The following is a 72,089-nucleotide window of genomic DNA, read 5'->3' on the forward strand; positions in this document are numbered from 1 at the left end:
TATTTATTTTTACACTTTTTTTTAAAGGGGTTTGATTCAGTTCTAAATAAGACATTTTATTTTTTATTATGAGCGAAACGTTATGGTCAGGCATATCAGGCACTGTGGCGTGTGTATCCAAAATAATAATTTTGGATAATTTATCCAAAATAAAATCCCAGAGTTGCAACCAGTGTCGTCTTAATATTGTTCCAAAAATACAGCTCGATTCTAAATACATTTATCTGCAGAAAAACACTAGTAATGAATGAATAATAATGGTTTGTGCTATCTGCAAGGTTTCTATTAATTCAGGACAAAGGTGAGGTACTGATCAAAAGACAGAAGAGAGAGGGGCCCTGCAAGCCAGGATAAGAACCATACAACACAAACAAAGGCCCAGGCTTGCCAGTAAAAGAATAACTATGGTTTGAATTATGGACAGATCTGAATGGTGTCTCTCTTCTACAGATGGCTGCACACATGAGAATCCCAAGGCCTGTATAATTGTATTGCTAATAAGGAGTAAAGCCAATTAGGCATTTAAGTGTGCTGTAATCACTTGGATGGGGAGAGAAGAAGAGAGCGACCGCAACGGAGATAGAAAATCAGGTCAAAGGACAAATGAATGCCTCCCCTAGTTCTCGCCTACACTGACAAATATAATTAGACATGAACCTGTATTAGAAAAGTCCCCACTGGGGAAGAAAACCTTTATATATTTTCCCAGCCCGTCGTCTGATCTCTGATTCATTTGTTTTATGTTGTCAAGATGACAAAGGACTGATGTCACTACTATATAGCAACCTCACAAGAGACATCATGCCTCTTGGTCAGTTGCTATATAGTGGCATGGCACTCAACTAATAGTTAAGTGTAAATTAAATGTGTAAAGTCCCTTAGTTGATGTTCACTTTCACCACACTGATCGAAGTTACTATCTAATTTGTATCATTTATTTTACTCCAAATGTAAGCATTTTTATGATTGAAGGAAACCAAATGAAACACAACTTAAATTTAATTTGGGAAAACTGACGATGAAACTGATGCCTTTGTTTGATAATAACTACTACTAAGTAGCTTCCTTTATGTCTTGTCTGATCAGTTATTTCAAATCAAATCCAATGCTTTGGTGTTTACAGCAATTCATTAGTTTAAACTGAGGTCATTTTCTTTTAAATATTCCCGTAGGGATGGGAGATACAAAAAAACAGACAATGACTCCTTATATATGCCACGCTTTCTGCTCACAAAAGAAGGGCACATGCAGTAAGGGATCTTCTGAAAGATCAGTTTTAAGCTATATGGCTGTCAAAAAGACAGCAAAGAAATTTTCCCACTTTCACTGGTCACTCCTAAAGTAAAAGGACATTTTTATTAGATTGTGCATAATGTGTTTGCAGTCCTGCATTAGTGCTTTGCCATTATTTGCCAACTCTTTTTCAAATGTGTACATTTAAATTCTTATTTTGATTCACAGACCGTAAGAACCACATTTAGAAAAAGCACACTAATCAAAATATATATGACAAAACACAATGTGCACTGCATGCAGCATTAGCTGTTGAGAGGGCTGGTGTACCCATGTACCAACAGTGTAGACGGGCCATAAAATCCTCCAGACAAACTGTCTGTCACAACATTTGTTTGCCAGATTACATTCCTTTCTGCCGCTGAGAGTGGCAAAAAAACGGGTGAAATTCTCCAAGCAGCATTGCTCTGGCCCCTCAAACTGCAATATGTCTGTAGTCAAATATGTTTAGAGGTGGGATTGTCAGGACAAAGCCGTATGCTGAGTCCTTTTTCAATGTTCTGGAACTTTTTAGACTTCAGCAGGCCAGGAGGACAAAAGACTGGGACGTCTATGAGGACTATCAATACATTTAAACAGGGCATGCATTTCTCATAAAGTGGCTCCAAAAGCAGAACGAGCCAATGGGAGGGAGCTGCTTGATCAACCCGTGAAGGGAACCTCAGTTATGAACCAGAGAAAGAAAAAGAGGAAGAAAGAATTGGGCAAAGGGGGGAGGTAGAAAAAAAATTGAAAGAAAAGGTCATGAGTGGCAGTTGATTTGAGAAGTTTCTGCGACCCCACAAAGGGCCATGACATCATCAGGTATTGAAGTGAGAGAGGAGGAGAAGGGGTTCTCTAAAAAGCTGGCCGCTTACCGAGGCCGTAATTACATTTGCGCTAAACATGCCCAAGTGCTCCTGTGCTGTGGGGGGAATCATTTTCAGGGTTGGGGGTTGGAGGGGCTGAATTAATCAGCTCTGTTTGCTGTGGGGACTTTGTGTAACAAAAATCTTTCTCACCACAAGCTTAAATTTCTAAAACACCGTGGTCTCTGTGTCCTCTGTCCTGTGAGGACAAAATTTCCCTAAATTGCATTTATCTTTTGGACTAGCAGTTCCTTCAACTATGACTGTAAAGCCACCCAGAAAATACAAACTGTCTTAATGTCAGGAATGAAAAAAAAATGTTTTAGCCACTCGAACGTTACCCTTGCCGACCCCTCCAACTTTGAGCCTTTACATAGTGCTCAGAGCATATAAAGCCTTTGCAGTGCATGGTGGGTAGGCATGGCGTGAAGTGTACAAGGAAGGAATGCTATTAAGTAAGTTATGCACATAATGAATCTGAGCAATGCTTGGGAAAACTTCAGCAACATTTATTCCTCTTTCAGTTTCAGCCTATTTCTTAGTGAAAAGAGCAGGCAAAGTGGTGAATACAGTAAATCACTCTTTAGTTCTGCCAGAGCTGTTTTCACCCAAGGCCAGTGCCCCCAAAGACTTCATCTATTTACAACTGCATGGTGAGTCCAATCTTGTGTCAAGTTTGTAAATAGGCTCAAAATATACAATACTTCCACTGTTCATTGTGTCAATGTCACCAGAGTGGAGAAAAACAAAAGAAAAATTGCTATTTTAAAGCAACTGACATATTTTAAATGAGGCTAAATACCCTCTTAGACGAGGAGTGATATAAATCAAGCAAATACAGCTGTGGTGACTGTGGAGTAGTGTGCGGGTGACAAAATCATCAGTCATATGATATTTGCGGGCTTGAGGCTTTTTCGTCTTTGCTGCTGACATGCTACACTCCAGCATGACGTGTCATCACTATCCTGACAGACCCACTGTGGCTGAGCTGTGCCACATTCAGCCAGTAAATTCAATTAGCTTTCCCACATTGACACTGCTCTGCCATCAGGATGACGGACTGTAATATGATGAAATGATACACAAACACCTCCGATTTAATCTGAGCCCTGAGGGACACTTCTGGCAAAAGTCATACAGTAGCATGCTAATTCCAAGATGACAGTTTATTCACTGCTTACTGTTTAATCCACCTTCTGGCAGATGACTAAACAGATTCTTTCTATGAGCAATGAACGCATGATTTCAGTTTTTATAAGTACGTTTTATGAGTAAGTACTAATAATAAAACTATTTTAATATACTTTAAATTCAGTTTTTTATTTGCATACAAGTTGCCATGCCAAAAAAAGCTGTAATATTTAAGCCGGGCAATAAGCATCGAGCCAAATTAATCATGAACACCATACAATGAGTGCTCCGAGTGTTCCAATTCATTATCTGCTTAAAGTAGTGGTTTATGGATTCTACCCTAAGACCAGACTCAGTGATGAAGAACACAGACTACAATATCCCTTTTCAAAAATCGTACATGTTATTGCTTTAATATGCTATATTCAAAATAGATTTTTTTGTAATCTCCCAAATACATGCTGAGAAAATGGTAATATTGCTCTGGCCAGTGTCCCCAAAGACATTCTCTGGACTAGTTTTGCAGCCAGCAATGATTCCCTACTCAGTGCATTGGATCTTTCTAGCCTCCAGCTCTTATCCATTTTCTCCTTGCCATGATCTATTTTATGGATGTTCCTCCGTGATGGCCGCATGTTGCCATTGATGGTTTCCTTTCTTTATTTCTCCAAGGACTAAGAACACCTGTCTGCTTTAATCACTAAGTCCTTCCCAGCAGGAATGCCATCACTGTATAGACACTGAGGTTCTATCTGACATTGATAGAAACAACATAGTATAGATCCCCATTTGGCAACAACAAAGAACCAGCAAAGAGCTCAACAAGAGAATCTGTCTGTTCCCCTGAAAGTTGTCTCATTACATCTTCCAACCACATGGCCCACTAATACCATGATGGAAAAGGCAGGGGTTTCACTATGTATGACTCACTAAGTAAATAGAAAACACTGATGAATGAAATCATATTTTCACAACTTACTGCAATTCTATGGATGGTCATACTCATATTCAGCATGACACATCCACAGGATTTTCCCAGAAGCTGGAACAGTCATGAAATAATTACTGTAGCTGGAAAAAAAACAACCCAAAAACAAACAAACATGTTTTTGGTTTATTGGTTTGTTTGTTTCAATACATCAGCTCAAAGGTGGAAACTCATGGCTAAACACCAAAAAACCTCTTCCACAGCTTTTTGCTGTATTTAGGAATGCCATAATGGGTTTAAAATGTTCATTTAAAAATCTTTTGTACACAACACATTCACTCTTTTTCATCAGATTGGAAAATTTTACGAATTTACATCCCACCATGACATCACTTCAGGAAGGGACCGCAATCTTTCTGGGAATTTACTTCCAACAGACTATGATGCACCTGTTTGCTCCAATGGGCAATAACCTTGACAGCTATGAAATAATCTACCAGTAAAGTTAACAAACAACATTGCTGTCACTGCTGAAAAACTCTCACAATTGGTTGAAGAAGAGCCAAAACCTGCAAAAGCCATCAGTAAGCTGACTTCAATGGAATTTTTTTCTGAATGTAAATAATGACTAACGTTTGCTCAGTGATGAACAGATCACTCTATCAGTTTTTCATGGAAAACAATTTGTCCTTGAAAACACAACGTTTGTACCCGTGGACTTTTATGAAAGGTCCCATTTACGAATTCACATGACACCCCCCCCCCCCCCCCCCCATTTAGCGTTAGTGAGAGATAAGGACAGGGGATTAATCAATATCCAACCCTACAGAAACACAGGCGCACACATACACAGCTGGATATTATCATAGATGCTTACAGGCTTACAGTCATTGTGCAACTTACAACTTTAACATATACTATTATCTCCATACTTTCTATTAAGGATAGTTTTTTCATTTATAAAATACCCAAAATAATAATTGTGTCAAAGTTTATGTGTTTTTGTGGGTAATGTCAACTGGAAATAATCTGCACTGACTGATAAGAAAGCTGCTAAAATGGGATACACAACATAACAAGAAAGTCATTAGAATACTGAGAAATATGTTGCACATGTATATTATACAGTCACACAATTTATTTCTTGTCTATTCATTAATATCAATGTGGCATGAAAAAAAAGGAAATAAAAGTTAAGACTGGGCTTTGGCTTCAAGTATTGGCATGGGTGTTTATTTCTGCAAAAGCCAGAGCAGGTAGCCTTCTTAGCAGCAATAAAAGGTAGGATTATCACCTTGCTTGTAAAGACTGCCAACCTATTTGGGTAAAGTGTAAAAAGCGACAGGAACCACAGCTGATAGTTAAGTCAAGGCAGGTGTTTGAGAAAATTACAGCTGCTGCACACAGAATGGGTGATCTGTCAGGAGTGTCTGCTTTGTTGGGTGTACTGTGCATCAGTGAGGCTTGGTTTAACCACAATGGCCTACTGTGTACAGTGTACTGGCTTAGTATGTGGTTGTAATGTTCACACTGCATGAGGTGCTTCTTTCAAACATCCACACCACTGTTGCTGACAGTCGAATATTTCAATTCTTAATAGGCCAACTACCATAAACATGTGTACAGGCATAGATGAGCCTTAACAGTTTATTCAGCAATCAGTTACCTTTAGCGCAGTAAAGCAGCTTGTGAAAGTTTTAAAATCTTCAGTGGTTTATCTTTCTATCTTTAAAATTCTAATATACTATGCAGTGCTGTTGCTAAATCTGGTTATGGTTTATTCCTGTCAAAAGGAAATTAAGGGAATTAATGTTCTGTGTTCATAAACATTAATGTGAGTAACTGCTGCCACAGAATAAAATGTAACTTTATTTAACTATACAATTTTAGAATGCTGTTAGTCTTGAATCCTGTTACATAGTCTCGAGTAACTGTGTGATGTAAATAGGATGGGGTACAGTAGTTGGAGGGTGAAAAGAATTCCCAATAGATTGAAAAGACTAAAACCTCGGAAAGGAAACAGAAGTTTCACAGAGACAGTGGTTGCTGAGGTGCGAGGATGGAACCCCTCAGAGTTCAAAGATGACAAGTTTCCCACAGAGAAATGCCAAGGCACTCAATTCAACTTGTCTTTTTCTGTCTCCTGGAAGAAAATTCAGCTTCTTGTGAAATAAGATTGTGCTTCATTAGCTTTAAAAAAGATTTGCATATCTTACAGGCCTTCTACTTTACATGGCCCAGATATTTAAGAGCCTTCCAATGGGATTATTCTCCAGCTGTGGGGCTTGTATGCTAGAGTATGTTTGTCCAGCAAACAGGATGCTGTGCTGACTGGTCAGTCATTTTGGCTACTGGTCACTTCTGTCTCCAAATCTGCTTATAGATTTTTTTTTCCTTCTTTCTTTCTTTTCTCTTTTTTTTCTGTTGTGTGGCCTGATGCAGGTCAGGAGGTCACTCTTTTGCATGGCATTCTGGGAGTGATTGTCCTCCAAAGGCCTTGGGTATGGAATCTATCATCATTAATGCACCAGTCCTCTCTTGTAAACCTGCTACCCAAACATAAAAAAATGGCGGTCTTTTGAATTGGCTGCTTCTGAAAGGTCAAATTCATCATTTCGTCTAACAATTGGGCAAAACAGGAGAATGCCAAAAAGGTCAAAAGGTCAGACTGGCATACTGATTTGGATCTACATTTAATAGTCGTGATTTTAAAAGAAAGTAGCATTACTGAGTTGGAACTGCATCACCAAATAATTTGAGATGTAAGAAGTGATGGATAAATGTGTGATTCCTAAAACAATATACAAGAACCATCTGCCATATGATTATCCTTTAGAAAGACCACCAGTGTGCTGACCGTACGTTAGCTGTTTTCAGGTTCCATGACAACAGCTGTGAGTTCTCACATTGACGAATATGGTCAAACATATGCATTCATGGAAATGTTTACTTAAAGATTGTGAACCTGGGTTAGATATTGCGACCCAGGACTAACATTAGTGTCCTCCATCACCCAGTCAGGCACTTCGTTCAGCTTACTGCTATTAAAACTGTCCACATGATATAGGTGAGAGAAGCCAGCTGCTAATGTTAGCGTGAGGTCTTTCTTCCCCATCCATGCTCCCATCCATGAGTCCCCAATTTTATCATTGTTTCAATTTAACCTCTGACCTCACATGGGAAACTAAATAATGAATTCCATATTTCCCTGAGGTGGACCGCAGGACTGCCTGTTAGTGACCATCAATCAAAGTCAGCAGGGTAGAATGGCCACATGACTGACCACTGACTTGAACATAGTCTTTGACATGGATTATGAGGAGACATGCACACATAAACTGTTATACTACACCAGTTAAAGACATGGCATAAGCTTCTGCCAGCTACAATTAAAAAAAAGTTTAATATTCTTATTAAACGCCATATCAGGCAGAACCATACATTTCCTCCTTTGAGTGTGAAAATAGCCTTAATAAATATTATTTAAACACAGACAGTTGCTTATAGTGCAAACAAAAGACAGTGAAAAATTAATAATTAAATTTTAAGCATGCACATACTCAGAGGTTTGTTACACCAATTCTCTAAGACAGTGATATCTTGTATACTCATCAGCAACATGCAGGTGTTTGTACAAAAAAATTACAAAATAAGGGAGCATTAATTGACATTAGGTAAACATTACTTAATGCACAGCTAGCAATAATTTGCTAATATGAATTAAAATGATCAATTATTCATTACATTATAATTTATAGCAGGGGTGTCAAATACAAGGACGGGGGCTGAATCAGCTTGGCAAAGACTACGATCCAGCCCACTGGACTGCTCTGGAAAATGTGAAGGATAAAGAGGTTATTCATACCACACCAAAGTAGATAAATTGTGCTGATACATTTCTCTAATTTTCTACAGCAGCATTCCTCTCTCATGTAGAAAAACTGAGCTCTACTGATGAAATTTCACTCCTTTTTCTTATAAGAAAAGATATCTGAAAGATTTATTATGTAGTTTAAATAGCCGAGTTTCAGATAAAAGTGGGTTATGATGTAAAATGAGTTTGACATTTCTAATTCAAATATTAAATGTTGTAATGCATGCCACAGCGTTCAAAGCTAAGCCATTTTATCAGGTGATGTTTGTGGTCACGCTGTTTTTCTTCATGTAGAGGTTTCCCTGTTCCTTTATCCTTGCCTGGGCCTAAATTATTAGGTTTCTAATACTGTACACATGACAGTTATTTAATCACTTAAGTAAGTTTTGTGGCTATTAATGTAAAGTTGAAAAATCTTTTACACTTAGTAAAAAAGTCCTGAGTAAAGGTTGCTTATAATAAATTACCAACTGATTTCGCAATAGGGATGACACAAACTTCACAAATGATTACTGGATACATCAGTTAACTGTTACTTAACTATTAGTTCATAGTTATTGGTGCATTAACTACAGACAGGGTTTAGCAAAATGCTAATCATTGATGCAATGCAATGATGTTATGTTAGTGAACCACAAACAGTAAAACATTTAAAAACACAAAAATATCACCTTCTTGCTAAGATCTCACACAAATCCCTCAGACTAAACCTGGAAGGAGATTTGATTTGATATTTCTCATGTGCAGCAAAGATTTTCTGCAAATGCCAGTACTAGACAAGAGAATTCCATTTGGCAAAAAATGCAAAACAACAACACCATTATTAGAGGTGGTGGTAAGAAACATGTTTGCTGCAATTCCACTGTGTTATGCAGTCTAAAGCGGCAGGTGTATTTCTATAACAAAATCTTCCATTTTTGGGTGACAAGCACAGGTGTAAAGCAACAGAAAAGCAGGAAAAGATAGCAAAACTGAAGCAAACTCGTGGCAGATAACGCCACGCACAGGTGAGAGAGTGGGAATAGCAGGTATGTGTATTACATCTGAAATGACACCACTTTCATTAGTAAAGAAAAAAAAAAACCTTTTTGAAACTATTGCCCTAGATAAGAACCGTGTGAAAAATCGATGTGGGAGCTCAGTTGTCAGTATGACGATGTGCTGACTAACTCTCTGAGGAGCGAGGCAGAGTGGGAAGAGGGTTTTAAGGACGCCCACTGGAGATAAGAGACCATTCACATGGGAACATTGGTAGTCCCCCTCTACCCCCCCTTTTTTCTAAAGTCACCAAATCTTTAGAGGAACACAGTTGAGTACTTGCCTACTTGCCTTCCTCCTGATTGAGACTAGGATGACAGCTTGGGGCCCAAAAGAGAGCACCGCTGACAGTGGGAAAAGGGGAACGGGACAGGCCGAGTAATCTTCTCCTAAGCCTTGACTATTTATCACGGAGGTAATGATAAGAATCAGATTTAAAGGTGAACCCTGAGATGGGTCAGAGCCTCACACAGGCAGTAACGCGATCTGCAGGAGAGCGCTGATAACCCAGGACAATACGGGGGGACGCCTGTCAGATAAATAAAACAAACGGTGCAGAGCTATAAAAGGGGGCCCACGTGGCATCTGCTTCACCAAGTAAATTCAATCTCGCTAAGAAAAGGAAGAGAGTGATGGCCAGGGGAGGGAAGGATAAGATACAGGAAGCAAAGGAGATGACTTATTTTAAAGGAGACCAAAGACATATTGCCAGAGGTGGGGGGAAAAGAAACAGTCAGTCAGGCATGATAGGGTGAGCATCATTGATGTGCAATGTCAACAGGAGTTTGGAATCCACTGTCTTCTTCTATAATCATTAAACAATAATCCCGAAAAAAAAAAATAGTTACAAAGTTCACTGCCTTGGTGAACCAGCTGTGCAAATTACCACTAGACCTAGGATTGGGGATTCACTTGGTTATGAAACATTATGGATGTAACTGCTGATGGTATAAACTATGTGCCTACATGAATATTGTTGTTGAATTCCTTAGGTCGGTGATAACTTTGTGTCTCAAACTGACAAAAAAAAGAAGAGGAAAAGAAGAGGAAGAAAAATCGACAATAAAAAATGTAGTGCATGTAGCACAGCTGTGTTGTACTTGTCTAGACAACAAAAAGCCATGATGTGCGCTGGTTTTCATTACAATTAAAGACCAGTTTGATTTCACTGTGCAGCTTCAAAATGAGACAAGGATCTAATCAGCGCAGAATAAAAACCTGCAGACCTCTTCGCTGCTCTGGATTGAATAATTCTGCTGCATCCAATTCCCAGCTTTAGCGTCAGCGATGGGCTGCTGGTGGGCGTCTTGAGCAGATTGCCCTCTGCTCGATCCATCGCCTGGTGAGGTCACTCAATGGCCTCGGGGACCCTGGCGTACTTCTCCTCTGAGGAACAACAGTGCTTTGACCTCTTGGAATCTTCCCTTTCTACAGCGCGTGTGAGGTCATGTTTTCCACACCCTGTGCGTGGTCTGGTGTTTTCTGTCCTCAGTGTGCACTGTATCAACACAGGTCTGCAGTTATGAAAATATAGTCAAGCAGACACAAGCATATCCTGTGCCATCTAGCGAACAATAGTGGAAAACATGTCACTGATACTGTACAGGTTAGTCACTTGTGAGATAAAATGTCTGCATGGGCAGACTCTTTGTCTCTCATGAAAACTCAATAGGATTTGGAGGTGGACAGCTGCCTCCTACACAGTAAATTAATGGGCAGAGCTGATTGATTGATTGATTGAATCTTTATTTTGAACATGTTGAAAAAGTATTAAAAAAAAATAGAATTAAAAGAGACAAATGAACAAAGCAAACAAAAGGAAAACGAGCAACCACAACTCCAAATAACGTCCATGTTCAAAAAGGAGCAGGAAGAAGCATAAGCTTATTTAATCCCACCCCTTTTCCACTATCTAGTATCAATAGACTACAGAAATACCTCCTTGTAATTACATTATATGTTATGTGTAATTTTTTTTTTTTTTTTTTTTTAATATATACACATATATGTTTCTATCTATCCATACCTACGTATATACACACATACGCACATATACACATTTTCAATAACCCCATTAACACCTGAAGGATACACAACCTACAATTTTATATATATTTAATATATATATATACATATACATATATATATATATATATATACATATACATATACACATATATATATATATATACATACATACATACATACATATACACATACATATATACCCATACCAACAAACCCGTGCATGCGCACACACATGAAAATATTAGACAAGAACACCCTATCAAATCTCTACCTTTTCCCTGTACCCTGTAAAAACCATATCCTTAAACCGCTTTTTAAACTGCGCCATGCTTGGACATTGCTTCATATCTTTACTTAGTCTGTTCCACAGCTTCACTCCACACACAGAGATGCAAAAACTTTTTAATGTTGTACGGATACGAGGATGTTTTAAATTTAATTCCCCCCTCAAATTGTATCCCCGTTCCCTTTTAGAAAACATTTTTAGAATATTGTCAGGAAGCAGGTTATTTATTGCTTTATATATAATTTGTGCTGTGAGAAAATGAACCAGATCTGTGAATTTTAGAATTTTTGATTTTAAGAATAGTGGATTTGTATGATCTCTGTAACCAGTTTTATGGATTATCCTTATGGCCCTTTTTTGTAATATAAAGATTGATGATAGCGAACATTTGTAAGTATTGCCCCAAACCTCTGCACAGTAATTCAAATACAGTGCAATCAGGGAACAATAGAGAATGTGGAGTGATTTGTGGTCCAGAATGTGTTTTACTTTACTCAAGATTGAGACACTTCTTGAAATTTTGTTATGTATATGATTTATATGAGACTTCCAGTTTAATTTATCATCTATAATCACACCAAGAAACTTATGTTCAAGTACTCTTTCAATTTCCACACCATCTACATGAATCTGCACTTGTGCATTTCTAAGGGAATTCCCAAATAAGATAATTTTAGTTTTACTTAGATTTAGCGATAGTTTGTTCCTGTTAAACCATTTTTTAATTTTGCACATTTCTGAAGTAATTGTATCCAGCAGCTCCTTTAGATTCCCCCCAGAACAAAAAATATTTGTGTCATCTGCAAATAATACTAATTTTAATATATCAGATGCCTTACAAATATCATTTATATAAATAATAAATAATTTTGGACCCAGTACAGAGCCTTGTGGAACACCACAAGCAATGTCCAAGCATGATGAGGAATGGACACCCAGCTTCACAAATTGTTTCCGGTCACTTAAATAATTTTTCACCCATTGCAGTACAACCCCCCTAATCCCATACCGTTCCAGTTTATTAATTAATATGTCATGATTGATTGTGTCGAATGCTTTCTTGAGATCCAGAAATCCAGAGCTGCTGAGCATACATGACTGATGACTTTTATAGAGCACTCTGGAGCCCTGTTGCCACTGTCACCTTGGTGTCTCTTGTGGGTCTGAGACACTGGATCATGTCATCCAACACCAAGGAACCACCTCTGCGTTACAAGAGATAAGGTAGATACCACAATGCTTCACACACTCCAGTTTTCTGATTACAAGCCTTATTTCAAACAAAGCACCTGTAAGCAATGCAAAATTTCCACTGTACTGCAGTATTTACCCTTATACATATACGGGAGAAAAATTATCAAAGGATGAGGATTTGTGGAGCAAGTTATTCTGCAGCATGTGCCCCCCCCCCCCCCCCCCCCCCCTCTTTTTTTCTGCTTCTTCCTTAATCTAAAGGGAATGAAGCTGTTGTGGAAACTTTTGTACAGGAAGTGCATGGTGAACTTACTATTTCCTGTTTTTAACAATGCCCCAAAACATATTCCTGAAGTGGGCAAAAAACCTCCATCTAGTCCATTGGGTAGCTTAAATAATTCCGTATTAGTCCACTTACAGTACGTGCAAAAGCCAGGAAGTCAAATCTAAACACAGTGTGTGACTGTGATGACTCACTAGATCACACAACTATGAGGCTATGCTGTTTATATCTCCCATGAGGTAATGTCTTACTCATATCATCTAAACACACAATTATGATGCCAGCCATGCACAATCAGGATGTTAAAAGTTGTGCATTCATATGATTTGTAAATGAATCACACACACCATTAAAACAGATGGATAAAAAGCAGATTTTTCAGTTGTTTCTATTCTTAGTCTAAATGATTTTATGTCAGTTTAATACTTTTTACTAAATAATGTTCTTTTTTCAAAGTCTATTTTACTGTTTGATAAAGCCTCAAAATGAATAAAGAAAAACATTACGTGCAAAAAATAGAATTAATGAGTTTTACATGTGAAATAGACACTCTTTAAACCTTGTTTTAATGGTTATTTTCACACATTTTTACACTAGATGATGAGCAGTAACTCACTGCATGCAGCAGGCTGACAACTTGCTGTTTAGTAACAACAACAGTAAACAGATTCACACCAGCCCCCACCTCACATTCCACAACTTTTGATTTCCATGTGTGCTGGAAACTCGGTTCAGTCTTTGCCATATAATTGCACGTGCAAACTTTTAAACATGTACACATATGCACCTACCACGCCATTGTTCTTCTTGTCTGTCAGTTGAAAGAAGTTACTTTTCTGATTCAGCAAGAGTTCCCTTTCTTATAACATCAGGGCTTCTCCCCTTTGCTCTCTGTCTCATTTCTGCTTTCTTCTCATTCCTCTTTCTTTGACTCTCTCAGACTCTTGTATGCTAGTGTCTGCAGCTGTATTTTTAATCAAGTGAAGGATCCATAGAGAAATGGGCATTTCTTTCAGAGCATTACATTCTTCCCCCTCCTGTCTGCGCTCATGGATCACTGGTTAGCTTAGAAATACAGCCAGCACAAAAGCAGCAGCTGACATGTGGAGCTTAATGGCAATAATGGCCATTTTTAAGCCCAATCAATCACATTTAGTGGACATCTCCATTTTTTGCCTGTGAAAAGGTATAAATAATAATAATAATAATAATAAAAAGGAAGAAAGAGGAGAGCAAAGTGTGGTTGGTGGGGGGAAAACACCTCGGTAAATATTTTAACTGCTTATTAGGATTTGGAGCACACCACAAAAGGAGCATCTGTGCTCCACAGAGCAGACTGAAAGGAGAGACCCAGATGGTTCTTAGAACTAAACAGTGAAAACTGATCCATGAACTGGGCAAAGTAAAGACCATTTATTTAACTATTTATTTATTGTATGTGTGTGTCTGGTTCTGTATGGGAGTTTAGTTTACTTGGTCATGTGCAGATGCAGTTGCTTTTGTATGTGGGTGCACTGCATGCGTGTCTTTGATTGTGCAAAGGGATATGCAATGCTGAAATCTTAACATTGCAACAAAAAGTCCTAAGAGGACAGAATTCTGTGGACAGCCCATAAAAAGTGCAATGAATACCTCAGTTTGTTTATCTTTGCAAGGTTCAGATATTTCAGTGTCTTTTCAGCTCTGCTTTTATGAGTCTCCATGACTTGTGGTGTGATTCTTAGACACGCAACACAGGAGGCAGAAGGAGGGGTTAGAGCCAGGTTGTCTTTGTACAACAATGTACTAATTTATAACCAAGTCACTGGCATTTTTTTTCCCGCAATGGAGAAAAGAAACGCATGTCAAAATACTAAAGCAAAAAGTATCAGAATTAATACTAAGTGTGCTGGGAATGACTTGCTGAAAGTTCAAATTACTCCTACTTTGGCTCCGTCCTTCAGAATAATTAAGGTAAATGTAATAAGAGAGAGCAGAGAACATAGCTTTTCACAAGATAATATGGAAAATTTTACAGCTTTCATCCCTTCCTAATCCTCCCTGCTCTTTTATCTTGTTGGCTTTTTATTGGCTGAGCAGCTCCTGGGAACTTTACTCTAATAAAAAACAATCCTGAGGAATTTTCCAGAGAATTTATGCAGTATGCAAAAAGATGGGTATGTACTTTTTTTCACTGGACAGCACACATTACTGTTTTGGTTTTTAATCAGTGTAAATAAGTGTGTGGGGGGCCTGTAGCCTGGCTGGTTTCAGTGATAATTACAGAGAATCCACTTTGCAGCAGAATGTGATGAGGATCCTGGGTGTAGTAAGCATTACTGAGGTTTGAAGAACTAAGGTATAGTAAAGATTTGATCATTTTACTGAAATGTACTATTTTGGGTAAAATTCTCAAAAATGAGTTCCTAAAAACAACATAAAAAATGCATGTATATAGATGCAACGAGGGGTAAAATGATTAATGCCATTTCTACTTTGTTTTATTTAGTTCTTCAGAGGTCACACTTGAATCTTTGTCCAGGTATTACATTACATTTCATTTGCAATAGCTCTGTTCATTTTCAAAATCAAACTCATAAAAGCATCATATAAGCAATAACCGAGAAGAGCCCTCGTAGAAATTTACATATTAATCCAATGTTAAAAATCCCCTTCTATTAAAACTTTTACTGCCTAAAATAAAACAGAAAATGCTTCATGACAAAATGAATCTGTCCTCTGCCAAGATTGTTCTGAGCAAGCTGAATTTCTATATGCATAAATTCCCTTCCAGCACGGTGAGGTGTTACAGGCATTGCTGTAAAGAAACATCTCCCTGACTACATGTTCCACCAGCCACTCTGAATATTCGTGCTGCTCAGGGGGCAAAAAAACTCTCAAGCTCCAGATAGTCACTTGAACTTCCTCTACATGAGCTGTGAGTTACACATCAGCAGCAGGGTGACACCGAATTTCGCCTGGAAGATTATGAAATGGCACTCAGCAGTAAGACTGAGGAGGTATTTCTAAAGGGGCTGTTTAAACAAATCAAAGTCATTTTTTAGATATTTATGTGTATTTAAAAAGAAACTAAATAAAACTGAACATATAACTTCAATGCATAGTCAGAGTATAAACTACATTATCTGTCCTTTCCTAGTCTCTTCTCCATATTTCTTTCTAAAATAAAATGCATTTTATGTCGTCACCAAAATGCTCTTATAGTTTTACACAGGAAGTTATCTTTACCACTTTCATACTCTCTTCTAAAGCGTTTTAACTAACGAAATTTACCTTGTTGTGACGTCACAATTCCTACTCACAGATGTGCTTTAATCTCAAATTTTAAGTGTACAAAGCTCCTCTTCATTTTCAGTGGATGAATTTTAAAACAAAGTCTTCAAAGTTGAGAAACAATAGTTAGCAAAGTGAAACTCAAACATTCAAGAAATATAAAAATCATTGGAGTTGTTTTGGCTTTTTTAGTTACTATTACTTTAATTACTGTAAGAGTTCAATGTCCTCAAATTGAAGAACTTTATCTTTACGCTAAAACAGATATTTCTTATTGGACTTGATAAAAATGCTGACACAATGGCCTGTGCAGATGTGCAGACTTAATTAGTATTAACTGGGAGAACTAGTTAACACTGCTAACACTGCTAACACAAAAAAATGACTGTAGGCCAGAATCTAGCCGAAGAGCAGAAGTTCAGAAACCACCTGGGGTTAGGATGGCCAGACCTCATGTGCCTCTGCTGTGTAAATAATCCAATTATAGCTGCTCAGCACTAGACTGATGTGAAACTGATTCATTCATCATGTGAACTGACAAGCCCAGCTCTGCGGCTGCATCCTCCTCCTTCCTAGTTAGGCCTTTTTCCTTTTCTCTTCTTAAGCACACCCACAATGTTTCTGACAAGTCATGAGGAGAATCCACAGAACAGCTGCTACCCCTGTTTGATAATGATTCCCCCCCACAAACCATGTTTCGGGGAACATCAATATTAGCCAGCAAACAGCCAGTCACCACTTTAGTCATAATTTATTGTCTTATATGCAAATTAAACAATGATTAAATATTTTCTCCTCTCTTGTGCAAAACTGGTTTTCTTTAATAATCAGCTGAGTTTATTTTCCAGGGTTCAAATTCAAAAATGATAAAGGTGACAAAGGTCATATATCTCCTTTCATAAGGTGACAGATGTGAACTGAAGCAGACCAGTTGAGCGGCTAGGCTCTTTTACTACAAAGCCATGCAACATATGCAGCATTTGGTTTGGCATTGTCTTGATGAAAAAAAAAAGCCTGACCTTAAAATATTTGCACAGCAGCAGTTAATGCTATAAAATGTGAAAACATTGTTCAGATATATGTCATCTTCACAGATGAGCCAGCACGTGTGTCATGGATAGTGGCTTTTATGGAATTATGTTTGTGTCAAATGTGGCGCGTCAGGTAAAACATAACACCTGTTTTTCACAAAGTGACCTATTCAAGTGAACTTTGAGAGCGGAGCTATCTGCGAGAGCGTGACTCTACTGCAGCGATCTCCAAGCAGACGCTCTCACACACATGATGGTTTCTTCTTCTGTGTGCTTGGCTGCTGAGTTCTGGTGTGCTGGATTTACATGCACAGAATTTGACTCCCCGAGTGGTTCTGAATATCTCTGCCTGCGAAATGAAATTAATTGAACATGATTATTTTTTATCTTTTTATCAATAATGCCATATCATAGCTTTGAATTGTGTCCCGATAATGAGCAGAATTGCCACTTTCCTCTTTAGCCTTGGGAACTTCTTTTGTACGGTGAGTAAGCTCAGGCTTAGGGATAATCTGAGGAGTATAACCACTGGCTCCTTTGTTTAAAAAGAAAGAATGTCACGGCAGGCCAGAGATGATGCCAAATGTAGCAAAAAAAAAAAGAAAGGTTGGTGAAGACTAGTAGCAAGACAATGAAAAGGATTAGGTAAAATGCTGCAAAACAGATTTTCAGTGAAATCAAATAATATTCCTTTTGTTCAACAAATCTATCCAATGCTTACAATGACAATAAACTGGATGCTGATGTTGATTTCAAATGGTGATGATTTTTTCATGACTCACAGCTCAGTTTTTACATAAATTACTTTATATCAGTATTAAAATGGGCACACCTGCACACATTTTTTATTTTGACTTAACTATTTTGGCGTCCCAAAAAACAAAACAAAATCCAGTTTGCAAATGACAGCCTTTCGATATTTTATTATAAAATCTCTGTGTGCCTCTGTGATCTAGCTGGCTTGTGTACAACAACTGCTAAAAAAAAACCTCACCGTCTCCATCCACCTCAGTTTTATTAGTTAGTAGCCAGTCTCTTTTTTTTCTCCCACAAGCAGACGCCTGTAGCCTCTCAAGCAGCTGTGTCTCCTATTGTGGTGTATCACACTAATCTGATTATAACACCCTGCAACAATCAACAACGACAAAACAGGCTCTGATATACGTAATTGTAATCAAATTTGACAACAATAACAAATGGAAGGGCCTGCATAAATCAGGATGGTATTGTGTACCCACTGGGGCTGCAACACTATCGAGGAGCTTTACTGAACCCAACAGAGGAGGCGAAAAAGCAATGTTTGGTTAGTGACACTGGCTTCCTCAGAGGGACTTCTGCATTACATTTAAGTCCCTTACACACACATACAACAATATCTTCTCTGAGATTGAAGCGTGTAATGAGAGCCAAAATAAAGAGATGCTTAAAGTGTAGCCCGGCACCCACAAAGACTTCCTCAGTGTGGCATATAATAGGGCCTGACTGTGGGACCCTTCCACATCATTCCACCCCCACATCTGTGTTATTAATGTAACACTGCCATACTGGGGCTGTGACTCTTCCTCATACTGCTAAACGTGTATTTAAAATGACCCCCTTCTTCTTAACAGATAACCTGGCTACAAAATTATTACAGAAGAAGACCACAACCATCCATCTTCACTCTGTGATGAATGACAAGTTTCTTGTATTCAGACCCTTTAGTACAAGTGAACATTTTCATTTTGCACAAAAGAACACTGAGGACATTAAAATGCATCTCTGCCATGGTTAAAGTGGCATGCTATTGACCCGTGTCTGTTCGAGCTTTATTCTTGCCTGTTTTTACTGTTTGTAATTTTTCTGGCGCTGACACCAGCCTCATGGTCGTATAAATCACATCTCTTAAAGTGCTGACGGAAACACAGCCTGGTGTCACAGCTTGATTGGTGTTCAAAAGGGAGGAGAAGGGAATATCGGCAATGAGACCTGTGGATTCACAGAGATATCTCTTCCCAGTGCCTTATGGACCATTAACTGCCTATCAAAGGCCCAACAGGCTCTCCTCTCTGATGTGCTATCAGTGTAATAGAGAGGCATTCAATCACAAACAATTCTCTGAGCAATGTGGCTAACTCTTCCAACCATGATATGATCTTTCAATATAATGTTTCACTTCTGGCCATGTGTAATTAGCTTAAGCAATAACTATGTAAGCAAACCTAAATTATATATATACACACACACACACACACACACACACACACACACACACACACACACACACACACATACATATATAAAATTTGTGTCTAATTCCAGGTGCGTCTGGTGTTTTCTGTTTGACTAATACTGTTTGTGGCCATTAGCTGGCGTGCATCATACAAAAAGTCCCATAAATCGTATTTGCCATTCTTAGAACCAGAACAAGAGCTCAGTAGTAGATCCTTACACAGTGTCCAGCATTTTCTATAATTACCATGTTTATTGGATTTTTATTTTCACAGTGACAAAAGGGCCATCTGCCTGCAGCAGCTCTGCAGTCAAGCTTTAAGATCAGCTGGGAAACTTACTTGGAAATGGATCAAAGCACTCCTACTCCACCCCTTGCTCCAGTTCAAGAATATTCAGAGCTAGTTATCCCCTTCTCAAGCACAGCTCATCAGTCAATGTATTTTAGAAGATGCAGTAACAATACATGTAGCCACACATTCTTATTCGTGCTTTCATTGTATTCTGTGATCTTTGGGATGCCCCAAAAAACCAACTATCCATTGCATGACTGAATCGCATCACAGGGAAAAAAACACAACAAAACAAAAAACAACTTTACTAACATTATGGGTGTTTTTTTCACGACACTTGGCTTCCTACCTCAATAGCATTGTATAAAAAACCACCTCAACAACTGTGAACACATGGTTAGCACAAATATAGCTTTGAGTGTGTAAGGAATGATGGCAGAATTTTTCTGATGCATTGTTTACCCAGTATGTGATTGGACACCTTATCAATTGTTCCATTACCTCACATGCAATGATCTGGATAACAGTATTTTAACACTCATCTCAGTTGGTGTCTGTCTGGGAGACACGTTAAGACAAGAAACACAAAATCAATGATAAGAACACTTCAAAGTTTGCTTGGGAGCTGTCAGGAAACCTAGGTCAAATTGAAGTTGTTCTAAGCATTTGTTTCATCCCACTCAGAGCCCCAGATGGGTGGAGTCTATCACATTTGAGAAATTGAGTAAGAGTTTTGTAAATGCTTTCTTGAGATTTGTTTTGAGTTTTTTGTATTTTCTCACATGGAAACATTATTATTTTGATAATTATGAAAATGAATGCCACCTCCCTGTCCCAACTGGCTCATCTGTGTCACTGAGGTGCCCCCTGAATCAGAGAGGTGAGAGGCCTGTTAAAAGAAGCTCCGCTGGGAACAAGGAAAGTGGAGAGACTACCTCCTTTCCTCTCTCTCACTGGGATCGTATTTCTGAGGGTTATCAAGCGGCTCATTTAAATGAGGGCTGGTCACAGCAGGAACCAGCTGAACAAAGTTACTATTACCAGCGCCTCTCCTGTGCTGCTCTCACTCTCCTCTAATTGAGTTTGACTGCATTTGTTTAAATCCACAGTGGAAGAAAGAGAAAGGAGGGTGGAAGGGTGCAGTGAAACTGAAGTGTGTCAGTTTGTCCAGACACAGTGGCACTTTAGAAAAAAGGGCCACCACTGGGCTTATTAGACAAAGGATTTTTAGGGAGGGTGGTGGGTGGTGGGGACAAGGCTTGGTGGGTCACAGAACAGGCCTAGTCAGTCAGTGATTGGAACAAGCCAATCCTGGTCTCTGCTTGCACATGCACAATCACCTCTGGTGGTCCCAGCTCATTTCCTCAGTCAGCAGGAGCACTAACGCGCCGTGTACGGCAGTGCATGGACACCCACATAGGCATGTAACACATGAACATGTACATGAACAGCCCTAATCCATTACCAGTCCCAAAGTTACCAAGACACTAAGTTGTTCAGTGCTGAGCGTCAAGGATTGTATGATTGCCCTGCACGTCCCTTGAGAAGAAACTGGCTTTGATGTGAAGTATAACAACATTTGACACCAGTATAAAGAAAGTTAGAGGGCATTAACAGCTCAATATGTTTGAATCAGCAGCTTTTTTCCTCCCAAGGACAACTCTGACCCTTTCACATTTACTAAAACTAAGGCCATACAATTCAACACAGTCACCCTCTCTGACATACTGCAAAGTCAGATAATTCTGACCATGAACTAACATCATTCTGAGGTAACCGGGGACAAAGCCGATCAAATGCTGTTTAAATGTCAGCCATCCGTACTTCCTGATTCACATAAACAAAGACAAATGATAACTTTAATGGCCAGCTACTTTTTCAAGCATGTTTCTTCCCCTCTTGACCACACTTTGCCTCGCATCACGCTAAAAAGGGATTCCTTGTAAATTTTATTGCAGCAGTGTCAAAAAGACTCCCATCGAAGAAGCAGTAAATATTCTAACAACGTCTAGATGCAAGGCCATTCCTGCTGGCTCCAGGCACTGAATTAGACCGGCCTGTTTCTAGTTAGACAGTCATTAAAGAGATCTTACAGCCACAGCAAATGGTTTCCTGTCCTGAGTGCTTAACTCCTGTAGTAGGAAATGTCCTAGGCCGTAAAGGGTGAACCAAACTTCCTGAACATTTTTTAAAGTTACCACAGAGGGCATGCGGCGTGTTCCGTCCATTCGATGTGGCCAATCAAACAGGACCCTGCTTGACCCTAACATGACATTGACCGTTTAAACAGGTGGTGTCCATTTATTGGACCAGCATTGTGTTTAATATGGGAATGACAGGCTTATTCACTCGCCGGGGAAATACTCAATCTGGTATGAAAAAAAAATAACACCTGGAAAAAGGAAAAATAAACAATGGAAGCTTCATTGCTGTACAAATATCATTCATCAAGGTAGAGATGGATACTTTTTAAGTGTTTCCTCTTTAGGTTCAAGCAACTTTGGGTTTGATTTCTAACTGGTGTTTGTGGTGTTCTACCAGATTAACATATTTCATAGGAGAAGTGCAAAATTGCTTAGAGTAACTCCCTTCCCATCTCTCTTCCCTTCTAGCAGCCAGTTTGTAGGCAGTACACTCGCTCCCTAGAGAATAAAGGTGTTGAGACCTGAGAGCCAGGGCACCTGCTGACTCTACTCCACAGGTGACTCTGTCTTTATTTGAAAAAACAAGGTTTCTTGTTCCCAGCACCTTCAACTAGAGTAGAATCCTCGCCTGCCAGACAGAATGCATCATCTATTAGTCATGTGGAAACACGTTCGGCTTAGCTGAATGTATAATGCAGCACCAAGGCGGGGTTTAATGTGCTATGGTTTGTCGGGCCATGCATATGTCTCCATGCCTGAGGCACAAAGTTGAGACAAAGAGCAAAAATATGATATTACAGCATCAGAGGGATGGGTGACTAATATCCTAGGAGATAAGCACTTGCATGACTTTTATGAATCAATGCACTCAAGAGTCAATAAAAGTATTGTAAATGTCAAGTTAATAGCTAGCTGCAAAAGGCATATACATTTTAAAAGGAGAAGATGAACAATGCCCGTGTTGTAAAAGATGTGGGGTTGTTGGCAGGTCAGATTCTTTAAGTCCATTAATGTTCCTTACCCCATGTTGAAACTCAAGAGATATGAACATACAAGTTACTTCAGAAAGAAGCAGCATAATGTGACTGTCATTTTCGCAACAAGGTCTTTAACAAATAGCTACTTTGCTCAAAAGTACTCTAAGAGGCTAAGTCAAACACAAATAATATGAGGATAGGAATGATGTACATGAGAAACATACTATCATGAAATATAATGCTGGCTGTTAAAAACAACCACCTGACATCTGCAAATAACTTACATGCATAGGCATATAAACACATATGTTATAGTGTTGCACTGATTGTGGCAGTGTCAACAACAGCAGATATGTAACTCCAGAGCACAGCACTAGTAATGATGCTGTCCAGTCATTAATCACTGGCTCTAGAGAAAACAGAGAGTTCACTCATGGCAGAATCAGCCTGGCCCTGGGATGGAGATTAGAGGCCTAATGAAAGCAAAACAAAGCTGGACATGTGAAATTTATTGGCACATTTAGAAAAGCAGCCCCAGAAGGACACTGCCACCAATAATCATTTCAGAATCCCAGTCAAGTGCCGTTTCCTTGGCCAGACGCAATCTAGAGAGGGGATATTTGTGGAGTGGCTGAACAAACACTGATTTGCTGGTATCTCCATCTTTCCCAGCAGCTGGGAAGGCGGAGGGAAGGCAGGTCGCTGGTGTGCTGGCTGACGCCCCGCCTCACTGCAGTCGACTTCTGGGAACAACACTCTCTGTCCTCCTGGCTCCTCCTATGACCCAGTATGCTGTAGTACACTGCAGCTCACTATCTGCCGCCTCCGACCTCTTTCCTCTTTGTGCCACGCATCCCACTGGCTGCCTAGAGTTACCCACAAAGAGGTGGGATTACAGATTCCCATTTCACATAGTTTACAGCATTGCAAACATACACATGATATTTTATTTTATTTACTTTTCATTTTGATAGTCATTCATAAGATTAAAGAGGTTAAAATGTTCGACATACAATGTTGTAAACATGTAATATAACCGGCCTAAATGTGACTTTTGTTGTGATTTGGCACTGTATACATAAAACTGAATAGAAAGTCTTTAAAAACTTTGTAAAATGTTTTAATTTAGAAATATAATACATGCAATATGATGCAAAATAATACACTGTTATTTAATTGCAAAGTTTTTGTAAATCTGTCCAAAATACGGGGGCATGAATCAAGATAAAAATGAAGATATTTGCCTCAATGGCATGTTGCCTAATGTGTACCACATGCAGCAGGCTGGGAGGAAGAGGAAATGGTTCTTGAAATGACCATTGTTCTAATTCAGAGCCAATCTGGAGATAATGACACCAACATCAATAGCAGACAGTCGATTCACGGATAACATCTTTTTCCCTTTCGTAGTGCTGTTATCAGCTCGGGGATTAACCATTTTGACGCAGGGGTTATGACCTTGTTGCTGTGATTGTTTATGATTTTAGTCCTTGAAGCTGTGGCTAAAAATCCATACGTCTAATTAATTCACGAGAACCGCATTCAAACACAGCCTGTGTGAAGAGGCTAGTTAAAGTTATGTGTGCCGAGCCACAAAGCTGCGTTTTATTCAATGAATAAACATGAGGACGTATAAAAATTAGTGCTGTCAAGAGATTAAAAAAAATAGAGATTAATTAATTATGATTTTTAATTAATTGATCTAATTAATCTCTTTTTTAATCTCACCTAAAAATAGCTGAGGAAAGCCCTCAACTTATTGTGGCAGACCAAAAGACTGATATAACAAAGAAAGTGACTTTATAAAGTCATTTATTGTTTAACAAACGTTAAACAGATGCAACCATTTACATACTGTTGTATTCTTTTGTAAAATAAGTGGAAAAATAAATACAAATAAAATCAAATAAATTAAGTGCTGCAAGTTAGCACATCAGAGTTGCTCTTTTCTGAGCAATACAGCACTGAAATTCCTCTGCTTCAGATAATGAAAAATAAAACTGACATTGCAGTGCTGCAAGTTAGCACATCAAAGTATTCTTCCATCACAAAAAAAAGTGCTGAACATCAAGCAATCTATTCTAGTAGGCTACAAATGACACAGCAGCTATGCTGACCACATGTGTCTCATTTCTTCTTCCTCAGCCAGTCGCTAAGACACACCAGCCTGGTAACATTTTCTGGAAGCAAGGCTGCCCTTTTCTTTTGCACTATGTGGCCTGCAAGGCTAAAGAGTCTCTCACAGGGTACAGAGGTAGCTGGGGAGGCCAGGTACTTTTGTGCTAGGACTGACAGCTTTTCATAGACTCCTGAGTGAGCATACCACCACTGCAGGGGACAGTCATCAATACTGATGCTGGGTTCTGCTCTGTAGCGCTGCAGCTCTCCAGACTCAATTCCATCTTCTGAGTCAGAGTCAGACCCCAGAAGGAGTTCGCTCCTCCTCTTCTTCTGAGCTGGTCCATCATCCTCTGTGGAGGGCTGGAGACTATCTGCTCTTCTGGGCTCTGCTGCCTGGAGCATATTCTCCAGAATGGTCCACACCTGAATGAATGAATGAATGAATGAATGAATGATTGTGATTAAAACTAAGTGCTTTTTTTTTAATTTTATTTAATCTTGTAAAGAACTTTGTGTTCCATATAATAAATAAAAGTTTGATTTGATAATGAATTGGACTCATTAGTCCAGCTTAACCTTATTGTCCTACCTGTTCCCTCTTTTCTCTTGGAAGACATTTCAAATCCTTAAACCGTGGATCCAATGCTGTGGCCACCTCGAACCATATCTCGTTGCCATTAGCTCGTCGTGCTGCCAGATCCTTCTGGAAGGCATTCTTGAACTTCACCACGTAGGCAGGATCATCATCAGTAATGTCCATGACACGGTACAGATGGCGAAAAGCAGGCAGCACTACAGAGCAAGAGACGTAGGCCTCACCACCCAGCAGCTCTGTCACATACCTGCAGAGGTGGAGAGGTTTGCTAAATAAACCTAGCTGGATTCATTTAAATCAAAGTGTAACTGATTTCCAATTTAATTGTCCTTAAAAGTTCCTTGTTATGTTCATTAATTTTGATTTTACACATGTAACAGTAGTTTATATAATTAAAATGGGAAGGTGTTTATTTGAACTTACTTTCATGGTTCAAGCAGGAGCTCCAGCCTCTGCAGTTTCGCCCACTCAGCTTCGGTTGGCAAGACCAACCTGTGGTTCTGTTGGTCCAACGTAGCCTGGACAGCCTCTCGGTTACATAGGAGGCGTGAGACCATTGCGAGAGTCGAGTTCCACCTGGTGGGTACATCCTGTATAAGTTGATCGCTCTTCTTTCCGAGTGCTACTTGTTGTTGGTTAAGTTCTGTGGTACTCGCAGGGCTTTGTTTAAAATGACCAACAATCTTGCGGCACTTTGCCAGTACACCGACAAAACCACTGCTATCGAGACATACCGTGATGGTCCTCTGGAGAATGTGAGCATTGCAGGCGATGTGCTCATATGGAAGTGCTCTCATAGCAGCCAGCATGTTTGCTGCGCTGTCTGTGCCAATGGTGGATATCTTGTTTTCAATACCCCAGTCATTTGCTACCTTGAGGAACTGTTCGGCGCATTTATCAGCAAAGTGCCTGGTTTCTGTTCTCATGACGGTCAGTGCAAATGAGTTGAGGTTCCACTCACTATCAATAAAGTGTCCAGTCACCCCAAAATAGCTGTGGTTGCCAGCTGAGGTCCAGTGATCTCCGGTTATAGCAACACAGTTGGGAGAATCCTCCGCCAAAATCTCAAGTTTGTTTTTCTTTTCGCCGTCGTACATTTTGCTGATTTTGGTCGTTACTGTAGTCCTGCACGGCGGCTTGTATGACGGGTCATTGGACGCAATTTGCAACACCTCTGTCAATCCTTCGTCCTCTACTATATTTATCGGCCTACAGTTCATCGCTATCCACTTGGCAATAACATTAGTCAGCCTGTCGGTCGCAGACTTGCTCATACGAGGGGTATTCTCTAGTTTTGTTTGGCGAAAAGCTTTGCTCTGGCTTGCTATATTGCTAACGTCTTCACTGCTAGCTGTTGCTGCACTCGCGGCTGGGTGCTTTGCGTTGAGGTGATAGGCCAAACTTGAGCTGCTTCGGTGGTAAGCAAACTCCTTCTTACACTCTAGGCAGACCACTTTACCTTTGTCAATGGTGCCGTCGGGGCGTTTATGAAATACAAATTTCCCGTTCATTGGGCCAACAACTCTCAGATGCGCCTCCATATCCACACTGTAAGCTAATCACCACTTCTCACCTTGACCTCACGACGTGACTCCACCCCCAACAAGTCAAGCACAAGGAGCCCAGCACATAAAAACGGATTTTATAACATAGCAACTCTCATACAAAATCAATGACGTCAAGAGATTAAAAATTAGATTAACGAGATTAAAAAACATAACGCGCTAAATAGCATTGTAATTAATTAATCGCAATTAACGCGATAATTTGACACCCCTAATAAAAATGTTATTATGCCTGACTAATATGGACAAATAATGCTGGCACACAAAGGAATCCAGTTACAATTTTGACAACATTTGGATGCAAGTTGAGTCTGTCAGGGTGAAACCAGTGAATGACTGGAATAGTATCCAGGTTTTTCAATCTGTTACATGTGCAATAATTACAAGTCACATTTTGTAAAATCACTTCATTAGTTCCTTATTCACTGGTGTGATGTATGTGATCTATGTGTTGTCTTGACGGTCAGTTGCTAGCCTGTATTTGTTTCTCTGTGTACACTAAACTGGACTCCATGGTAACCACTAATTAAGGATGATTCCTACTTGTGCCCTTTGCCCTTGGTAATTTGACTTTTTCATCCTTATTCTCTCTGTGTGGTGTAATGCTACACTACCCCACTGAACACAGTTTAAATTATTCACCTATTCAAAATGGGCCTCTGGGTGCATGAGGCCTGACTGACCTCTAACCTTTGTGACAGGAATAGGTGTATTCCTCAATGAGGAGTGTTTGCTGGAGGTTGCTGTCTGTAGCTGTGTGAAAATGGTTGCAAAACCTCCTCGTCTTTGCTTTAGTTACAAGCAGATTGCTGTGGTTGCCCTAAATCTGCACGAAAGACAACATATTGTTTGCAAACACACCAAGCACTTTGCAAGCAGCTGTAAATCTTGAAAAGATGTTAAGATATTAAGAAGATTTGCCTCTAAAGGAAAGGTTTTGCCTTACCATCATAAACATAAAATGCACAGCTTTACTTCTCAGTTTGTGTTGTACATTTCAGTTTCACAACTGCTCAGTGTTTGCAGATAAAAGCAAAAGACTAAAGCAAATGCAAAGATGTTATCAGTGCAGCACAGTATATTTCTTTGCGGCAAATTTTACTTAGAAACTGTCAGCAACTTCCAACGACCAGGGGAATTGGGGACCAACAACCAGTGGCTACCAGCGGTCACTGATAGGCCCCTAAGCCTGTGTTGTTTAGGTCTAAGTTTAGCAGGTTAATCCTAAAATAAACTATTCCAAAGAGGTCATGGTGAAATGATGAAACACAGATTTAAAAAAAGACAGTAAACTGGAAAAAAATTATTTTAGCCAAAAGTTTGGTTAATACAGCTATACAAAAAAGTGGCTCAAAAATTCACAAACCTGTGAAAGTGCATCAATTTTCAGTAAGACAAAGTGTTTATAAACAGAGAAAATTCAGGAGTGCAAACTACTCTTGCTCATTTAAAAAAGTCAAAAGTAAGAACTGTTTTTTGCAAACCATGCATGTTGTTTGGAGGCCAAATGGCACTGCACATGTACCCCAAAGCTTCATCCTAACTGTGAGGCATGAGCATCATGGTTAGGGACTGCAGAATGGCTGAGAAAAGCATGTTTTTGAAACAAATCCTAGTCTAGAATTTAACACAGCTGAGATTCTGGAGATGCCGGGGCAAGGCCTAAAAAGGGCTGCTCAATCAAGGCATTGTGCTACTCTTATAAGCAGCTATAGAAAACATCTTATTAAGGCATTTCTGCCAAAAGGATATTTTAATGAGTCATTACATTCCAGAGTTCATAATAAGTGGATACTCCCTGTGTTTAATAAAGACATGAAGAGTATAACTACTTGTTTGTTAAATTTTGACTGTCAATAATTATGACAATGATCAATAAGGAAGTGATGCAAAAATGTTTTCCAAAGGGTAAAAAAAAGAATTCTTTGGGATATAGAGTGGGGAGTAAAAGAAAAAAGGCCTTTATTTTTTTCTTTTTAAGCTGCTCTTTTTCTTGACCAAATTAAAAACATGGCCCAATTCCATGTCTGCTCATGATCATATGTCTGTGTGTATTTAATTGCTGCTTTGTCAAACAATTACAGCTGGACAACTACTGGTGTTGCACTGACCCAAAGGTCATTTTATTCAACACTGCAAAACAGTAAAATACTAAAAAAATGAACGTGACAGAATAGCCATTGAGGACAGTTAAAATTCTCCTGAAACAAAACGAGGGGGACTAACAGCCACTGGTGTATAAATGAATGTCGGTGTCTAAGCTCATATGTTTGTTTCTTGGCAGTGCACAGACTTGAAATACAGCAGGGTGCCACCGCTGACACACAGACACTTTGACCTGCAGGCTCTAATCCCTTTTGAAAAAGACCAAGCACCAACATCGGACCATATGTTTGGGGGAGCACAAGAACTCTCCTATGCTATTTTAAGTGGGCAAGAGAGATGAAAACATTTTGCCAGCCTCTCGTCCCCTGCAATCGGATCAGTCATCAAGTCATCCTGCGAGCAGAGATGAGAAATCTCAGAAGAAGAACAAGAACACACACACACGCATGCTGACACGTGCACACGCGCACTCACACACACACACACACACACACTTGCACTCATAGCACAATCAGGGACAGAAAAGTAAATTACATAAAGAAGACATATGTCATTCTGATTCCTCTCAAATTGTGGATTACTGCCCCTGATTAATCACTCTTTAATCTGAGTGCTGAATTTATGTCCCCCATCACAGAGAAATAAGCTTATTCCTCTCTAGTAAAGGACCATGATTATTTCTTTCTTCTCCCTGAGCTATTTTTAATTGCCCGAGGATTGCAACTCAATTATCTGTGTGTCAGATGATTATCTCCCGGTTTAATTTAATCTTCATTACGCCCAAGTCATATTTCAATTAAACAGGCTATCATAGCGTTAGCACGTACTGTACTTAAACCTGTTATTTCTTCAGTTAATATTGTGCTAAGAGCTACCATGAAGGGTAACAGATGTCATGATTATGCACTTCCTCAACATATTTCACACTTGTCTGTGCTGGTGGTATGTCAAGACCTTAGTATGCAGTGATATTAATCTGATTGCAATATCCTTCAGTTGCCATGTGTAACAGTGCCACAATCTGCACAGGCCTCCAGTTAACGGCAAAACACAGAAAAGCACGAGTGAGCTAGGAGGAGGTTCAAGCACTGCTCGGCACACTTATAGCACCTCACCACTGTGACCTATTCTACTGTAAGAATCCAGCGTCATTTCTCTAAAATGCAAGGCAATTTCAAATAAATATAATGTTATATATATAATTTTTTAAGCAGAAGTGCACAAGCTGCCGTGCAGTGAGCATGATGCCTTTTTTTCATGTTTTGTTTTTTCTTTTTTTTTCCTGTCACCTTGTTATTTACAGTGATTGATTGTGATGTTTAGTACAAAGGATTACTGGGCTTTGCGCTGGATTAACTCAAATGTTTAGACAAGGTCAACTGCTATTGTAACAAAGTACAGTTGTGTTTTGAGATATTTTAGGGGCTTTACTAAAAGCTCAGTCACACCTGTTGCCGAAGACATTAAGCACCACTATTTGACTTTCATGCAATCAGTCAAGAAAAAAAGTTTAAATTCTGACTTCATCCACCACAGCACTGCCAACTGGAACCATGAACCACAAGTGCATTTAATTTGAGCTGTAGACATGCGCCCTATTACTGTTACAATCTCATATTTCTAAAATTCACATTTTATAAAGCAATTCCTGTATTCTGGCTTCAAATAAAACATTAAAAATTTGTAAAATAAAGCTAAGGTCCAAGAGCTTGTTTTAGAGCATGTGGCTGTGTGTGTGATTTTTGTATTCCTTTCTATTTCAGTAAGTGTCTTTTTAAAGAAATAGCAAGGACATAGTATTAACTCATAAACATTTATCATCTTTAAAAGATACGATGCTGGAATGTAATTGATTGAATGTTTCATTTTTATTTATGTCAGAATTATTACATTATTGGTCCTTGAACTCTTTCCACATTTTGGTTTTTGTCCCTCTTTGCAAGGTCTTCTTATCTTAGGAAAACAGCTTTCATCAAAGATCCTCTGTATCATTATTTATAATAAACAATGTTATCACAGCAGTTGGATCTGTAGTGACTCTTATCTGTCTTTACAGTATAAATTCTAGTTTTTCATTGAAAAGAATGAGAGCAAGAATATAAATGTTAGACAAACATAATTAGTGTTGTTGACTTGGAGATCTGTTATTCAGAGATGGATTATGGACAGAATCTGCTTTTTGTACAGCCTGATCTCCTCACAGATAATCCATGTATTTTTCTTCCAAGGATAAGAAATCCTAATCTCACAATAACACTGCTGCTGCAAAAAAAATATTATATGCAGCACAGTCGTGCTGTATACTATATCACTTTATATGAGAAAACAACTGAACATACGATGTTTTTTCTGGGTTTTTTTTATTTTGCCTTTGTTCCTCCGAATGTTTTACTTTTGTGTGTGTGTGCAAACTTCACATTTTATGGAAATGTACCACTCCAAACTACTCAGAAAAGTTGAGCTATCTGGTCTTTAAACGCAATCAAGGAAAGCCAGCCAAGTATGTCTCCACATCTAACCCAGCATGATAATGCACTAACCCTGTTGCCAGTTCAATGAATCCAGACACTGGCTGCCTGAGTTTCCTCCTGCTAAGAAGGGAGAATAGATTACCAATAGCTCAGGCAGGGAGGCAAACAAACATACAAATAAGCTGCACTCAGTCGGAGAACGCCTAGCAATTAAAGCAAAATGCCTGTGATGCCCACCCGATAGGAAATGTGTGGGACACGCACCAAATGTGCAGAGCAGACCTGCCAACCGGCCCACATTGAACGGAAGAGCTCCGGGGCAGACTGTCAGACATGTAGGAAACATGCAACCTAAAATCTTGAATTAGTTATATCAGAAACCAAGGATGTGGTAAAGAGCTTAATGAAATTATTTAAAAAATCATATTATCAGATAAATCTATCGATAATAGCTGGACAGAGTACTGGCCATGTTTTGAGGAACTATCTGAATCAAAAGAAAACTAAGAGACTCATGCTTGTCTTTGGCTAGTATAAAACAGCACCTGACCGATGCCCCGAAACAAAATTTACCAGCTAATGGATGCTGTGTGGTGTTCTAACTGAATCTGGGAAGTATTTGAAGTTGAGCTTGATAATCTCTGCAATCTCAAAGGGATATCCTGGCGACTAATTATTTTAGAATCAACAGTAATATGAATAATATGCGTGAGAGGCCTAGGGCACATTGGCTACACTGAACACTGTGTGCAGCACAGCAGTGGGCGGAACACCCACACAGACACCTACACAAACACAGCACGTGCACACACACACACACACACACTTTTCCACAAACACACATGCAGTGTGTGGTTAAAAAAAAAAGAGTTATTTGCTTAGTCTGCTGATATTTACCAGAGCTGGGGGTGAGTAGATGACAGCTGAGAGTTAGCAGTGGAGGACAGGAAACACAATGAACTAATCTCATTTGCAGACAATAACGCTTGAATCCCAGAGTTCTGAAATCAGTGTTTACGTGTACATACGTGCTTCTTTGCATGAGTGGTGAAGCAGCGTGTCTGTTTGGTGTTTGTTGGTGTGGACAGACAGGACTGTATGTCTTCTCCCAAAGGAATGGACAAAGAGGTGAACGGGGGTGGGGGATTGGGGCTGGGCTGGGGGGGTGCTGCTGGTGAGTGGGCAGGGAGCAAAGGCAATCAGGGATTATTGCCACTGACAGGGCTGCACCTTGATGGGCTAGGTGCTGCATTGTTTGTCACCTAACCAACCTCAATCAATCAATCATCTCCCTCAGTCCGCATCACCAATCAATCAGCTTGGCGTTGCACCCACAGATGGTCCTTCTTTGCTTCACTGCCTGACTTGGGTTACAAGTGTCACAGCACCAAGTAAGACCCAAATCAGAGCATTTCAGACACTACTCAATATTAAGTTAGTAAGTGATGAATTTTAATGTGGTCCTGCTGGAATCTAATTGTAGGAAATGCTTTTTTTATTCATGTAATTTTTCTTTCATGACAAATGAATAGTGCAAAACCAGGTGCACCACAGCAGGTAATTACCCCTAGTGATAAACAATAATGGGAACTGCACTTTTCTAACAACACTTGGGTTAAATGTAATGTTTTATGTTTGCATGCTGTTTGCAGAGTGTCTTGGGCTTCCTCTGTTTCATCTTACATGTATTTTTGGTGAATATTTGCTTGTTAACTCCTAACACATGTACTGTAGCTCAGAGGCATTATTCAAACAAAGTCTGTGGAAAATCTTAGGAAATGGCTACAAGTCAAAGATACGTGTGATGGTAAGTTTCACCTCAAATGTTATCAGTGAGGGACTGAAAAAAAACAAATCCTTCCCACACCTTGCAAGAAAATTACTATCAATGTTACACATTTAATGAATAACACTTCTCTGAGGTAATTTTTACACAATGGTTGGCTTAGCAAACGAACTGTTGTATATTTAATTTGTTTGAAACAGACTGAGTCAGGATCTAAAAGCTGTACTATCTACTGCAGGCTGCAACTATCAAGTAACAGAACGTGCAAAGAAGTGTGATCGCTCAGAATAAAATTACGCTGCATTCACTCATCTAACTTTATATGTAACTGTGGAATTAACAACTATATTTCTTCTTCTGACTTTGTCCAGAATGGGTGCAAACATATTGAATGACCACCTCCACATTCTTTTTTGCTATTGATCATCTGCATGTAAGGTGTGTTTCATCTGATGATGGCTGCCTCTCTCCCAGAGCCCCAACTAGGGCTGATGTTTCTTTTTTCAGCACATTAGGTTGCAGCCTTAGGGATGCTGTGACCAGTGGATCAATGGCTCTCGCGCTCTTGTCACCATTCATTTGGAGTGAGCGAGCGCTGGCTCCAGTCCTCGTCTGCCGCTGGCCCTCCTTTCACCTGGCCTCCTCTCTCTCCCTGAGCTCCCCTGACAGCTGGCTGCCACAACCAGCAGCAGCCAGACAACAAGTCCTTGGGCTCCACGAACGCATACACGCCCTCCGCAAACACACACGACTTCACCGAGTGGCTGTGGTGCATCTGGATGCTGACGCCACACACACCCACTTTTTCTCTTGCTCACACTCCCCCTTCCCGACTGTTTCTCTACCCCCTTCTACTCGTCTGTCTCTGTTGCTCTCACTCTCTGTCTGGATTTTTCAGCCTCTTCCTCTGGTCTCTGGAGTCAGGAAGGAGCAGATCATCTAGTTGGAGGGGAACCAGCTGTGGGCCAGAGTGGCTCCGACATCAGCTTACACCCGTGATCCAACATGCAACCACTTCTCCTGCTGCTCCTCCTCTAGGTAGTTCTGACTCTATTCACATGACGAGATACAACCCAGTCCTCAAGTTAGAGCATTGAATAAGACAAAAAAAATTCAATGGGGAGTTTATTATCATTTATAAATCTTTCAAATGATCAAATATGATGTAGAAGAACAAAGTGCATTTAGAATACAAAATTAAGTTTTCAACTTCTGGTATGTGAAACCAAAGCAGATCAAGCTGCTTTTACTGCAACATTAAAACTGTTTACTATTCAGGAACAACAAGCACTCCTAAATATCCCCAGTAGTTATTGTGCCCTTGTGCTACAGAACATATTGCACTGTATGTAAAAATGAACAAACATCGGCTGGGCGTCAGCCATCGACGAGGAGGCTTGTTTTATCGCCTGTACTTTATTACAGTTTGCCATCTGCACAGAGGTATGTTAATAGCTAGCTGCGACTATTTACACATATGAAAAAGTACATCCATCTGCCATGTTCCGCCATTCTCACATGAATCAGTCCTGCCTTTCCCGACGAACAACTGCTGTTTATTCACAAGGTGACAGGCAGCACCAAAGCCTGGCGACACCTGCACCTTACATCCTGCCGTCTGACATATGTGAACCTCTCACACACACGTGCACGCACACACACACACACACGCAGACGCTCACACACTGAAACATCTCACCTTGTCATGTCACACCCCCACTCCCGTAAGCAACCCACTCCATCACAATGATTTTCAAGGTTGCAATGCACAATATATTTTGGCCCCATCTACATTTGTGTTTGCCACTTTGTTTTGAGAGGATTCATATGCTGAGGTGCTCGTGTCAATGGAATCCATTAGTTCTAATCACTCAAAAAGAGATTATGAGGTTAATTTCTTATACAGTCATCTAGGTTAATGTCCTTTGCGAGGACCTGGCTTAACAATCTACCTGGTGACAAAGGCTGGCTGGGGACACCAGGTCATCTAAGGTAATTGCAAGATCCATAGAAATTACTGTCTTACAAAAATACAGTATACAGATTTGTTAAAATGTGACAGAGAAATGCCTTGAGGAGAAACTAAGATGCTTTTAACAGCAGCAATAATCAAATAATATATGGTTATGCATTACTAGCTGTACTCTGCATCAAATTACAGCTTCCTTTTTGCTGTGCATATGATCAGATTATATTGGATAAATAATAACAATCCATATAAACTAAATATCAGCATGGAAGCCAAAAAGTAAATCTTGATTATGCACACAGAAACATTCCTGGCTGCAGTGTGTGCAACATTATGCCATAAGTGTGGGCTAAATCACCCACTGTCAGAATGTATGGCCCTGCATCAGTCAACAACAGCAATAATCGCACTAATCGGTGGTTTCTGCAACACTAGCCACACAAGAAGAAAAATGATCTCAGACAGGCTGTTAAAAAAGAAAAAGACGAGAAAGGAAGGTTTTCTTGGCCCAAAAGATTTAATAAAAACATTATTAACGTATAATAGCAAGTGTAATAACAAGTATAGCAAAGATCAGATACTTTTGGGCTTTAAAAAAAACCAAAGCTATCTGACATCAACAAAACTCCTCATTTTTCTCTCACTACTACCTAGACCAAGAAATACATCATGTACTGCAGTAACCAAAGCCAGGTAGAGTACAGTGTGCTATGTCGGAGGTGAGGGAACATTAAGCATTAATCCCCACCTGACACTAATACTTGATGTATGATTGACCCTGAAGCAGGACACTGCACATTACAATCTGGGCCATATGGCAAGACATTAGCCCTTCAACCCTCCAGCAGGATAATCTCTCCATTCTGGCAATGCTTTTTCTTCACAGATTTCTTTGCACAATAATTGCATGACAGTATTAACGTACTGGGACAGATTTAGAATGCTCTGCGTCACTGGACAGAGGAGGGGCTTTTGCCAGAGGAAGTAAGAAAACATAATCTGTGATCAAGGAAGCTACACACACACCCTCAACAGGATTTACGCGTTAATGTTTTTATTTTTACATATAAGTAATGAATTGGATTTGGTCATACAACAATTAAATACATTTTGTATTGCTTCTACAGCACAAATCATATTTCTGGAGTCCATTTCAATTCAGCTTTTCATTTCTTTTATCCTTTTCATGACATTTTTGTGCACCTACAATACATATCTGTGGAAATGGCAAAAATGTGACAGGCCGCAGTGGTCCAGGAATTCCAAATAAAACCACATGACTTTTTTCTAAGAGCTTTCAACCTTCTTAACGCTCCCAAACCATTCACCAAAAACAATACATGCATATCATGTATTGTGGCTATCATTCAAACACAACAAAAATGCAGGAATACACTCACCATCACCATCAAACTCCCCCCTAACCCTCCAACCATGAAACACTAGTCCTTCTCTACTGGAAAGAGGGTGAAACCTCAGCCCTTTTCTCTCCAAGCCCAGCTAGTAATGAACAAATTCACTGCACATTACTCTGGACTTGATCTCTAGCAAAATAGTGCTGGAACAAACAATTTGGTTTGTCAACACCTTTCTCTGGACTCCTCCATCAATGTCAGGGGTCCAAATTTAAACGGCAAAGTGCATTTGACTGCAGGACCCTGAGCTGATTAGACTTCCCAGCTCAGCGAATTGCTCCAGACAGCACGGCAGCTCTGATTGCTAACCCGGCTTGAAAATAGTCTCCGCTGCCCCGGATTAGCATGAATATTTTGATATAGATCGATAAGCAATCTCCACGCCATAAGAAATGCCAGCAGCCTTCATTTGGCTGATCAAAAGCACATCAGCCAGCGGGCGACAGCTGGCTATTGTTTTTCAGCCTCGGCAGTGTGGAGGGAGTGAATCCATGGGCGGGATCCACCAGCACGGCTCCACCACTCTGCCCACCTAATCGTGGAAACAATCACTGCTTCACAGGATCCCATCTCCCAGGGATGGACCCTTTAAATGAGGGAGGCAGAGGGTCCGACCGCAGGGGGACAGACTTCATTATGGTGGTGCTCTCAAACTGCTTGGCCACCAGGTGCTGCTGACCCGGAAGTAAAAGGCAAGGTCAGCAATCTATCTGTTTACCTTTTCTCCACCTAAAAACACATTTCATTGTATTAAACACTAGACTGGTATCAAGTTTGAGTGATCAACCTCGACTCTTTGCCAGCAGCAACAGAAAGGTTGCTGTTTCGTTTATTTATGTGTGTGTAAAAAAGAGTGGTGTATTTCCATAAAGTTGGTTTTAATTTTGTCAATGCAACACAGTCACAGCTGTACAAGACATGGAAACTTCATAGCTGTGCAGTTGGAATGAAAATGAAGGTTGAGCTCAATGATGGGTGTACTCCAACCAATGAGTGGTCTCTAATGGACACCAGAAGTTCTCTGGTTTCCCATTTTACACCAATTTCCAATGTATCCGTAATCTCTCATACATATTATGTTTGCTTGGTGCATTTTGTATATACCCCCAGAACATATGAACAGTCCTACTGGTGTGAGCCCATTATATGTTAGGAGCCACTTTCAGCTGCTCCCTGATTCACAAGAGGTCACACCGTGGGCAGCTCTACATGATTTATTTGGCAGACTTTTACACCAGTTTTCCGATCCTGGGATCAAACACGGAATCGTGCACTTGTTAGGCGAATGTGCAAATCACTACACTGTGGAGATGTTATGATATCAGAAGTGATCAGGAGATTTGGTGGAAAATAAAGCTTTAGATGAGTACAAGGTAAAAATACTTCTATCCTAATAACCATGTGCAAATAAAACAGCCACTCTTGAATATTAAGGTCTGTGTCTTGCATGTATTTTACAGCAGGGGCGGCTGGACTGATCATTCCCTTCACAACAGTAACCCCACTGATTTGCCAGACCCCATAAAAGGGTGCAGGTGTGACCCAAGCATTTAGCAGTTAACTAGTGTGGAGTGAGACCACACGCCACTGACAGACTGGAGGCTCCCACACGGGACCAATACGGGAGGCTGAAAAAACCAACGGAGGGAATAGTGCACCAATTGTAAATTGCAGATTTAATTCATTAGGAAGTGTCACTTTATTCTGGGGCAGCCTGAGCAGGCCGATTAAAAAGTGGTAATCAGGATTAATTAGGAGAATATATATGTGAGGATTAGCAGGCCTATCCCCAGCAGCTCTCTCTTCTGCCATGCATCTCTCTCTGCTCTTTATTCTTCTAACGCCCTCTCTCTCGCTCCCTCTCGCTCTGCCTGGTGAGAATTCAGCTGTACTTTCCTCTTTCTCACAGTCTTCTCTAACTGGCTCAACTATTCATCATTCATCAGTCTCTTGAACTACCTTTTTCTTTCTCTCTCATGACACGCATGGCTTCTGTTTCAACCTACCAAACACAACTGTTAGGGAAAATTAGGGGGTGACACTTAAACTCATAGGCTATCCACAGTTTCAGATTACTTGTGCTTTTAAATTATTCTGTCAAAAGAATATAAAATTTTAAAAAGCTCACAAAGTCAGTAAATGAAAAAATAAATGATTATCTTATATTTTGTCAGCGACTGCAAAAGTAAATCTGCGATTTCAGAATGCACAGCAAAGGCTGAAATTACATTATTTCATGATGCTTTGATATTGTTTTGGGTTAATTAAAAAAATTCCACTTTTTTCATGTTATTTATTTATTTATTTATTATTAATTTTTATAACAATACTTGAGTTTTGGAAAATTGAAGACCTTTAAGTCTGGCTTACAATTTATAACTATTTAATAACCTATTTGCTGTATTAATGACCTATTTATTTATTTATTTATTTGCAACACACAGTAAAAATAAAACCTTTAATGCTGCTGCAGGATGAACGCTGAATAGATGCAGAACAGATGCATAATGGGAGACTTTTACACTAACAACCACTTGATGTCATCACAAATTTCAGTAAGGCCCCCTCTGGCCAGATTTATTACTGAAATCTTCCAACTGCTGGTTTATCACAGTGTTTATATTATTACTTCAACATGTTTCAGTTAACATAACCTTGAATCACTGCAGTTCAAGTGCGAGGATGGGCTGTTTTGCTTGCGGTGCAGCCCCATCATTGATGTTAGCAGATGACGCATGCCCTGTTCCTTGGCACAGGCTCAGACCAAATCTTTCACCGTGCATGCCTCTCAAGTGCAGTCGGGGTGGCCCTTAACTTTTGAACATGAATTTAAATTCAACAAGCAGTCTTTATTTTTTATTTTAGTTCAATGAGAAAAGAATATGGCTGGCACCACATCTCACTGTTATAGCTATAATTTGGTAACACCAATTTGATTTTGATGCCTATAATATGCATCACATGCTGTCCTATGGACTGGTTCACATTCAAGTCCAGTAAGTACAATGGAAAAAAAATTAAGTGATCAGACCACACAAGATGACCAAACAAAGCACTTACAAAAACAGTAAAAGTTTAAATGCATGAAAAAAAGTTGCCCATGTGATGTATAAGATTTGTAAATTCAATAAAAGTAATTTAAGATGTAAACAGTTGCTAATTTTAGCTGAAGACAGCAGAGCAAAAAGACTTAGACAGGCATTAAACAAGTCAGGAAGTGTCTAGTGGATGCAATCAACAGGGATACATTATAAGCAGTTTAGATATTTCCTCCTCATCCAATACTTACAAACACAGTTTACTTCACTGTGCAATTTAATGATTTCTGTAGATCTGAAAACAGGTTTGGGTGAAGCTGAGGACTTAAATAATAGCAGGAGAGGTATTGAACCTCTTCGAAGAAGATCAAATGCAGCTTTCATTAGTTTAGTACAGCGCCGGGGTGCATTGATGACTTGTCAGACAGTCTCCCCTTCAATACGCAGCGAGAGGCTCTAAAAATCATCCTTTTACTGAGCCCTCTCGGCTGTAAATTCAGCCCAGCTCAATAGTACCCTCCACCCCCCTCTAAACCTCCCTTATTTCTTACCATGGATTAACCCTATGCTGCTGATCAAACGGATGCTTCTCCGTGTATCTGCTCAGACCCAGACCTGTCCATCCATTAGCCACTCATAATGAAATCTTCAACTTATTATTATGGAAAAATCCATTGTTTGTCCACAGGTACCATATTTAGTGGGAGAGCATGATCTTCCGGAGGATTAAGGAAATGCTTCAGGGGGTTGTGCTGCTCTTCAGAGGGAAGGAGGAGGTGGGAGGGGGATATGGGGGTGGGAAAGGGGAGGGATGAGATTGCCTCACAAAATCAGGGGTCTTATGCACCTTTTGTGGGGTGAGACTGTTTCCAATTAAGACAGCATGAGCCACACAATATCACATTGTCACGCAGTAAACAGAGCTCCGCTTCCCACAGAAATAGGATTGCATCCCCCTTTAGGGGCTAATGACTGTGTCACTGTCCTATTTTCCTGCACTGTTTGAACAGTTTAATACAGACATAACCTGAACAAGCATCAAAGTGTGCTGAACTAGCATGCGATAGTGATCATATTTAGGCGCCGCGTTCAAGCGTTGACCTGTGCATGACTACAATCTTTACTCATTCTCATTGCATTAGCCTGCCTTTTTGTTTGAAGTGTACTTACAGTAAATATGATACATACACCAGGGCTAAAAGCTTTACATAAAACTGTCTTCAAAGAGCATATTAACCCATCTTTGTTTACAAGAGACGAGTCTGAGAAAAAAGACAATTTGGCACAATGGTCGTAAAATTCAGTTCTCTCCGTCTCACTGGCATGCACACGTACACACACTAGCACACACTCTGCAGACACAATGCAGACACGAGGCTAAATCACTTTGGATGGGAGTATTTAAGATGGAGTGTCACATTTCTGTGTAATAAATAGCAGAGATTGATTTGACCTCCCAGCCAGGTCCTGCAGTTTACTTATACACAAGTTGAGAAAAATGGAAGCTTTCACCCTCTGGGGATCTCTTAGAAGGATATCAGATAGCCTGTTGTGGGTTTAAGGCCACAACGATCTGGCCGTGTCAATATGGCTCTGCTATCAAGCGGCCTACCTCTCTACCTTCTCCTACAGCAACATGAGAGAAGAAAGCAGGCCTCAACCATCTCCAGCTGTTAACTCGGTTGTGGGTCCAGGATGAAGGAGGTGAGAAAGGTCAAAAGGTTTCTCTTACTGTTTCTTTTCAGACAACAGACCTTTTTGCATTACTTAGAGTTTCCCATCATTCTTTTGCCATAGAGGGCAAGAGAGCATACATTCATATAAGCAAGCAGGCCAAGTCAAAGCAACTATAATGAAAGGTACATAGAGTGAGCTCTTTGGTGAATTTTCCAAAGAATAATCTTAAACAAATCTCAGGAGCTGCCCTAAGGCTGGGAAATGAGAGAAGATACCAGCAGGTGTAAAGTAAGATCCTAATATGGAGCACATCACCAGAAGGCAAATCGCTTCTCCCCCTTCTACTGCACATATCTGCAACCTTAAACAGGGGGCGGTGTCTCTGTGAGTATTTACAGTGACATAAGGGGAGGAAATTGTCTGAGACACAGGGCAAAAATGAATGTACGTCTGGAACCCAGGTGTAGGACACAGCTCGTGAAAGACACTGTCGAACTATACTATACACTATACTATATATACCTACAGTCTTTAATCAGTTATACACATATGAAGGCCTTGCCCCAAAATATTGTTGGTATTTGATTTGACCTAACAGAAAGCAAGACAGAGAAAGCGTTCCACCTCAACATAATCAAAACTACACAGAAGCTGTTCCCAGACAGCAACATGTGGTGCCCATAAACCCCACATCCTATTCGCAGTAATTATATTGCAAGAGCCACATGAATTATCATTGACGCAACATGTAATGACAACATCTTCAAAATGTCTTCCGCACGAAGGAGGAGCTACCGACTCAGATGACTTGTGTTTCCTTTACAGTATTATTGTTTCATGAATGCTATAGACATGGGATTACACCTATGATGTCTCTGTTCACACTCAACCTCCACAATCCCACTCCCAACAGAATACATACCTGGATATGCACTTCAGCAGGATATATACAACAGAAAAATGCAGTCACACAAAATGCCAAAAGTATTAACTTTCTGCTCTGCAACTCAAGATGATTACAGCATCATTATCAGGGAACTAAGCAAGTGTCTTTCATTTTGAGTGTAGTTTACACACCGTTAGCACTGTCGGAAATGCTGGAATGCTGTGAATACGTTACTCGCTATTGACTTCCCAACTTGCTCTCCTCCCAGCCCTGCAGAAGGGAAACCAGCCAGTGATGAACGATGGCAGCACAGTCAATGAAAAATCAACTGGAAAGCACAAAGCTCTTAATGCCCAGCCATATTGGCTGCTGACGGGACCAAATAACATCAGCATAGCACTTACAGAGACCAATCATACATTTCCACCAGCAACGACACAGGATCTGGACCGCAATAAATTCTTTCCCCTGATTAAACAGTAAATTCTGCATGCCTATCAGGGTCCCATTAAGTGGGGGGGCCGCTTTCAAAAACATCATTAATCAAGCGCGAGATATGGCGCGAAATATCAGTCATCGATTGTAACTGCTTATGACAGTTTACACAGCTTTATATCTGCAGGCAGTGCTCGCTGATCTATCAATTACCGGCAGCCCTTACCGCATGCTAATTGTGCATTTTCCCCTCTAATGCATTTGCACTGTTATCTTATAGGCTAATGAAACCAAACAAATCAATAAATATAAATTATACATGCAAAGATGTACTGCTGTGAACATAAAGCCTCTAATTAATTGCAGTTGATTAATTTATATACTTTAATTATCTCTCCTGCCTGCAGATGGCATAAATATCTGGACAATCTGCTTATTGCTATGTCAGTCATAAAACGGCAGACGCAGTGAAACTGTTAGGCGAGGCTAGCTTTGTCACTGAAAAACACACAGTTGCTGACATAAAAAAGCCCTGCCTCTGAATAATTTAAAAAGAGCAAATTGCCAGACAATGCACAGCTCGAGACTTATGATTTCTTTGCTGGTTTGTTATGGTAAGTAGTATGTCCATTTTGTATGAGCACAGGAAAACTTACCACTATATTTTCAGTTACCGTTCTTTATGTCCAACCCCCAAATGGTTTGCAATTTAAGCAATTTCTCTGTACAAATTTCAGCAAAGCCTTTTTGGGCAAAGCGAAACCCTGTTGGTACTGATATTTACGGTGCACTGCTCTACAGAACTTCAAGCAATTAAGTTTTAATTAAGTCACATTATTGAAAACAGCTCTGACGTGCTTGTGTGTAAGCTTTGGAAGCATTCTTCATTTAAACCAATTGCTACACAGCCACAACAACCTTGTGAGAAAATCAGGCTGTCCATGCCTTTTAGACCAGTTTAATGAACACCATAGGACAGTATTACTTGCAGCTAGTGAAGAAACATGATTCATGGCCATGGTGCAGTTTCAATACAACATATGCAGTGCAACCAGGGTGAAAAGCAGCGATATGATCCTGCTATGTACTGCAACAAGCAGAAAGTTAAGAATGAAGTGGAGTTGGACCAATAACTTGCCTTCCAAGGGTGCACAAGGGGAAAGATAGTGAGGCTTCTGGGGGTTTACATCTTGATGCTGCTAATGAGGGTGTTTTTAGTATAATTACCCCAACAGGGTGCTTGGCAGCATAATTACCAGAAAGACATTACAGAGGAACATTAGTGTGTCCAGGTACAGTAAATATGTCACGATAGAAGGTGACAAGGTCTGCTTTTTATCTTAAGGAGGATTTTTCCAAAAAAGCTGTTATTTTCACACATGTGCCAAACAAAAATCCGAGTTTCATTATACTTACGACAATAACAGGTTCCCTGTAAATGTATCAAATGTAAAGATTACAAAATGTAAAAGTGCAGAATGCGTGTGAACATTTCAATTCTCAGTGTGGTCTCTCCTGTTGCTGAATGTGTGGGGCCCTTTTTTCTACAAAATGCCAGAGTCAAGTGGGAGTCCAAACAGTCAAGTTTATATGGCTGAGACCCAAACTCCAGCAAATCAGCTGCCCACAGTTGAATGTTCTTTATGAAGTAAGTGAATACCTGGCAGGGATGTCTAGCACTTTTGTGTAGGCGACTCCAGACATATAGTTTAGATCACATAAATGCCACAATGCCTGTAAAAACACCTGGACTTTTTGGCCCCGACTTCAAACATTGCCTTTGCACTCTTTTTACCTTCGCAGATCTTTTATGTGGTCAGGTTGCAGAAAAAAATAATATCATCCCATTAAAGCTAAATGTGTGACATCTGAAATGAGAAGAAGGTTGTTACATGAACACTTCTTGCAGATGTGGGTCAGTCCTTTCTTATGGTCCAGTCAAGTCTGTACTGTATTATTATCATTGTTATACGGAGTGATCGAGGTACTAAACTGCAGCTGGTGTGGATTGTCTGACTTAATATAAATAGTCATGTCATAATAAATAATTCCCACTGACATTTATCAAGGCCCTCTATTATGACAGTTTGAGCTACAAATGTTTAAATATCAGTAGTGTAGTGTCCTGAAATCCCACAAAAACAATATCTGTCAAATTTCCTTCCTCTACTTTTTAAATCCTTTGACTTTATTTCAGTTGCATGCTCCTTTCTGACAATACAACCAGAACTTTAGCAGAAATAACCACAACTATATAAACAGAATTCGGGGATGAAAGCGCAATTTCTCAGACATTGTGCCTTTACTTTATCTCCCCTCCCCTCTGAGCAGAGACTTTTAATCATCCCGATATGATTTAGTCACTTTTAAACAATAATGATCATGGAAGCAGCGTCATTTGGGACGAGGTGATCAATCAGGGGCTCATTCAGCTTTAATTCATGTAGATGCACACCTAATACTCATTACAAAGATGCAATTTCCACCCAGTCAACATAGATTAATGGGGGACCATCTCTCCTAGTGTTTCTTTGTGCAGTGCCATGCCTCCAGCAGGATAGATGACTTTCATACAGACAGAACTGGTCCACGCGCTCATTCATTTAACAGACACATTTATGACAATTCGGTTGGTTGACAGAATATTCAGGAAACAGCAATCAAAATGACACAGAGCAGAGTTCTGCTTTGGTATTTTTTATTGGTTTTGCTTAAAACGAGAACAGGATTTGAGTCACAAATGTCTTCCATCGAAAAGGTCTTTACACATTCAGCAAAACATCAGGAATACCACCAAAGAAATATATTCTGTAAATACTTTGAAAGTTGTTGTGATCATTGTGATCAGGTATTCATTTTGAAGCAAAAATAAATGCAGGGAGTTTTATAAAACGACATGTTGTAAAACATTTAACAAAGTTGCATCAATTCCTTTACAAACCACTTTTCATTCAGCTTCAGGTAGTAGGTTCCTTAAACTTATTATTCAAAAATATGTTGTATGGTTAACATAGTCATGAAAATTGTTTTTTTTTATCTTTAATTTATTGTTTTTACTTAAATTACAAAAAAATCCTTCATATATTTACATGAATATCAATGTAGTTGCTTCCATCAGTGTTGAATAAACCACATATCTCAGAAAAGTTACTGGAAATCTGGTCACATTGTTCTTAATGTATTTTGATAGATAATATCTATGAATGTTACTGTATATCTACATCTTCCTATCACATATGTTTCTGTATAAAATCTCAGTAATTCAGCATAAACTTATACGGGTAACTGAATGAGCCTCTTGGGTCCTAATAAGCAGACATGTACTGGTATTTCCTCAAATGCAAACTAAAGCCTATATTCCCCTGGTTTATTATACACACTTTCAGTATTAATATTAATGTGACTTCCGTTTGTGGAAAAAAAAATACTATGAAGTTTGAGAACTCTGTCGGCACAGAAAATCTTTGAGTTTTGCAACTGAATAGACACTTGTAGACTGAAATTGCCATTTTCCTGGTGCATCTCTAATTTCCCTCGTATCAGCAGGCGCTGGTGGCAATGCTGAGGGCAGATTACAGCATGGGGAGAGCCTGTCCTGAAGAGCTCCAGGTGGCTGGAGTTAACTGTGCTGCCCTGGGCTATGTCACTGTGAGCTGGACCAGCATCCCTGCCCATGGCCCTCCCCTTCCTCTTCTCTATATCCTCCATCTCCCTCGGCATGCCCATCCATCCATCCTGCACTAATTGGGTTTGGTACTGGAATCCCCCTCTCACAGCATACGCTCACGTCCAACCGCTAGCCGTAAAGACAAGCATGTTTAGCGCAACAATTATGATAATTGCTGCAGAGCACTCAGCTAAGGGAATAAGCAAATCTGATTAAGGGCCCTTCTGCATGATCAAATATTAATCTGATGTGTCTTCACTCTGACCTGGCTTGGAACATAAGAAGCTCTTATGGTCTTATGCATTAACAGATTTGCGCAGGCTGAACTCATAGCAACTAATAATATTGGACATGCAAGTCAGAGCGCTGAGAAAACCTTGTGGGAGTAGAATCCACTTACATGTACAATAAAACTAAATAACAATATCATGGACTATAATCAGACTAAGCGTTATAAGAACTCGATTACTTCAAAAGGCTGCTGACAGTAAGCACCTATTATTTGAAATTCTCAGAACCACCTGTTGGACTGAAGTCAACAAGCTACGTTATATAAGTAATAAGCTTTATATTCACATTATGTTTAATGCCACAAAAACAAAACACACATGAAAGTTCCACCTGTTAACCTTCATGCTTTAAAAATGTTTTACATTATGTAAGTAAAATCTTAATAATAATTTATATATTTTTTTTATATTATCCAGATAAATTAAAATAATGTAAATGTCAAATTTTAGAAAGTATTTTTCCCATACATATTTATATTTTTAATTTAATTAAGCTTTTCTAAGGAATTCTAATTATTAAATACAGTGTTGTGACGGGGAAATGAAAATGAAGTCGCTGCTCTTTTAAAAACATTAAGGTTTGAAAGAAACAAGAGGAAATTTTTCAGGCTGGAGAAATTACTGTCACTAAATATAAATAGAAGGTGTTCACACAAGACTTTCTGAAAGAAACAAAACTAAATATTATTTAAAAATGTTTTTATTTTTGAAAATGGTCAAAATCCTCATCAGCAAACACATCGGTTATTCAGCACCATCCCCGAAGTCCACTGGCCTCATCCGATTTGACCTTCCAGCCTACAGTCAAGTCTAGAGAGCAAGCAATAAACAAGATGGCGATGAACCAGACAGCAACTGGCAGTTTAAAGAAGATTAGAATGATATTAAATCAACACAAATACCCAGTATTTAACAACACAAAACAGCTTGTAAGAATCATTGGATTATGAATCTGGATTACATCTCTAGGCCCTCATTGCTGAGACACTCTGTCTATGGGGAAGAGGGAGGGGGACTCCAGATGAACTAATCTACTTACAAAGCATATTGAACTTACTATGATTTATACATAAGATAAGGCTTATTCTAAGGTCAATTCTTACAGTAATTCAAAACATACTGTTTATTCTGTTGGACATTAATGCAACAGATGTCCCTGCTACCCGCTGCTCCTCCTCAAATAAATACATGTCTGCATGAAAGTAAAACAGTGGAACTACAAGATGCACCGTATGTGATCGGGGGAGGAATGTCTAGCTGAATAATACGAACCACAGGACCACCAAATAACATCAGCACTCTATATATAGAAAGTAAATATCAGGAGACAAGACGAGCCATGGTAAACTTTTAGAGCACAAAGTGAGGGTTGTAAAATCTAAATGTTAAGTTTAATAGCATAAACCCTCCAGTGAAAATTTGAAATTAAAAATTAAATAACACACAAACTGTATGACGATAAATTGTAAAAGCTGCCATAGTCATCAATCAAATGTTCTGCATGCAATCGTACAAGCTGTGAAATCTAGGAATTCAACGCGCTTTGCAGTGCTTTTTTCAAGTATGTTAATATTTTTTCAAAAAGAAAGAAAACAAAACAGCAATTAATTTTTAGCTTCTTCTTATTACTGGATTTCTAAAGCGATACACACTAATCCACTGACGCCGTGCATTTAATTTAGAGCATAGTTCTGTGAAACAAGTCTAAGACTGTTTGTGAGAATGATCCTTCTTGACTAATATGAGATTAACCCAGATGCTTTGCACAGGAATAAAAACATGCTCACTGCTAGCTTTATGGTAAATGCATATAAATACAATATATTACTAAAATAGCGAGGCTATGCATAACCAAAAGAAAACAAAGTATATATTTTTAAAAATCGCAAACACGTTGAAAACCACTGTAAGAGTATTCTAAAACCAACATCATATGAATGTCTGGCTGTGGAGGACAGTGATCTAAGGAAAGTCACGCATACACAAGGAGCTCTAACACACAAATCTGGTAGAACACTATTTACTGATGAGTCAGTGTGCTGGAAGAGTTGTAACAATCCCGGGACACAGAAAAGCTTTAAAGTTAGCAAAGACGCTTAAAAATATATTGAAATTATAAAGAAAAAATACACACAGCCTCTTTTTTTAAACAAAAAACACCGCATCATTCTGAGGTAGCACCTTGATGCTAAAGGGAAGGAAGCTGAAATGAAAAATAAATAATCACAACCATGTTTTTCTTCTAGCTCTTACACGCGGAAGGTATATTTACTGAAGCTGATGAATTGTGCTCTTCCTGTTCTGTGCTGCAGCTGTTGGAAATACTGACAGACATAACTTAATGTACTCATATTAAAACACTGACCAAGAAGCTGACCAAACAATTTCCAAAACACACTGAGAAGGTTACTATCAAGAGCTGCATTAACTGATTAAGTTATTACTGTTTTTATATATTGTTATAACATTTCAATTATGGCGATTGTTGAAAAAGGACTTTAGTTACTTTCAGTTAAAAATACAGTAGAAAACAGTTCAGTCATTGGGCCACATCATCTGTGGTCATTAGATTTTAGCCTGTTATTTGCCTACAAGTAACCATAGTAACAAAACTGATGCTTTACAGTACGTTAATGGTTAAGCTCACTTACAATTTACATAGCTTAGCCAGTGATCGCATTAACTAAAACAAGTGAAAACGCATGACAATATTCTGCTGTTCTTCACTGTTCATTTGCAACGGTTTGTGTGTGATAAGTGTAGTTTGAAATAGAAAACAGTTGTTCTAGGGAGAGCTCTTTCACTTCACATCCGTCTTTGCCCCAAATGTTTAAAGAAAATTTTTATGTTTTCTCTTTTTTTGGCAGATGGGATATTTTTAAACTCATCAAATGATTCACGTTTGGTTGGAGAAAAAAAGAGAAAGAAATAAAATTATTATCCTCCTCCCCGAGTCCTACTCCTGTCAGCCTGCAGTCATTTCACAGCCCAATCTAAACACTGAAGTGGGAGACAAGATTGAGTATTTTCATAGCATGCTGCATTGCACCCTGACGCTGTAGACTGACTGCTGTTGGAGTGACCACAGCTCATCTCTCTGCATAGGGAATGGTCAGTAATCCTTCCTGGACGCTCTAGGAAAAGTAGCAGCTCTGAGGCAGACTACACTTTCTGTACCACTTCTAAACAGAAGACTGCTTCTGCGCTGTATAAGTATGCGTCTTGCTCTGTCCTCATACACAATTGGATTATAGCAGTATTCCTCTAATTCTGAACAGGTCTCAAAGATTTAATATTCCTCTGAAATTTGATATATGCCCTAATTTAGAACCTCATGACATGCAACTTGTGACATTCCTGTTGAAAAACTCATTAACCCCTTGAAACTATATTAATGCTTTTGGATGAGGATTTGGTTGATTTTGTGAGGTTTGACTTTTTCGGCTCATAATTTCAATCTAATATTTTTTTTTAAACAATCTGTGGGCCCATATACTAAAATATATGAAAAATATATTCAAAAGCGTGTAACTATAACTAAACTGAAAACTTCAGTTTGCACATTCTGAAGTAAAAATTAACCTAACAAACTACTAGACTAGACGTCTTCATATTGCTTCATAATTATTGTTTTTATGTACTCAATGTTGTATCAATACAGATAGTCCGAAACTGTGGAAACATCAGAAGAACACGGTGACATAAATAAACCATGTTTCCACTGTGAAATAGATCGCTGATGATGATGTCAAAAGTATTTCAGACATTTTTTGTCTTATTATCAATATGTACAACTAATTTGATGAGTACATTTTTTTTGTTTGTTAATAATTTTAGTACAGTTCATTTCAAATGCAATAGCTATTTTAAATTAATTAGAAAAAAGGACTTTATGAAACACTTTATGATAATTTTGGCTTATTGTGAAATGTATTTTTAGTTCATCACATGCTGTCTATAATATTATTCCTATTATTATTCACAACGGCATGAATAGTAATTCATGTAACTAACTATACGGAATAAATAATAAAAATCACAGCCTTAAACTGAAATCATATCTGATTTGCATGAATTGTTTATATAAATTATATTATTCTCAGTATAACTTTTATTATTATCTAATTCTGTAAACAGTGGAGGTGTGCTGCTACAAGTGGCTGAGCTTTATTTCCACTTTGGTGCACATGGAGCCCAGGCAGGTGCACAGAGCCCACCGTGGGGTATCAGGTATCCCCTTGGCCTAGGCCTCTCCCATTTGTCATGGTGAATGAGTGGTTTGCCTGACTGCACTTTCTCATTCCATTTCCTCCCAGGCTGCACTGAGGCCCTACCACCCACTGTACGCTGTCATTTCTTTAACCCCTTTTCCATTCACATGAAGTGCGGGCAATAATGCTCTCTCACATTCCTCCTTTCAATAGCTTACACTTTACAGTCCCCCACCTCTGCCCCCCAAACTCACTGCACACACACGCATGCACACACACGCACACACACACTCGCGTATACACACCTCTCTTCTCCTGGTCAGTCTACACCTCTCCTAATGGTGTGAAAAGCAAATGTTGTCCGTGTGACAAGTCACAGGTGTTCTACAAAAAATAGTGGTTGAATAATAATCATAGAAATAACTAAAACAAGCACAGGTTTAAAAAAAATGGAAGAATAAATTAAATACTTTAAATATACTCAGCTATGATATTGACATAACGAATTCTTCAATGAAAAAAAAACAAAAAAACCCCAACAACATCACGGGCCTGGCAGATGCTCAGAAGGTTAATTATTAACCTATTTAGAAGAAATCTCTCACCACCCTCTCAGTCCACGTATAAAGGCAAATGTTAGTGCTGCTCTTACTTACGTCCATAATGCCTTCCACCATCCATTCTAGCTGTGATATTTGGCTCACCAGTAAAAGCCACAACACTGCGCCCATCGGCACCCACTCTGCAACTGTAAGAAGAAACTGGAATGGAAAACATTGTCTGCTCCTACTCAACAAGGGGAAAAAAGCGCTCAAGCACAAGTAAGGGTAATTGCAAAACACCCTGAGCTCATCCTATAAAGAAACTTTGTTTCTTTCCTTTTTTTTCCTCCAAAAAGAAAACCAGGAAATCTCCACTTATTTCAACAAACATTTGCCTAAACTCAGGAACTAGGCTGGACTCCCCCCATACACCACCCCCTTGCCTTTTTAAAAGTGTGGTGCGGGTCTGTGGAAGATCGGGAGAGCGTCAGTGTGTGTAGATGCAGTGCGAAGAGATTGCAGCACCATCTGCTGGTAAAAAAAAGAGCCAAGAAAATAAGAGAAGGAATAAGGATAAAGTTATGGCAGAAGCCGACAGAAAGATGAGTCCTCTGTGAGGGATATTTTCCCCCAATTTAAATTTAGAGTCCATATGTATTACTGCTAGTGGTTTGTACTTTGAATGAAAAAAAAAATATGACGGGAAAACGCAAGACCCTAATAGAGGGAAGAAACGCCATGACTGAGAGACATAATTCAACTTCCCATCACTAACTAGAAGAGGTAAAAGTTCATGGAGGCCTCTTCCTCACATCACATCCATAGCTCTGACTACGAGACATATAAACAACCTATTTCATTCTTGCCCTCATTTCCTTCAGTGGATCCTTTGGACAACTAATAATGAGTTAATCAGCCTGATTGCACATTCATCACTGTGATATGTTTCTCTCTCTCTTTTTTTCACCTGACAAGGGCAAGCATGTTTTACTTGGGAAATGAAATATTTAGTGACCTGCTCCTTTTGCCCTTACACTGGAGACAGAGGCCCTACAGCTGAGTAAACAGCTGGGCTGCACAGTGGACAGGTAACATCTAGCGCCCACTCTGCTCAGCACTGACTAATAAAAGCCACGTTACCCTGGACACTGGACTCAGAGCACTATTCTTCCCTCAAATAAAACTGACAAACAACAAGTGCAATTTAGCCTTTTTTTTTTTTTACTTTATTATTAAAATATGCATTTATGTGTTATCCATGTTAAATGTTAAAAAACAAAAGCAAAACAAAAAAACTGGCAGAAAATGGACAAGAGTGACAACTTTCACTGCTAAAGGGCCTCACCAATGGAATATATGCGGTACTGCACAATATATATTTCTATCCATCCATTAGACGAATCAAAGTTAAAATGTATAAAAGTGGTCTTGCCTGCCTTAAAAGTGGCCTTCCGCACTGAAACATTCTATTGTAGTCCTCCTCGGTAAACCAACTCACACAACACAGCCAAAGAACAAGGAAAATTATAGCCTTTCCTCTGAGTCTATTCTGCCAACTTCAGAGATTGATATGTAAACCAACGAGACAGATGGACTGGAGAGATGTTAGGAAAATGAAGAGGATGAATATTATTGAGAAGAAAAAAGAAAATTATATAAATGTATTAATCAAATGCATTTTTCTCCTGGTGCAGTGTCCAGCAAGTCACAAAATGAAATCAGTGCTGAGATTTGGGTTGACCTGTTGTTCAAGCAACGTTTGTGTAAGTGACACACTGAGAGAGAGAATTTATGAGACAATAAATAGACAAAAGCTGTCAGAGGCATTGACGCAGGAGGTGGCTGGATCTTAATATACAGTGGTTCAACGTAATACTCCCACACAAGCAGGAAAGCAAAACAGAGTATTTTAGGTAACAAAGCTTCAGTCTTGCAATCCAATATTTATCACAAACTGTACAGGTAAGACCTTACAGAGTCATTAAACATGGAAGCACAAATCTTAGAACCGCTGTTTACCGCATATGGAATGAGACTGCAAATTTCTTCAACCATATGTTCTCAGTTTCTGTTTTAGCATACATAACCTAACCCAGTCATTTATGAACAAATTCATTTTCAGCAAACACCTGAGCACAAATGACATCATTTATAACAAGGTGTTAAACATGGTGAGCTTAATATTTAATATTAATAATCAGGGCACCTGATTATAAGTACTCTTCCTGTGTGTGTTTCATTGTTGTTGTTGTTGCTGTTGTTATGGTTTTTACAAATTAACCTAGCAATAAAATAAAATCAAAATCTCTGAAAATACAATTCTTTATGATTGCTATCTTAAGCATCTGTGTACAATTAGAAACTGAGGACTGATGAGGATAGATTGGTTGTGCCTGATCAAGGCCTATTGAATTTCTACCTCTCAGCCATTCTCAAATCACTAGTCAGCACTAATACACCCATATTGTGTCTATAAGTGTGAATTGATTTATATTGCTGCAAAGCATCCCTAAGACATTGAAAGAGCACCATTGGAACCCAATACCTATTATATATGTTTGTTTCTGAGGAAACGGCCACTCAGTACATTGGATCAATGTGGATATCAAAGGTCAAGGCAATACATTCCTGCTGAAAAGTTAGTGTGCCATCAAGCAGCCCATTTGCCAACCACCAACAGCCTAAAGACTGGAAATGAGGTGCAATAAAGATGAAGGAAGGTATTTACAAAGTTGATGTTTTATATCCGGTTGTTCAGTGATGACGCGACGAATCCTACTTCCGGGTCTAAAGTAGTCTGCGTTTAATATGGCTTTTGTGTTGTTAACATGTTTAATGTTATGTATTTTCTTCTATTTGATCTCAAAAAGCTCCTAAAACAGTCAGCGACCACTGTTGACCTCCCTCGGCTTTTATTACCGCTAATCATTTATTTAAGCTCAGTTTTTAAAACCTTACGATGTAACTACAGCCCAGCCCATGCAGCAGTATATGAATGACTAACCTCGTATTGTGGATGGATTATCTCAGTTGTTCTCCTGGCTGAAGTTTGGTCCTTTTACAGCATCCTGCCATGCGATTACATTTGTTCCTGACCACCGAGAACACTCACATTAACTTTTATCGAGTGGAAAAAAAGTTAGCTTGTTTATATTATGCTAACATAGCTGTGTCGCTAGCGGTCACGTAGCACATCATTATATACCAGCTAGCCCAACTTCAGTAACCCTACAAACGTCACTGCTGTTTAGTTTTCTGTCTTTATTTATGCTGGAAGTGATAGCAGAGCTGTACGTTTTAATTTGTTTCCAAAACCCCGCAGTCAGGACATGCTATATTGTATTTAGATAGAAGCTAGCGAGCTAACTCCCTGCTAACTTCTAACTCCGTTAAATGTCATAAACTCCGTTTTCATGGATGCCTGGATGTTAAACTCAATTGTTACACCTGGTAGAGCAGAACGCTGATCATTTTATTAAAGATGAAAGACTTTAGACAGTTTTTCAACTCTCAGTAATCCCATAGTGATCGTTTGATATATGGACCTGCAGCGGAGTTTAGACCCAGACACGGCTAGTGACGTCAGACTGAACAACCGGATAGTTTCTGTATTTTCTTTTCATTTACAGTCATGTGAATTCATTCCTTCTAACCTGACCCCATCTTTATAAGGAGAATTTGTACATGAAATTGGTAACTGGATCAACCATTTAGTTATTGTGATACCTAAAACATGCCCATCGCTACAAATAATTATAATTGGTCATTACAAAATGCTGATTGATCCAAACCAACTTTACTACTAACTAGAAGATCAGTTACTGGCAGGTATCTTTAAGCCTGTCAAGATGGATTCCCTGTTGAGAGACTTGGTTCCATACTCCCGAAACATTCAACCACACAAACCACTGGTGCTGGTATGTACAAATAATACTGTAAGAAATGGAAGTATTGCAGACCATATCTGAGACTTCCTTCAATAGGTCTTTGATATTAAGACTATAATCATGGGCAGTCTCAGTAGTCTTACCCACAGAGCTCTAAACTGACCCTTCTTGTGCGATCAGGGACTATTGATGTTGATATGCAAATTAAAGATCATATTAATTACTTAGGCCTGAATGCCTCAGTTGAAACTAACACCTGGCAAGCGTGCAGAGAGGATATCCTTGTGCAAGCATGGCTATAAGCATCCCTTATAGATTGTTGCTTTTTTCCCTTTTACTGCTTACGTCTCTGAGGACCTTTTGAATCCATATTAATTTCCTCTCTGGCAGTTATGCGGGCAGGGTATGAACTGTGCTATTTCACTTTTAATCTGTCAGTAATTTAGTAATGTGTAAACTAATTATGCAGCAATATTAATGTAATTGGTTCTGGGAGCTGTTCAAAAAAAATCAATGTGTTTGCAGAGAATGCAGTAAATTGCATTGGGTTATTATAATCATGTGTCAAGAGCTGATTATGTTATGAAACTAAAAGGTAGATGTCAGCCACAGGTCAATACAACCTAGCTCCATAAAATCTATGCCGGCTCATTCATTGATGTGAAAGGATTCAGCGAGAACAACCTCCGCTTCCTCCCCTACTCTGACTTGAATGACTCATCTTCACATACAAATAGAATACATTAAAATAGTTTCTTTACATCAGACAAAACATTCAGGCTGATTTGCAGAATATTCCTACTGTGTAAATGTCTACAAGCAGATGATCATTGTGTGATATTTAAAAGTAACATGACAAATTAAAGTCTGTTTACATACATATGGAAGTATTTACAGTGCTTCACTTGTTCCACATTTTCATGTTTCATGTTAAATTAATATTTAATCCATTAATACTCATAATTCTATGCACAATATCACTTATTCTTGCAAATTTATTACAAGTAAAAAAAAAAAAATATATATATATAACATGCACATAAGTATTTTTCAGATCTATCCAGAGATGTTCAATCAAGTTTAAGTCTGGGCTCAGGCTGGGCCACTCAAGGACATTCACGGAGTTGTCCAAAAGCTCCTTTGTTATCCTGCGCTTGTCCTGTTGTAAGATGAACCTTCGCCTTATTCCAAGGTGTAGAGTGCTCTGGAGCAGCTTATCATGAAGGATGTCTCTGTACATTGCTACATTCATCTCTACCTCAATCTTGACTAGTCTCCTAGTTCCTCCTTCCAAAAATCATCCTCACATCATGACGTGGCCACTACCATGAGTCACTGTAGGAATGGTATTGGATGGGTGATGATTGGGGCCTGGTTTCCTCCAGAAATGATGCCTGGCATTCAGGTCAAAGAGTTCAACTTTTGTTTCATCAGACCAGCTCTAGGAAGATGGTTCCAGCAGTCTTCCATTTATGGATGATGGAGTCCACTGTGCTCACTGCCTTCACTGTTGAAGAAATTTTTCCGTACACTTCCTCAGACCCTCAATGCAAGTCTCAGAGGTTTACAGACAATTCCTTGGACTTCATGGCTTGGTTTGTGCTTTGATATGCACTGTCACCTATGGGACCTTATATACAAAGGTGTGTCTTTAGAAATCATGCTCATTCAACTGAATTTGCCACAGGTGTACTCCAAGCAAGTTGTGGAAACATCTGACAGATGACCAGTGGAAACAGGATGCAACTGAACTCAGTTCTGAGTGTCAGTGTGAATACTTGTGTAGGCATCATATTTTTTTTATTTTTATTTTTTATTTAAAATACATTTGCAAAAATTTCAAACAATAGTTTTTCATGTTATGGGGTACTGTGTGTACAATTTTGAGGCAAAAAATTAATTTAATCCATTTTGGAATTGAGGCTGTAAAGCGAAGCACTGTGAATACCTTCCGGACGCACTATATATCTTTGTACTGCCAAATCATACAGTCGTGACTTATAAGTTGTCCATGATAGAAGAAAGGGTAGGTAACTGGAAAACCAACAGAACAGAACAGACCCCCTCCCCCAATATGATTAAAAATGGCTAACACTTTTACTACACAATAAACACTTGATTAGAGTTGCAGAGAACACTGTGAGACTCAGTGATATCTTAATGCAGTACTGAGAGTAAGCTAACCCCCTCTGGTAGCAATTAAGGCTGTCACAGGTTATGATTTATAGCCTTTGTTTACAGTGTTTAAAAGGAGAGACAGATTTCAAAACATCATTTTAGGGTATAAATAAATAATTGGGTTTAACCTTAATGCTAATTCAGAGTAAAGACTTTTGCAGTTGTCTGAAAAGGTTCAATAATCGAACAGCAAAAACATTTCTCATCTTTACCATGAAATTATGTCCGTTTTATATACCCACTCATACATCTTCACTTGACAGATTTAAGCCAACTGTGACAATTACTGGATACAAATACAGAAGTGGTTTGGAATTTCCTCTTCTGAAAATGATGGAAATACAACATCTCGAGTGTACGCATTTTTAACTGCACGCAATACATAATCGTAGGAAAGCATAATTTCCAAACTATCAAAGATTTCAAATAGGGAGACAGAAGGAGAATTTAAGTTACTATAAAAACAGAATCTGTGGAAATCTACTTTGCTTCAGATTCATTTTTATATGCCAGATGTTACTTTGAGAAAAGTCTGCAGGCAACATTTTTTCTTGGCTTTTCCCTGTATGAAAACAAACCAACTGTTTGTAAAATGTCCGCCTCCCTGTCTGATACTTCTCAGACATGTTTGGCTGACACTGGAGTCAATGAGTCGATTGAAGCTTGTATTCCACAGTGAAGGCATTTAGATGAGACTCAGACTCATACTATACTGTGAACAAGGAGTACATCCATCTCTAGTAATGGACTTGTGCTGTTCTACAGCTGTAAAGGGGACTTCAAGATAACCCCATTTGTCCCATTTGTGAGCCACTGAGATTAAAAAAACTGTTTGATTATTTTAAAATTCTACAATCAATGGAATCTGTTATTGCTTTTCTAGGTATACACGACATCAACACCTAAAACTTTTCTTCATCAGGACACAGACAAATATAGCAAACACAGTTTGTCTTTTGTAACATTCATAAAAGCTTTGATTAACAGATAATGCACCTTTTCTTTCTTGGGAAAAAGCACCACCTGTTTTTTCTGATCCAAGCAGCATTAGAGACTTTTTTACAGGATCCCCAGTGCTTCTTACATGTCCGGAATGGCTTGGCTGTGGGTTAGCCAGGACTACTGAAACATCCTTTCACTCCCAAATCACACTAAACCTCTCCCCCTGTTTAACAAATTGCTTGAAGCACAGAATCTCTTGTCTTGGGAAGGCTTGATCAAGCTTTGAAGTCTGCAGGTCAGTGTAAGGCCAGCATTTGAAGTCACTGACGAGGTTGGACTGAGCTTATTTTCTCTGGAGAAGGCACAAAAATACAACGTGAGCAAAGACATGCACGCTTCTATTTCCAGTAGGTTATTCCCTTAAATTGTTAAACCATATTCACCAAAATCTTTCATGTTTAATCAAAGTAAATGATCTGACACAAGCAAAGGTCAAAGATAAAGAGGATGTTAAATCCATGCCATCAGCGTGAGTGACAATAAAGGCCATTAGGAAACAGTTATCTGGTACACAGTTGAACATACTGGGTAAGTATATGAATAGTTATTCATGCGGCTGTCTTCTTGTTTGATGGCAGATACTCCCTTCACCCTGGCCAAAAAGGCTAAAATGACCAAAGAAGAAGTGGAAAACAGCTGAACATGAGAGGTTTTTGGACCAATTTTGTGTTCTTCATTCTTTAAGCACCGGTTCGAGCACCGTTTAAGTACCGGCACCGTTTCAAAAGTATCGGTTTAGTACTGGTATCAGATAAAACCTAAACGATACCCATCCCTAATCTTAAGCACATCTGCCCTATGCTATGTGGCTGATATTTTTTCAGGTTAGTTATTTAAAAATCCAGAGACTCAAATACTTTAGTGATAATAAGATACTTTGATGACCCCCAAGCACTCTGCTGGTTCTCTCCGTACTACCTTTTTCTGGTTTTGTTTGAGACTTTTGTAGGTCTTAAGAGGAGAGCCCACCTGTTGTTACTTGGCTATTTTTTTTTTAAGGCTTGTCGCTAACATTCTCTCTCTCTCGCTCCTCCCCAGTTAGTTAGGGTTTTGTTCACTTTCTTTCAGATACTTCCATCCAGCCATTCATTCATCCATCCATCCATCATCTAACATTCAACCAAGTTACAGTGGGCCGGGAGCCTATCCTCACTGAGTTGAATTTAATTAAATACAGTACGTTTTGGTTATTTAAACCCCATCATCTGTGTGGTCTCCCTGTTTAGCATGATAGCACATGCATATAAATATTACATAACTACACAATTACAGATGAATTACAGATGTAGCCAAAGTGCTGATAAATGTGGTGTAGCCACCAAAATAACTGTCACAAGTCAAAGGTTGTCGAAGCCACTTATGGTCTCTCACTGGTTGCTGGGCACGGAGTGCCTGGGTGAATGATTCTCTTATGGCAGCGAGCAGGGAATGATTCATGAGAGCTAAGGTCACAGGCACATGATGAGGCTAATTAGTCTTGCTTTGCACTCTACTCGCTAATTATTTGCTTCCGTAATTATGCTCTTAATACCACCCCACCCTTCTGAACTGATGTTGCCCATCCTGGTATCCTGCCTGTAGCTACAAAAACACTCCATAAATTTGTAGTTAAGGTGGTGAAAAAAATGGAATCACATAGTTTGATCTGTGACAGCTGTTTCAGAGCTGTTGAAGTGTTGCTTCGCACCACCCTGACCCTGCACCATCCTGCTTTCACTGGCTATGAGTTTTTAAGAACTTAAAATCTTCTTCGCAACACATCCCTTACTGCAGGAAATCACACAGAAAAGTGGAAGGAGGTGGAGACAGGAGGGAGTGGAATCATTAAGTGACTCGTTAATTCTACATAATCAGTCTTTCAGACACTTTTCTGACACTTCCTCTGAGTATGTTTCATACTGTTAACAAGCCAGCTTGCTAGAGCTTGGCAGAAACTGCAGCACTGGCAATGTTTAGCAGCAGCCTCAGATTTTGTGATGGTTGGGTACCCAACATGAGGGGAGTAAGACAGAGATAGACCCAGAAGGGGAAAAAATGCTGTAGTAGCAGGAGAAGGCAGGCTGAAGACCCCTGGGCTCAAATAGAGCTAGATTTACCCTCATGTGCTAGTCTGTAGGAGCCACGGTCATTGATTGAGGCTGGAGAGCCATGGAAGCCGCCATTTAGGCTGGAGCAATACAACTGTGATGGTATTGATTGATGAGGCTGGCCCTGTTAATATTATTTATGGTGGGGGGTACATAGCTCTCTGGAAGAGTAAGCCTCTCTATAATAAGTAGTAATTGATGGCATGGGAGGCCAAGGCTCGCTCACCCGGCCTTCCCCCTACTCACTGACCCCAGTCCCGTGAAAGTCAGATGGATTGCCTCTAACACAGTTATGATTGATATTATCAGATTACATAACGCACTACAGAAGCCTTGTGGGCCTACTCAAGTGGGCACATTGATTTTTGATTAGGATGCCACTCAACACATCTTGGAAGAAGCTGGGAAAATATATCGTGCAGATCAGGCAGCTTTTCGAGATTCCTTGAGGGATTTTGCTCATTGTATAGAGGGTATAATCTCCCATGGGTATAACAATTATGCTGTTACTCTGATTACAATGCAGAAAACAGAAAAAGCTGTTTCAAAAAGCAGGAGGCTGGCAATACAGGGAATTATGATAGAAATCATATTTAATTATGTGCTTGTACTTGTTGTTACTGGTGTGAAATTTACAGTTGAGTTAACCTTGTAATGGGAGACTACAAAGTGGACAACAGAAGTTGTAAAAGTCCCTACAATTTCATTTGTAATTTTCATTAGATGTACACTAAAATGAAAGCACAAGGTCTTCTTCCATGTGGCTCGTTTGTCAAAATGGATTTGAAACAGTAAAATCACAAAAATTAAAAAGAAGTTTTTATCTTTCATTAATAAATGATAAATAATGAAAGTCAAGAATCCTTCAAAAATACACTTCTGAATTTAAAACAGAGGTGGCTTTCTAAAAGTACCTGCAGAGTAAATGGCTCCACTGTTGCGTGACCACGTTTGGAGTTATCCCCCTCCCTCTCAAAAAAGTTGCTCAATTATTGCAGACAGATGGACAACATCCAGCAGATCTCAAAAGGTTTCAATGAGTGAGACGCAATTTTCTTTTGCAGCTCGAAGTAAGATAAAATCAAAATTTGTATGAAAAAACATAGTGTTTCCCTTGTGGCCCATCACAGCTTGTACTTGCACATGGTGTTAAGGTGCTGGTTAAGAGAGAAACATATGTGTACCTGAGAAAGTGTGATGAAGACTGTGATTAATGTCTCCTCATGACTTTTTTGACACCTTTGGCATAATGACTCCTTATTTTAGAAATGGATAATTATCACTTAATTGCACTTCAGAATTTTGTCACTGACATTTTTTTTTTACTGACAGGGTCATATTCAGCTTGCATGACAGCTGTGTCGTATGTGGAATCTTTAATTTTCAGTCTGATGGCACCTAAATACAGGCAGCAAAGAAATATCAGTGAGGCAGCTGTGTGACCCCTGGCTGACCAGAAGGACCAGGAACAAGGCAGGAGTTATGTAGCTAGGAAATACATCTTAACGTAGAGGCCAGGGTACAACAGTACTGCTTATTCAAAACCACAATATTTCCAGATTCTACCGGGGCTGACGTGAAAGGAAAACAACACAAAGCTAAAGAAAACCTGGGGTGGTATTTTTGTTAAATTCTTGAACTTGGTTATGAACACACTTTTACTTTTACCTTTATGAAATACTATAAATTTCTGTTGGATTTTTAAAACTTAAAATGTAAAAAAACCCAAAAACCCTTACTTTTCTTGTGTTAAAATTCAAAAAAACAATATTAAATATCTTTGTTTTACATTTTTCTTCCTTTGTTTCCCTTCTACCTCTATTTCATCAACAGACAGGCATGATAAGAACCTCTTCCTTTTTCAACTTGGTCAGTAAATTAAAAGATGAATTAGAAACAGACTTGTAAATATGATAATAACAAATTGTTCCCCCCTGTGCTCTTCTGTCTTTTTTATTGCATGTGTGGGCAATCTTCCAGATAGAACTGAATTGATTTGTTTAATGATCTTCAATCCCTCCAACGCTTTTCCCTCATTCTCAAACAGCCTGCCTCTAACCCCTCAGCATCTAACACCCTAACCCCCTGCCTCTTTATCCCACCCTCACTCTCATCAGAACAGAGTAAAGCTGTGAATATGAACATTATGAGCTTTGGGTTCAAAACTTAATGGTTCACAAATCAGCCGCTATGGATTTTATGCTACTCCAATCAATAGTTGGTGGAAGGGGGGTTCATGATTTCTAGCTTTCAAATATACTCCTGCTTCTAATTCATATCAACGAGTTTAAACTGGCACTGGTGATCCGGAATAATTGGATGTAATAGGAAATAAAACCTATTATTCAAGTGGGAGTGCAACGTTGTGAGGTTCTTACTTCTATGCTCTCTGATTCTAATGCACTATCAGATCCAGCAAAGCACTTAACACATATGCAACTTTAAACTTGATGTATTTTTTTTACATTGTGCTTTTACAGCAATTAAACAGATTGCTGTAAAAGCTTTCTACACATAAATAAATTGAGAGAAATTATTAGCCATCTCTGCATTTTTGCACTGCTTTATGGGGAAAATCACTATATTATAGTCACTATATAGTATATTTGACTTGCAAATGAACTCATCAAAGCTTATTTTCAACAAAACACCCCTCGAAACTTTTTTGCAAGCAAAATATAAAGGAACCATCCTGTAACACACACACACACACACACACACACCCCTGCATCCACGTTTTCCCCTATAAATTTAAGGAATACTTGTTTATTGTATTTGTCTTAAAGTTACCAATGATTTCTTCATAATGCATTCTTATGCTTTTTATGTCAGGTATTGTAACAAAAATATTTTATCCCTTCAGATACTGTGTCAACAGCTAATATTTCATTTGCTTTTTAGGTATAATGAAGCAGCTAATAAAAAACAAATTAAAAAAACAAAACACAAGTGCGAGAAACAAAAAATCCTGCACAACTGAACATGTACAGTTTAAAATTATAACAATTTTCTGAGATTAAGATGACCCTGACCAGTATTATTAATACAAGTGTTCCATCTTGTGAAACTCTAACAGTTATGTTAAAGTCTGTGCACAGCAGCTCCTGTCAAAAGTGTGAGTATGACCAAACTGTTCCCAGTTTGACTTCCTCATCTATGCAGGAGACTTCTTGATGATGGCCAAACGGCAAAAAGAAACACAGGGCTGTTCACTACAGGACGGCCTCACATGATTAATGACCTCCAATTAGGGCCTGGATGGCAGATTTCGTGGGTTCCTACTGCCCATGCCGCCCCCGACCAATGATGATCTTTCTGAGGCATGCATCAACAGCTTAACTCTCTTACATCAACAACATCCCAAACTTGAACAAGACAGCGTGCTGTCCGCGCAGGAAAGGTTTACTAAGGACAAGTTTAATCTCCACTCCTTAGCATCTGTAGAATGATATAATTTTTCTTCAATGGGTAACAAAGCTAAGCCTAGTCACACTAAGGATGTTGCAGAATTGTTAGATCTTTCAGGGGAAGGCTGATTTCTTCCTTTCATTCAATTTGTTCATGTAGGAATAACTATTCTAGTGCTTTAAAAATAGATGTGCACTTAAAAACAAGGTTTCTAAGTAAATACCATTCTGCATAGCCTTTCTAGGTTCGGTGAAAGTCACATAAAACCTAAAATGTAATTTAAAATAAACGTGCAAATATTTAAGTTAGATCCTCAAGAGCTGTGACTGGTCAACTTGAGCTGTTTGTATTTCACCTATCATCAGCTGCCAGTAAAATTATTTCCACTGCAAACCTTCCATCTACATGTAGTACCAGATGGTAAAAACGTCAAGATTTTTCAGTGTATATAAGTAGTTCCAGTTTATAGCTGGAGGAAGTTGCAACAGAGTGTCTAGAATAACATAACAGGCAAAAAATAGATCCTATTACAAATTAATTTATTGAAAAGTTAAGTATTATTAGTTAAGATGAACCAAGATTAAAATTCTTATATGTGCTCTTTATAAATTTAAATGTGCATCTACACATCTGCAATTATTTGTAGTACTGTTATTGTTATGCTACAAGCCCATATAATATGTACCTACCTACAGTATATCATAAGTAGTATTATTACACCACTACTATTATATATTTTTTTTCTGCTGTTAGGTTTTAACACTTGCTTTTATTTGTTAATGTAACTGATGATTATTTATGTGTATTATAATGATCTAATAAATACGTGAATGTCTGAATGTACTATATAAGCCATCTGAAAAATAGCATCTGAATATCTTATTAAGGTTTTAGTCTTGATTTTAGCGTACCAATCAGTTAATAACTATTCTCTTTCACAAGGTACTTCCATTTGGGCCATACTCTGCCTGCTGGAATTTGTTCAAGGCTGGCAGACCCACTTTTGTTCATGGAGATTTGACTTTGACTCAGCCCGCCAAAACCACTCAGTTATTAAGACCTGGAAAAGGCTTCAATGGGTGGGGGGAAAGGAAAAAAAATCTGAAAACAATTAAACACAAACCGCGTTTGTACTTGGAAAGGGGTGGTTGTTGTATCCAATCCCGGAGAATTTATGGGATGCCATGGAAGTGTCATTAAAAAGAGAAAGGATGCGAGAACAGCTGTTTTCTGTGATGGCTCACACTGTTTACCATGATTTTTTTTTTCTACAAGACTGTGTCAGACTTACCACAACCCTCCCCAGCAGCCGGATAAGCTTTCCTCACATGGTGCACATATGAAAGAGTTAAATTACAGTACTATATATAATAGTGTGCAAAAGTTTTAGATACTTTAAATATTTGGATTCTTATCCAAGCAGAGCGACTAAGGATGTATCTGATTGATCTGAAATTCATTTACAGAATTACACAACTGACCTACACCTGCTAAGTATCATGTATAACTGAAGTGCATGTAGAGAAATTGGTTTGTTTTTTGGGGATAGAACTGATAGAAAGCATTCACGACATCATTTGTAAAAACATTCCAAATTTAGTGTCTAATAGCTTTTGCAAAATATTGTAACTGTATAAGACAGATATAAGCCACAATGTCTTCTCCTACATTGATTCATTTGTGTGTATGCTACTGTACAAATGTTTGCCACAAAACGGACAGTAAGGTTGCAGAAAATGGACAACTGTATGTACAGAATTGTATGCTTTAAAGAAGCTACCTGGCGTTCAGGCAAAGTGGAATAAGATGATATGAGTGGCCAAGCACGAGATAAAAAAGGCAGAAAGACAGAGGCAGAGAGAGACAGTGTGCCAGAGGAACGTGATTAAGTCTGTTTATGGAGTCCTATCACTGCTACACAAGAGCAGGACCACCTGCAGTCTGGAAGTCATTACGCCAGGGTCACGGGATATCCTACATGTAAACTCTGAGTCACTTCACCTCAAATTGGGTGTAAAGATCCCATTTCCTCCCATCGACAAACTGAACCACCTGCAGGGTGATAGGATATGATGCTGCTGGGGTCTATGGCCTTTACCATTGTTCTGTCCTACTGCTACATTTAACAGAAGCTGTTGATTGGTCAATTAGTCAACTCCTAGTGTAAAATTCCTGAGCACCATGCAACACCCAAATATGAAAAGACTCAAAATTATCTCTAATTTTGATCCGTATGCTTGTATGTAGAGGTAATCAATGTAAGTTACTTATTACAATATTTGTCTTTGACATTGTAGTCAACTCAAATTCATTTTTGTCTAATCTGTGTCTAATTAAAGAATGTTTGTTATTGGAATGTCAGTAGAAGTGAATTAAATATGGCATATCTGCAGGTTCCAGATGTATTTTTCTCTAACAAGTTTTTCTAACAATACATTTACAATTTATTTTCTGATATTCAAAATTCTCCCTATATAGCTTTTTGGCTATATAGGGAGTGGTAGTCATAATTCCTGTTTTAGAAGCAGATACAATGTCTAAATTATATTGCAATTTTATAAAGAATTAATCTCTAGGGGATGAACATCAGCCACTGTTATTCCTCTAAATAAAAATGAGTAAAATATCATACCCAACCAGAGCTCTGACAATAAACAAAGGAGTGCTAACGCGAAACAGTCTCATATTTGCTGTGTACACTTCTCACCTATCCTGTGACTTGAAGGCAGATGAGTTAACGGTGTGTTGAGTTAGATTGATGCATCCCCTCTCACTGACAGTTCTGAATCATGGCTCTAAGCACACACACCAGCAGCAGCTCTGGAATGTCTGATAAAATGATATTAATTCCACACATTAATGAGATTAATGAATCAGAGCAACTCAAAGCAGAGAAACCAGCTTTTTCTTTTTGTCTGGCCCTGAAATAATAACACAAAGGTAATTATAGTGCATCCATCAATCTGCTGCCGGACAGTCTAATTATCTGAGCATTTCTGAAGTGCTCTCACTTCTTTGCACCCATTTGTAATGTGTGATATGTTATTTTTTCATTAATGGAGAGCTCATCTGCAGCTCTTCCTGCATGTTACAGTGGCTACCTGTCAGAAGCTGAGAGGGCTATGATTGAGAGCTGAGGGCCTGAAGATTGAGAGATCCAAAATTTCCATGATGGATGAAGATGTCATACTGCTAAGAGGTACACATCATCGACTCATCGTGCATCTTGACAAAGCACTCTTATCCTCCGAAGGGAATAATGAGCATGCTGACAGCACATCCCCTATAATCAATGGCTTTCAAATGAGGAATCAACTCAACTAATTAAACAAATAATTTCTTCAAACTACCATAGAGTTGTGAGTTTGTCTTTTACTGTCTTTTGCCTCCAAATATAGAGGTAATAACATATCATTCAGGACTCCACACTAAACAACACTACGTTTTTTGGGGGGTTGAAACATTTTCCATAATCTAAATAAAGATTTGCCCTGCAGATTTAGCTCAATTCAAAATCACCTAATTAGCTATGCTTATGGTTTTCTTGATATTTCAATGATACAAGGTTGAAAACCCCAATTTACACTTTGTCTGTTTTCAAATAGTCTTCCAACAAATCTGACCTTTCCTTAGTATAAGATGCGTGGATGGGAAAACATTGTTTTTAAGTATTTTAATTAAGAATTGAATCACTGTTAACATGATAACCCTGGGACATTCTGTGTTATTGTGATTTCCTAATACATAGGACCTCTGTCTATCATTCAGCCGCCTCTCCAGTGTGTCACTCATCCTACAGCTGAACAACAACTCCACTTTTCTGGACTGCTGCTGGTCATTGTTTTACTATCTGAAAGATCAACTGTGAGCTTGAAGGCCACTTACCTGAAGTAGGCTGTGAAATGATTCATAGGCAACCAATGCAAACTTTCCAGGGCTACAAAGCAAAATAACAAATACCTTCTCCAGCCATAGGCCATCTGTGAGACAAAAGAGTCAGTTGTGTGGTGACCTGGCTAGCATACACAAGGTGGGACAGGCTGGTGCTAGACGATTAGGACTAACTGAACTTAACTAACTGAAATATTCATATACATAACCTTTTTTAACATGGAATCCTCAAGATCAGTCAAAACAGCAGATCAAATGCAAAATTAAGACCATTCGAGGTGCAAGGCTGTCAGATCACTTGGACATATTTTGACAAGATCATATTCAATATAGTTCATAAGTGCAAATCTCAGCTAGGTAAAAAACAACAACAACAACAACACACATGTGCACATGCTGATATGATGGCCATTTGTGAACTTCCATGAGATTCCCAAAACACATGAACTGATTGAACTACCCAGGTGTGTTAACTAGTGAAATATCTTTTTTCTCTTATTTTGAAAGTTCATCCACAGATGGGTCCAAGTCACTCTGCCCAGAGGTTTTGTATGTAATTTGGCTGCCTCTCCAGAGGTCTTTCCTCAGAGTAAAAACAGACTCTGTCGCAGGCTGGAGGACCACTCTAACCACAACCTGCATCAGGTGGAGAACTGCTTCATGCACCAATACACAAAGCCCACTGAGCACAATCAGGGCTACCATCACGGCCCAAGACGGTGAAGCTAGAGTCTATTATAAGGACAGAATCATAGAATAGCAGTCACTATTGCACTAATAATTATTTCCACATAGTATATACTGTATATATTGGTTTATTGTGTCACGCGCCCCTTAGTACCAGCACAATGCAGTACCCCATCAGTCAAAAACAGCATATATCATTTAAACTTGCTGCTTAAGTTTAAAGGTATGAAAAGTATATGACCAATCCAGTGACCAATTTGTTTGTTGACAGCAGCTTACAAACAGAAACATTTCAATGAATTATTCATCTTTGTTGAAATATAACTACGAAATGTTTGAATTCAAAGAATAAAAGTAATACAACCTACAACACCAAACACCTGAATTTCTCTAAGACCAATTGCTTAAACCACAACCAGAACTCCACCTCTCTCAAACAAATTCTTCAACTCCATCATCTGGACTTTAATGGAGTTCCAAAACAATAATAATTACATGAGATGACTGAGGCATAACAAGGTTTGGCTCAGCCTGCCCTCCGTCCTAACTAATTGTGCAGTGTACAGAGAGCCACTTCCTGGAGCTTCCTCACTAATGGCTCCACACGATTGATATTTCAGAGAAAAAAAAATGTCCCCAGCTGTCCAAATAACCGAGTTTAAATCCTTTCCCCCTTTTATTTTAAATTTCTACACTGAGACGGCCAGAAACTCATCCTACCTTATGTGTCACACAGAGACTCCATAGTTAACCTACATTTCCATCTGTTTCTCTGAGTAACTATGTTCCTTTACACCTGAACAAACTATTTCACAAACTACATCTGTTACATTTCTTTGACCCATTGTTTAAGGAGGATGGAGCTGTCTGAGTTTCCATTAGCTCAAAAAATGAATAGAGAAATGCCTTTAAAAGCTCTTATACACGGAGCACACCACAAATCATTTGACAGACAATGTTATGATGTGTCTCCTGTCTCACTGCAGGGCCTTGCTTGAGGGCAGAGTCCCCCATCTGATAAACACTCCTTTAGTTCTCTATAGCTGCCTAGCTGTAGCCTAGGGGGGAGTAAAGAGGAAAATGTACTGTGATCTTAGAGCTGTAGAATAAGCCATAGACAGGTTAATGGTAATATCATGGAGTGGTCTCCACTTTAATTTCAATAAACTCATTAAAATTTGAGACAAGTCGCTCTGTTTGATTCAAACATCTTGTAAAAAGCTCATAAATGTCCTTTTCTTTTTATAAACAGTGGGGTCAGTTACTTATCGGGTATGGCAGAGGGATGCTATTGAAAAGTGGTTCTCATCTTTGTTTTTACATAGAGGCAGAACAGCTGACAATAAAGTCAACAAATTAAGTTGAATATAAATCAAGACCTAGAAATTTTCCTCTCAGTGCCACACAGGGTCTTACTTGTACATGCACACACACAACATAATGGCATTTAGACACATCATGTTTATTTATGTTTCTGGTATTTATATGTGCAAGAAATCTGAAAGATAAAGGCCTTTTTGCACAACTTCTTGGTATGACAGTCAAAGGAATAAAATTGAGAGCCTACCATCTCTTGTTAATCAGTTGTAGGCCACTAGAGAGTGGAAAAACTTCCTACATTAAGATTACACTCAAATATAGCAGTTTGTTTATTTGACAAACAAAATATCACCAGTTTGCAAAATCCTTAATAAGTCTAAATGTACAAAAATCTGATTTTCTTCTTTGTACGCACAAATATTTTTATGCTATATGAAGGAGCATTTTGCCATAGGATGCCAATATACATGCATATGCCAATGTCTCTTTTAGACTTTCCAACAAACACAAAACCATTTAACTCTGAATTTACCACTAAAGGTGATATTTGGGCTTAATCTATTATCTATAATCAATCTGCCATAAAACAACATCCACACTGATGACACAGGTAATCATCTTTTCTGTCTATCTGATTTGAAACCATGGATAAAAAGATTTCTTTTTCTAATATTAATGAACTGATGAATGTGAATAAATGAATTAATAGTATTTTTAATTATTATTTATAAAATATTTTATTTCAATGTATTTAGTCATTATTTCTTTATTTATGTGCCATCTTAATATTTTATACCAATTCTTCACTAATCCACTTATGGCCATGTTCCCAAATAACATTTATTTGCTTTTTATATGATCAAAAACAAAGTCTTTGAATAATATAGACATTGTGACACACTATAACAGTAGTTACATTTATGTAGATGCCATATGGATATGAGACACAACAACAAAACACAACTTGTTGTATCTCACAAAGTGAATGTGACAGATCCAAATATCCCATGGGAACACCTAATACTGTGGTAAGGGACCCGCTTTCTTTACTATACTATGAACAATTCACCTCATCCAAGACTATAGCATCTCTAAGTTGGCTTATTCTTTCCCGTGTCTGATAGATCACCTCCCTAGCTTGAATTGTGTGGTTTGAGGCAATTTCATTTTCCAGCCTCGCTCAGAAGTTATCTAAATGGATTGTACAATAATCCGTTATGCCCTGAAACCACACAGAAAATAATTATTCTGTGTTCAAATGTTTGACAGGAAAAATTAGTAACAATCACCAAGAGAGCAGGTGTTTTTCTTTTTCCTTCTCTTTTCCCCCCTCCCTGAGTGCCCGCAGCAGAAAAGGTTGTGTACAAGGCTAGTATTGATTTTAAAACCATTTGACAAAGGATAAATAAGACGGGAGAGGAGGGAGGCCTTAGCCATGAGCTTTTTGATCAATCAACATGTCACAGCTGGAACTAAATTCAATTCTTATTTATCAAAATCCCCTGCTTGGTTAGAATGCTATGCAACAATGCTTTTCAGACACCCTGAAAAGTCCTTAGAGCCACAAGCATCACTGTCACCTGCATAGATTTCATGACGGAAATACTTTGCTGTGAAATCTTTATCATGTGAAGACAATAAATTCATTTGAATTGCATGAGGTCACCTATATACAGAGATGTCAGACACCCTACATTTTGTTCTTACATACACGATTTCAGATGTCAGAACATGTAAACTGCTGGTGAATGAAATAATATGCCAAAACATGTAGTTGCCGCTGTGTAGGTTGAACATGCAATTGCATTTATGTCCACAGATGAGCATCTATTACCTTTCATCCGTATGAATGAGCCGACAGCCCTATAATTCCTGACAACCTTTGTGTATGTTTATAAAACAGAGGTCAAAGGTCAGGATCTAACCAGTTATTTCACAACAATAGACTCTGATTAACGCTGAACACCCAGGGTACCTTCAATCAAACACATGTGATTAAGAAATGCATTTTCTATCATCAGAT

At 38.9% G+C, this 72,089-nt stretch overlaps 2 protein-coding genes and 1 long non-coding RNA gene across 4 annotated transcripts; all 3 read right to left on the reverse strand.

Moving 5' to 3' along the window:
• Positions 1–22,433: 22,433 nt before the first annotated feature.
• On the reverse strand, positions 22,434–25,713 carry LOC146718321 (E3 SUMO-protein ligase ZBED1-like). 2 transcript variants are annotated; one of them, XM_085449005.1, is made up of 3 exons: positions 25,543–25,713; positions 25,156–25,376; positions 22,434–23,698 (listed from the first exon to the last, which is right to left on the reverse strand). In XM_085449005.1, the coding sequence occupies exons 1-3, from the start codon at positions 25,711–25,713 to the stop codon at positions 23,560–23,562; spliced, it is 531 nt and encodes a 176-aa protein (XP_085305131.1). In that variant the 3' UTR covers positions 22,434–23,559. The 2 variants fall into 2 exon arrangements, with proteins under 2 accessions (XP_085305131.1, XP_085305062.1); XM_085448936.1 differs by lacking the exon at positions 22,434–23,698 and having other exon boundaries at positions 24,628–25,376.
• Positions 25,714–25,973: 260 nt separating this feature from the next.
• Positions 25,974–27,089, reverse strand: LOC146718322 (E3 SUMO-protein ligase ZBED1-like). The gene has a single exon (XM_085464864.1). The coding sequence runs from the start codon at positions 27,087–27,089 to the stop codon at positions 25,974–25,976; it is 1,116 nt and encodes a 371-aa protein (XP_085320990.1).
• Positions 27,090–45,587: 18,498 nt separating this feature from the next.
• LOC146718323 (uncharacterized) lies at positions 45,588–52,019 on the reverse strand. The gene is made up of 3 exons (XR_014918131.1): positions 51,721–52,019; positions 51,370–51,448; positions 45,588–47,663 (listed from the first exon to the last, which is right to left on the reverse strand). It is a non-coding gene; the product is annotated as an uncharacterized LOC146718323 (long non-coding RNA).
• Positions 52,020–72,089: the final 20,070 nt, after the last annotated feature.

Source organism: Copadichromis virginalis, linkage group LG1, assembly GCF_057382275.1.
Source record: "Copadichromis virginalis isolate Kocher_CV1m ecotype Utaka linkage group LG1, C_Virginalis_male_GT1.1, whole genome shotgun sequence".
NCBI lineage: Eukaryota > Metazoa > Chordata > Actinopteri > Cichliformes > Cichlidae > Copadichromis > Copadichromis virginalis.

Bases quoted from the DNA above. Each gene is read 5' to 3' on its own strand.
- LOC146718322 (XM_085464864.1), bottom strand. From the start codon at position 27,089: ATGGAGGCGCATCTGAGAGTTGTTGGCCCAATGAACGGGAAATTTGTA.
- LOC146718321 (XM_085448936.1), bottom strand. From the start codon at position 25,713: ATGGACATTACTGATGATGATCCTGCCTACGTGGTGAAGTTCAAGAAT. The intron at 25,377-25,542 runs GTAGGACAATAA...TCATTCATTCAG, and splicing joins CAAGAGAAAAGAGGGAACAG to GTGTGGACCATTCTGGAGAA.